At 41.1% G+C, this 50,998-nt stretch overlaps 2 protein-coding genes across 3 annotated transcripts; both read right to left on the reverse strand.

Annotated features, from left to right (window-relative positions):
* Window positions 1-677: 677 nt before the first annotated feature.
* WDR45B (WD repeat domain 45B) lies at window positions 678-17,252 on the reverse strand. Of its 2 annotated transcripts, none has more exons than XM_048489731.1 (10): window positions 17,059-17,251; window positions 12,989-13,063; window positions 12,447-12,548; window positions 11,544-11,631; window positions 10,861-10,955; window positions 9,946-10,136; window positions 8,567-8,652; window positions 7,617-7,718; window positions 2,560-2,681; window positions 678-2,000 (listed from the first exon to the last, which is right to left on the reverse strand). In XM_048489731.1, exons 1-10 carry the CDS (start codon window positions 17,123-17,125, stop codon window positions 1,894-1,896), a joined length of 1,035 nt encoding a protein of 344 aa, XP_048345688.1. In that variant the 5' UTR covers window positions 17,126-17,251; the 3' UTR covers window positions 678-1,893. The 2 variants fall into 2 exon arrangements, with proteins under 2 accessions (XP_048345688.1, XP_048345689.1); XM_048489732.1 differs by lacking the exon at window positions 678-2,000 and adding an exon at window positions 2,025-2,144 and having other exon boundaries at window positions 17,059-17,252.
* Window positions 17,253-19,884: 2,632 nt separating this feature from the next.
* On the reverse strand, window positions 19,885-50,129 carry RAB40B (RAB40B, member RAS oncogene family). Its single transcript, XM_048489733.1, has 6 exons — window positions 49,303-50,129; window positions 30,165-30,225; window positions 27,592-27,652; window positions 24,555-24,632; window positions 22,180-22,402; window positions 19,885-20,952 (listed from the first exon to the last, which is right to left on the reverse strand). Exons 1-6 carry the CDS (start codon window positions 49,442-49,444, stop codon window positions 20,681-20,683), a joined length of 837 nt encoding a protein of 278 aa, XP_048345690.1. The 5' UTR covers window positions 49,445-50,129; the 3' UTR covers window positions 19,885-20,680.
* Between the last annotated feature and the right edge of the window lie 869 nt (window positions 50,130-50,998).

The raw sequence follows: 50,998 nt of genomic DNA on the forward strand, positions 1-50,998 counted from the left end.
GGTTTTAACAATGTACTGGTTAAAGTTAAACTGGCAGTTTGGGCTTATGAACAGTTGTGCTAAGCTAAACTGTGCCTTATTTGGTTACTGAACGGGCTAGGTCCGGCAGTATCCTTATGCCAATTCCTCCTCCTAGTGAGGGCCCTCTGTCTTCCTATAACAGCATTTCAGGGAACTTTTTTGGGCTATTTTTGGACCCCATTGCTCTTTAGTTCCTTTGAGTATGCACGAAAAGCAAATTTTGCAAATAGGACTGTTTAAAACCCCAAAAGGGACTGAGCAGTTATCTAACATTGTAACACATTAGTGGGATAACAGAAAGGGCAGAGAGAAGACAGCATTGTAATCAGTTTAAAATTATTTTGTGAATTGCCTCAAGCAAGTGCCTGAAAAGGAAGCATAATAACAGTTTTAAATAATGGTGTTCATTTTAGAAGAACACAGATGTCAGAGGAAGGGCAGGAATGGGAGACACTGAAAGAGGCAGCCACAGAGGTATGAACTACAGCCCAATTAAGTCCATACTAGTACAGTGAGTGCACCTCAAAATACACATCATTTTGAACTTTCTACTAAAAAGTAACTCTCGTTTAACAATGAAGTCATCTATCATTACCCAGAACAGATTAGGAAGGCAAGCTATGACCACATACAGAATGCATCTTATTACCATTAAATGAATACAGCAAATTAGTCAATTTTAATTAAAAGATTACAAAAGGTGTGCAAAACAACTTCCATGATTAAATACACATTTAAAAGCAACATGCTAACTGGCGAATATGAATATAGGTTTCAGTTAAATGATATTCAAATACCTTACGACTCTGTGACTTAAGGCTTCAGTTAATTTTGAAGCATGTGTGAACTTTAAAGGAATTAAAGAAGTTTTCCAATTGAAAGAGGTGGTTGTGGTTTCAATTTGAATGTGCATATACCTCAGTTTCCAAAATACCTAAACTACAGCTGTACATCTGAAGGATTTATCACTTATGATTCAAATGTCCACCACATGTGTTTGGAATACACCCAAATTCGATGACGATAACAATATCTTACAGGATACAGCAGAAAAGAACAGCGTATTTATTGTTAGCTATTACAGACTACTTTTCTGTTGGTCTGCCACTGTACAGCATAAGTGCAAACACATCAAGGAACAAAAATGTAAATACCTGGAATGGTTATAATATCTAAACATAGTTACCTATCAGATTCACAGTCCCTACCATTGTCCTACGTAGCTTAAATTTCTATCCTGCAGAATGATTTAGGCCAGCAATGATTAATGCCATTTGTAGGATGTGAATTTTGGCACTTCTGACAAAATGTATGAACGTTAATACAAATTCACAACAGTATGGGCTTGCACATTCTATCTATTCCTGAGCAAGGGTAACTCAGAGCAAACTTGCCATGATCCCTTTAAATATATTTGATGAAGAGGAAATAGACATTTGGAAAAGCAGAAACTGCTGGTATAAGTATTCTGTGTCGTCTGGCGTGTCCTTTCTGTTGCCCTACAGCCATGATACCGAAACCGAATTTTTCTTTTCTGAGGAGTAAGAGATGATTAAAACCTCCCTGCAGGCTGATGGCATAATGTACAATAAGCTTCACAAGTTAGTTACAGAGAGGTGACAAACTTAAGAAAACTGAAGAACAGCAGCAGCCAAAACTAACATTTATAACCAGTTGTTGACAGTATATGCTGTATTAGTCCTCTGCCTGGCAGCTAGTTCTGATTGTGTTGGCCTGGACTTCTTCAGTTCATCTGTCCCATCTTGAGCAGCGCTGTTGACTGCTGGGGTAGTTAGAGGCTGTCTCTTCAGAGAGGGAGAAGAATACATTCACCTCTCTTCCCCCATTCTCCAGTTATTTCCATCTGTGCAGTCAAAGTTTATCATCAGTCATTTCTAGGAATTGAGCGTAGACATCCCTGGAGCATTCTCCTTTTTGGTTGAATAAAAATTTGTAGTAGCTGCCATCTGCACAGATTGCTAGAAGAAAGAAGGATTCTTTTCAGGCTGGCAACTAGAGAGTTGTTTGTTTACATTTGGTCTCCTACAGCAGCATCTACTGTGCAATTAAAGCAGCAAGAGAAGCTACATTCTATGCAGGTACAAGGTCCAAAGTACTGCTTTCTAGGAAACAATGATGTACAATACTTTAATAACGTCAAAGAACAAGTAAAATCATTTGCATATTTTGATTAAATGCAGTTCAATTACTTTCACCAAACCCCAAAGCATCCAACAGAGAATTTAGGGGCTGACGATAGGATCTTAGAACAGGCTTGAGTACTGGACACAACTTGCACTTGGAACACATTACTCTCATGATAAATGCCACACCAATGGTGCAATTGTGTGCATTTACCTAGAATTCAAACCAACTGATGAATTAATCCCCAGTGACAAATTGAACTAGATTCAATTAATAGGTCTAGAGTGGAACTTTCAAAGCTTATTTCTGTTTGCATAATTGCTTAATGTCATGCTGTGTGTTAGGATGGAGTTTTATGTGGGCATACATACGCATAAAAATCTAGTACCTTACCTAGGACAGAATTCGGTTCTGTTCCGAAGGCACAAATGCAAGGGGAACCAGAGGGAACCTGAAATTTGGAAAAACTCCACTTGGAACTGAAGTATTTGGGCAGGAAACTGGCAGATGCTAAACTGAAAGAGAAAGAGAGAAGCAAAAACTATCACCATTGATGCAGACTGGCAGCAGCTAAGGAAGCTCTGTTATTTTATTGCCACTTACAAAGCCAACTGCATGGATAGAAGCTAGATTTACAGTCTTGGGGCTAGAAACTATTTTTAGAAATACTTCACTGAAAGCTGTGCAGATATAGCCATAGCAAAGAGAAACAAGTTGCCGCACAGTGATTCTTAAAACATTTCAAATGCAAATTAAAACTCTTCTGTCATGTTCAATAACATACGGGTTCTGTTCTGCTTACCACACTCAGTACAAGGAATGGCACTGGCAAGTTCATTTTTATTTAGACAATCTGACTTGTCAAATGATGCCTTCAAAGAGTATAAAATAATGCACTGTAATAAAAATGTATCTAAATGAAAGAGAAATGTAAACCACATCAATCACCTTACTTTCAAGAGGCTCAGATGAACAAAGGAACCTTCACGTCTCTCTCTAAGGCATAAAGATGTACCAGAGCAGGAAAAAGACTCCATACACTGGAAGCTGCCACTAGAAGAGCATAACTGACAGTGGCACAAAGTTGCATTAGGTGGAATCGGCAGATGATGAGTGATGGTAGCTCTTAATGAGCAATTGTACACTGTGAGAACATTCTCCCTCCCTCAACTCTGCCAGGCCAATATCAGAAAAGGTCATATCCAGCATTTTTACTTTAGTCCGGTAACTAGTGCAGCTGGTTGGTAAATTCTAGACTAACTTTAAAAGTTTTCAAAGACAGCCTCAGAGCACATTAGTAATCCAACTGGGAGATCAAAAGTGCAAGCCCATGCAGTCAAATCCTTCAGTTCCACGAAGGTGCATAGTTGGTGAATCAACTAATAAAATGTGATCTTAGCTAGAAGCTGGGTTATTATACCTTGCTTTTCTACAAAGCAACTTCACTACACTCATCCTTTTTATGATAAACATTTTCACTGTTTCATCAGTTCAAGTTTTAACCACTATGAGCAACTTAGTCTTGTCTCTATTAAATTTCAGTTAATTTACTTTTATCCACTTCCTGACCCCGGAAAGTCATTTGGAAATCATCACATTTGATTCATGTGAAACCATCTAATTTGATTCAAATGAAAAAGAGGAAGAGCTGGTGCCATCAATATGTGGAAGGCAACACACTCTTAAGTATCTCCCAGAAGCTTCATGGAGGTGTTAAAAAGAAGAAAGGACCTCATGAGACAAGTCTCATCCAGAATAACAATCCTTCTGTGCTGCCCCAGCAACAACTGAAGTGCAGTGCTTCAAACTGAAGTGTTAAACAAAATTATATATAATATCAAATGCTAGAAGGGTTCAGGAGAACTGACAGGAACCTTCACCCCATCTTTTTTCAAAGATCATCCACTGGAGTGATGGATGCAGCCTCACTACTGAATCCTAGTATGCTGGGTATTAGATCATTCATTTCATTCAGAAACACCTGCACCTTCCTTTTTAATAACTGGAAAATCTGATACTGATCTGAAATCCCTGCATGGGTCAAACAGGCTTTTCCAAGAGAAACCCCAACAGAAGTTCCTTTAGGTTGAATGGCATTATAACAGCCTACATTGTGGGGTGAATTATTTTAAAGGCCCAGACAACCAACCTCTCCTGACTTGCTAAATGCAATTATCTTAATTGCACAGGTCAATGTCATGACATAGAGAAACAGCATGGTGCAGTGTGGTTAAGAGTGGCGAACAGTAATCTGGGAACCAGGCTTGATTTCCCCACTCCTCCACATAAAACCTGCTGGGTGAACTTGTGTTAGTCTCAGTTCTCTCAGAATTCTCTTAGCCCCACCTACCTGACAACAGTACTTCCTGTGGGGAGAGGAAGGGAACGTAAGACACTAAGGTAAGGAAAAGCATGATATCAAAACAATCTCTTCTTCAGAGGCATCAGTATATTCCTCACAGTGTCAATGTATTGATTTCTCTGTTAGATGCATTTTTAGTTTGCTGCATTATCCCTTCCCATTTACACAGAAGAGTAATGCCTTTTCTTGGATGTCTGAACAGACAACTCAAATAACTCTTTGAATGAGACACAAATATTCAAACTATCTCAGACAAGGATTTCTATATTCTACCATCAGAAGAACCATTTGCAGAAAAAGATCATAGTTCAAAATTGTGCATGCAAAAGGTTCTAAGTTCTCTTTGTCTGGCCTGTATGGAAACGGTCCCAAGAGACTCCTTCCCATACTGTGGATTGTTGCTGCTTGGGATAAAAGGTCCAAAGGCAGTGATGCAGGTTTTCTAAAAAAACTTAGCACTGGAAAAAATTCCAAAAAACATAAGGTGACTTAAATAATGTGATCTAGTTTAGTTTTTAAAGAAACATTTATATAAATGTAAAATCACTTCATGTCATGTCCTAATTAAAAACGAATATTTGAACCAAAATCTTTGATCAGAAAGAAACAATTAAAGATATATATATAGCATATACTTCTTTAGCCAGTGTTTAAGAAAATAGCCAACGGTACTGAAACACTGCTAACACATTACATTTAGCACATAAGTCATGGATGTGGCTGTCCATTCACCAATTTCAAAAGAATGTAACTCTCATCCATGGAGGCCACTGAGGTACCTCATCACCTGTGTTACTTGTTAGCATGGAAGTAGGTAAGGGGGGGGGGTTCTCGGGTTTGAACCCCCCCCCATTCATGTCCGAAGCTCAGCCCACCCGTTTGTGGGGTTTTAAAACATTTTAATGCTTTTTCGGTTTCTGGCCTGCAGGGGGCGCATTGTTTGGGCCTGTTTGGGAGACTCTCCTGATGATACTACCCGGGTTTGGTGAGGTTTGGTTCAGGGGGTCCAAAGTTATGGACTCCCAAAGGGGGTGCCCCCATCCTCCATTGTTTCCAATGGGAGCTAATAGAAGATGGGGCTACACTTTTGAGGGTCCATAACTTTGGACCCCCTGAACCAAACTTCACCAAACCTGGAATTTATTATCAGGAGAGTTTCTTATTGATACCACCCAGGTTTTGTGAAGTTTGGTACAGGGGGTCCAAAGCTATGGACTCCCAAAGAGAGTGCCCCCATCCTCCATTGTTTCCAATGGGAGCTAATAGAAGATGGGGGCTACACCTTTGAGGGTCCATAACTTTGGACGCCCTGAACCAAACTTCACCAAACAGGGTAGTATCATTAGGAGGGACTCCTAAAGATACCCTGAAAGTTTGGTGCTTCTAGCTTAACAATTGCACCCCTGACAGCAGGCACTCCCCAAATTTCCCCAGATTCTCCTTTTAAATCCACCCCCTTCGGCATGGATTTAAAGGGAGAATCTGAGGTCCTCAGTTTAGAAGAAGAAGAAGAGTTTGGATTTATATCCCCCTTTCTCTCCTGTAGGAGATTCAAAGGGGCTTACAATCTCCTTGCCCTTGCTCTCTCACAACAAACACCCTGTGAGGTGGGTGGGGCTGAGAGAGCTCCAAAAAGCTGTGACTAGCCCAAGGTCACCCAGTTGGCATTTGTGGGAGCGCACAGGCTAATCTGAATTCCCCAGATAAGCCTCCACAGCTCAAGTGGCAGAGCAGGGAATCAAACCCGGTTCCTTCAGATTAGAATGCACCTGCTCTTAACCACTACGCCACATTGAAAGTTATGCTGTTTCAGGGTGGGGGATAATCCAACCCAAAACAACATCACTTTCAGTGTTGTTTAACTAGGGACCCCAGATTCTCCCTTTAAGGTGGATATAAAAGGAGAATTTGGGCTCTCTAGTTAAAATACCATTGAAAGTGATGCTATTTGGGGGTGGATTCCAGAATCAGTGCTAGGCCAGGGGCGGGACTTGGGGAGGCGTGGCTATGCCCTAGGGGGGGTGGGGGGGTGGCCCCACCCCTGAACTCCTCCATAAAAAATCTACCCTGCTTGTTAGTTCTATATCACACTGGTGATAATGATACCCCTTGCACTCTAACAGAGAAGACACATAAATAAGAATGTTTGTTTTGATTTTAATTTGATCTGCACAGCCAATCATGTGACTTCATAACCTGACTTTTTAAATGTGGATTATACATATTTGCAAGAATGAGTTGGATTCAATCAGTTTTTCTACTGGTGAAGAAAAGAGATTCCCTTTATCTATCTATAAAGGCTATGTTGGGGATCATGGGATCTACATAGACAAAAGCCATGAAGGGACTGTAAATAAGGAACTCCCTGAGTGAAAAAACTGACCAGATCCAACCCTTTATCCTTCTACTCTCACATTACAAGTCAATAGAGTATACATTGACTTTCAGTGGCATAAATTGGAATGACTGCATAAGGTTGCGCTGCAAATCTTTATGGATTAGTTTAATCTTTCTTGACTAATGATTATCAATGCTAGTCCTGGGTAGATTAATTTCTATCAATTAAATCACCATGACAAAAGTCAAAAAAGGGATGTAAAGCATTTTTATCAATTTAGGTAATTCATTAAAGAGTGTGCTTACTAATTAGTTGCTGGAACCATAAGAGCGATCTTGATTTAAAACAATAGACTTTTTCATAATACTTCAGAGGGTACACTGTCAGTTTTTAAATTAGCTTTGCATCTTCACAAATTTAGAAAATATGAAGTACATTGGTTATTCCAAATGATTCCAAAGTACTTTCTTCACCCCCTGCTGCCACGGCAGATTTCTTGGGTCAGGTGCTGTTTGGAATCAATTTTTAGACATTTCCTGTCTAACAACTGTGCTATGTGACACGGGCTGAAGCAAGAGAGAACATTTGCATTAACCACAGACTTCATTTTGTTAAAAAAAATGGCAACTGGTTTTAAAAGTATTATTTTGTATTCATTCTGTGTTTGTCTCTTCCCAGACTTCACAATGACTGAAAGTTTCTGCAAATGCTACCTATTTGCTGAAATCCCCAAAAGGGCAAGTCTCTCACCTTGACTGCTTGTTTCTTTTTGGATCCTCTGCAGCAAAGATGTGCACGGTGGCATGGTCACTTGACACACAGATGAGAGAAGCATCTTGGTTGAAGTTAATACTGATGGAGAAGTTAGAAATAAATGTGTTTCTACCACCACTGCCATGCAGCAACTGACAATAAACAGAACTCTCTCTATATATATATTCAAGAAGAGAAAGTAGTGAACACAGCTGCCATTTCCTAGCATTGTATTTCTTTCCCCATCTACATGTAGTAAACTCCCACAGAAGCTAAGGAAGGTAGACTCCATGAAACTTAAGTTTCCTAGGAAGCTTTCTGGTGTAAAGGCACCCCCACAGCAAGAGCTACATTAACAGATCTCTGCTGAAACCAAGAAGGTATGCTCAATCCATAGAAATTGAGTACAGAGATAGCAACTAAAGGTAACTAAGCAGTAAAAAAAATTGATTTAGAAATCAAAGATCCTAAGAGGAACCAAGAAGAAAAGATCTGGGTTGTCAGTCTTGGCTCACCAATGTGGAATGTGCATTTGCTCAACAGGTATTTTTAGTCAACATCCCATATATGTAATCTTTCAGCTCTGCATTATTGCCAAATACATCTTCCCACGCTTCAAACTCACTGAAAGTTTCTGCAAATGCTACATATTTGCTGAAATCCCAGAAAGTACTTTTATAAGCTCTTCATTAAGCTTAGTTGATGTGCTGCACACAATATGAGATCAGCTAGAAATGTGACCTATTTCTCATATAAAGCAGCAGATGAGCAAAAATGTATTCGCATGTGACAATCCACCCCACGTACCTCCAGAAATCCGTCTAACAGCTGCAAGAGTATGAACACCCTGTAGGTACCCCTCCCCCTTTTTGCGTGCTGGCCACCATCTCCCTTGATAAGCCAAGGCAAAATACAGTGTGATGGATGGGCAAAACAACAATGCTTACCAGTAGATATTGGCAGCCTGAGACCCTCTGCGCAACTCTTGGATTAAATGCCCTGATGATGTATCGAATATTCTTATAAGGGTTCCCTGTAAAAGCAATACAGTATTTTAAGATGCATGAAAAAAGCTTTCAAAATCAGAATTAGATCTCCCAATAATAATCCAAGCATTAAGACATAGCTACTTGCTTAACCCAATAGGGTGTTTTGGATTATTCTACTCATCGCATGCTATCCTAGCTATACAGGTTATTCCGGGCGACATATAATTTTCTGTTATTGCTTGAGATTTTATATATTTGTACACACAATATGGCCTTCCATTATGAAGCTTGCTCCTCCAGAGCTAGGCATCCTCAGCTCAGGCAATATGCTCTGTTTTGTACAAGCTGAAGGAAAGGATTCAAATACAAGCTTAGAGCCAGAGAAGAATTTTTGTGGGCACAAGAATTTCCACAAATGGAATGTGACTTTCTCACCACTCTCCTCTTGCTGCAGCCCCTTTGGGCCGCAGAAAGCTGTGCTCAGTCCACAGAAATCCATGCACCCATATAAATGCTGCTCTGGATCTAAGCCACACCCTTGTTTAAAATGATCAAAAGCCATTTTTAAATCCAACTCTAACCCTCCACTCCCTTCCAATTTGTCAATATCAATATACCATGAAATTACTGCCGAGAAAATTCCCATTAAAAAAAAACAGTTTTAAAAGTTTGAATAAACCAGATCAGTATACTCCATTTAATATACCCTCACATTGTGGAATATTCTGGCAAACAGCAAAGAGACAACATGGTAAGACTTTAACTTTAGCAACAGACAGCTGAGAGTTCTCCTGATCATCATCTAAGGCACAGGTGTCAAACTCACGGCCCTGATGCTGGCAGGGGATGATGGGAACTGTAGTCCATAACATCTGGAGGGCTGCGAGTTTGACACCTATGATTAAGGAGTTTAGGGTAGTGTATACCCTTTCTCCAATTTTAGCCTTCCTACAAACCTGTGAGGCGAGGCTGAAGGAAAGTGAGCTGCTCAAAGCTACCCAGGAAGATTCACAGCTGAGCTGGGTTCTGTAGCCAAGGCATTGTGACAGAAATCCAGAATCAGATCTATTATAATGCACTGTCTCCTTAAAGCAAGGAACTTGACAGTGGAAATACAACCCCAGAACATTTACAGATAACTTCTCCTTAACTATTACAAATAGAAATCTGTTTTTAAAAAACCCAAGGCTCTCGAGAATTTGCAAGAGAATCAAGCCTCCCAGTAAGAACAATGGTGAACAGATCTCACAGACATGGAATTCATCTTGAATGTATCAAGTCATTAAGAATGACAGCATATCTTTCTAGTCAACTAGGCAACATGATAATTTGCTTACTTTTTCTGATGCTGTGGCAATCCTTGTTCCTTGAAGGTTGAGAGCTATGCAGCTCAAGACTCCTTCATGAGCAGGTATATCTACAGGAGGTTTTTCTGTGTTTGCCAAATCCACAATCTGTACATGTCCAGTATGAGTTCCAGGGAATGCAAGCAGGGAATTATTACTGTTTGGACACAGTACACAAAGACCTAAAACACAAGGGAAAGTAATAAAGACCAGATCTTTTTACAACTGCATCTCCACCCCACCCCTGGCAATAAAGAAGTTATAACAAAAGCTCTAGGACACCTACTCCTGAGGCAACACGAATTCAAGCTTAAGACTAGCAGAAACTGACTTGTATCCTACAAGATCTACAGGTGGAACTTTTCTGCTTCTCACTTCCACTCCAGCTCATTGAACGTCACCGACCCCAGCTGGATTTCTGCTCCTCATGGTCAGTGAACATTCAGGAACAGCACAAAGGGCAAAATGACAGTCTGCGATCAGAAGGGGGAACTAGGGAAAATCACCCCTTCTCTGACAATAGCCGTGTCTTTATTAACCTGTTATTTCCCAGCTAACAGATTTACGGACTGAATGCCTGCATTCTCCACTCATCTGTTAACCTTTCAGCCATTCGTTACTGGAAGCTGACATCAGGATATGATCCTCTTAAGTTTACATAAATGCAATCAAAAATAAACTAGGCAGATTTCTTTTCAGATCACATGAGAGAGTTCCAGAAAAACAGAAGACATATGGCCTCCTCAGCTTTGCTACTGCACCTAAGCAGAGAAGATAGGTCTCATCAACACTTGGCTGACAGAGTTACAGGGGATTTCAGAACACAGCATCTCACAATGGCAAGCAAAAGTTATAGAAGAGGATAACATCGACTCCTGTTATTTTTCTGTAATGCACATAACTTACCTTTAGGGTTATAGCAGGTTTCAAAGACATGCAACTGGTGAGGATTGTGCGTAAATGTGAAAACTTTAATCATTGAGTCCAAAACTACCACAATCCTGAAAGAGACAAAGTCAACAGCCCATACATTCAAGTTACTGATGATCATTATACTCAGTTAAACATGGATCTGTATTAAGTACACATTTGTTCACACTATTTCCCAGACACCTCTTTCCAAATGAATTAAATTGAATCAAACAACAGACCAACACTCTGGATTTTCTCAGCTGCACCTACCAATTCCTGTGGAGCATGGTATAGCAGAAAAATGAGGAATGAAATAAAACACCAGCCTTTTATCATGTAGCATTTCAGTCAACCATTCTCGTCACAAAATGGATCTAAGACTTCCTGATTCTTAAGAGGAGGTTCAGTCCTACAATATGTCTAGTTGAGTTGCGCTTTTTATTTCCCCTGAGCTTCCCAGACCTTTTCAAGGTTTGTTATTCCCACCAGGGGATCTTGTAAGACTCCCTACTGGAAGAGATATGCAAGACTGATTGCAGATGAGAAGGAAATAGGAGGGGGAATAAGAGAATGCTTCCATTCCCTTTTGGTACAGCTTCCACAAAGGAAGCTGAGTCCATGAAACAGCCCTACATAAATAGCATGGGTTATCTGAGGAATAAACTGCACCAACTCACCTGTCTCTTCTAAGCTTAACAGCTTTGACTTCTGTGGAAAACTCTATTTCGATAACAGTCTTCTTTTTCAAATCATCCCAGATCATCACTGCAGTAATGGAAATTACTGTATTAGTCTTATAGTAGCAACTGTCATTATTTAAACCACTTCTGATTCATGGAAGACCAGCTTAATGAGGAGCAATGGAATCCCATCACATTCATTTTGCACAGGTTTAGTTAGAAAAATACATGGGAAGCATACAGGACCCAAACTTGGATTTTCAAATGTCGATTCTTCTACAGTTAACATTACGCTTCTTGTAATTTTTAACAAACCCAATCTGAATTCATCAGCCACATCTCAGTTCATTCTTATAAGACATAGATGGGCCCATTCCCTATCCTAGAAGCAGCAATTGCTACCAGCATTGTATTGCTTCTGCAGGAGGCACAATATCACTCCTTGTTTAAACATCTGTTGATCCTTTGAACATCTGGAAAGATACCAGTTGACCTGAATACAGAGAAACTACCTACAAACTGATCAAGAAGGAGGATTCCTAATTTTCCTCCTTTGGAATTAAGTACGCTTGGACTACTTCAGGTTTGCAGAAACATCTACCTTCATCCTTGGTGTCTCCACTGCAGATGTTTTGATCCTCATAGTGGGATCACCCACAGCTATTACGTATATAGTGCAATACAGGGAACAGAAGAAAATTTTCCTGTAATCTGATATACATCAGACAGTCTTGGGGAAAAGGAATCCACTTTCCTATGACATGTTTAGGGAAATGCAGCCAAGCTATATGTTGTCTGCAACTAAACCAGCAGCCAAGTTAATTTTTGTTCAAATTAAGGGCAATCCAGGCAGCCCTCCATAAAGTCTGGTTACATATTCCTTCCCACTCAATACTATACCTTTATTAGGTGGATATTTGGGTTTTTTCCCTCCGCCAACCAAGGCTAAATAGTTGCACCGAAACAACATTTCAACATGGCCAACACCTCCTTCTAGAAATTCTAGAGGGAAGGAAAGAAATGTTTTTAGTTAAACATTCAGTGCCAGGTTTTACCATAGTTAATCTCAGGTTGGATCCATGTTACAAATGCCATTGTCAAGCCCAGTTTACTTTGTCCTTCCCCTTCCTTATTTCAAGTTTGCTCAGAAATCTTCCACAAGATGCATGTTATGGTCACAGTAATATGAGCCAGAAAAGAGGCCATGAATAAAAATAGCCAACAACTTCATACACATCCAAAACCCAACCAGTACTTGACTTCAAGACAAGAGTTATTGCTTTAAAGCTGCCCTTCTGTGCACACTGAGACTGAATTCCAGTTAACTCAGCAGCATAAACTTACTTTCAAATAAACCTGCATAGGACTGCACAACATATGGATTATATAAGATGAAGATGAATCACAATAGAGCAATCAAGGCTATAGTGGAATCAGCTCACCTTGCTTTTCCTTCTCCTTGAGTGGATCTGCATTAAACACTCTAAATCCATTTTCCATCCCACATGCAAAGCACCCTAAAGAAATTAAACAAAAACAAATTACTACAACAGGTGCATCTATTGTGCATCAGTGCAGGTCTCTAGAAGAGATGGTGCTGAATTTATTTAGTCAACTTGAATGGAAATGAAGGTCTTTTTAAAAACTCACATTTATATCCCATTCTTGTTCAGAGCACTACACCAAGGGGCTATTTTTTGATCCTTACAACAATGCTGTGGTACAGACTAGGTTGAGGATGATTGACTGGCCCAGACCCACTTGCAGAGATGACTGACAAATAAATAACAGACACCTAGCGAACTTCATAAAGGAATCATGATCTGAAATCAACTCCCTGGTCCAAGTGCAGAATTCTAACCACTACCCTATGCTGGCTTGGCAAAAAACTTCCACAGAACTTTCACAATAAACAAAAAGTAGGGTGATTCTCATTATATGTAGATGAAAAACTGAAGATGGCCCATAGCAATGTATCCAAGACCTTAAGGAAAACTGGGAATTCACAGCTGCACAGGAACTGCAGATCTAAGACATCTCTGGTTCAACTGTTCAAAGACAAATGGTAAGATACTAAAATATGAATGATGCATGGAGGCTGAATGATTTTCTAAGCCAATGTTTACTGTTACAGCAAACATGTACTGTGGGGACTAAAAAGCACCATCAGTATGCTTTCTAGATGCTATATGTTTTTGAACAGACTTGCACACAACATGCTTAAATTCAGAGGGTTGGTTTAAAAAAAACTCTCCCCCTATTCTTTTAGTCAAAGCTAGCTTTTGAAATTAACCAACTTCTCTTTCCTCCCATCCTGGCATTATACTGACTACATTATTGAAGTATTTTTGGAACAAGTACAATAAAGACTTTTCCTTCCAGCAAGGTAATTCCTTTGCTCATCATGATTGTGCATAAGCCTGAGGTAAGCAGTTTGGAAGGCTCTAAAGGCTACACATTCAAATATATTTCTAAATCTGAAATGGCTAGATTTCTTTTTCTTTTAAATGAAAGCTAACATCCCTAAGATACTAAGAGGAAGCAAAACACCCAAAAAGAGAGACTCATTCCGCACATGCAGAATAATGCACTTTCAAACTGCTTTCAGTGCTTTTTGAAGCTGTGCGGAATAGCAAAATCCACTTGCAAACAGTTGTGAAAGTGGTTTGAAAACACATTATTTTGCGTGTGCGGAAGGGGCCAGAGTCTGAAGGAACTACCTGCAGCCTTCACTCCCTGGCATAATCCATATATACCATGCTAACCCACCTTGCAAATGGGATGACTGTTTGCTTGTTCACCACATATGAAATACTATGATTTACTTTTGTCTGTGCTTGATCTTGCCAATCACCAGTGCCACTTCCGGTTAAACTCTATTACCCAACCCACTGACATAAACAAAAATGTTTTCACCAAAATCTTTTACTTGCAAATTCAAAGTCCCTCTGAATATTATTTCCTTATTGCTCTCAACAAAATTGCTCCTTGCAATTACACCTTTACAACTAGATGCTAGGATGGATTACTCAGAACTATTTCCACTGAATTCAATGAACCTTGTTCCCAGTATGCAGAAGATAGTAGCCTTGTTGCCCAATTCTATGCTCATTGATATCAACCAGCCTTGGATAGTCTGATCTCATCAGATCTCAGAAGGTAAGCAGGCTTGGACCTGGTTAGTATTTGGCCAGAACACCTCCAAGGAAGTCCAGGGCCATGATGCAGAGCAAGGCAATGACAAACCATATCTGAACAGCTCTTGCCTTGAAAAACCTACAGGATCACCATACGTCAGCTGTAACTTCATGGCACTTTCCATCACCAGGCACACAAAACTCGGTATGGTACCAGGCTGCTATAGAACATATTTTCATTCCAGTAGAATTCTAACTAGAATTAGATTGATGCCAGTCCTTCGTTCTATCTTATCTAGAATTCTTCCTTGTCCAACATCCTGGTCTCGATCCAATATTAGCTACAAGAGGGCATCTAGGTAGATTTATGTTCCTGCAATGATCACAGCAAGAGGTTTTTTATTATTGTTGTTGTTAAATTAGGTTGACTCTTTTTCAAAAGTAAAGGCTAGAAATTAAGGAGAAATCTTAGCATAAGTGGAATATGCTTAGACTACTTTTATGTGGAATATCATAAAGTCAAAGATTAACGCAGAGCAATCTATGCTGAAGTAGAGGCTACCATATAAAAACTTACACATCCTACTACACAATTTTTCAGCGACTCCTAACCCATTTTATTAGAAGCAAACAAAGAACTGTAGCTAAGAAAACTGTGCTTGTTAACTTGGTAAGTTTGAGCCACTCTACACATTATTTCAGAGTACACTACCCACATGTATGCTTATCAGGGAGCCAAGACAGCATGTGCTCAAGAAGAGTTTCCCTTCAAAGACATGCATCAATTTGCAAGCACACATAGCCAGTGAACACAGGTAGTATGATCTTGAACTATCTTTCCTAACAAATAAAAATGGCAAGCCACTTGCCATGTTTACTAATTTGGGACCATTACAACCACAAAGCTGTAGAATGTCCAACATTAACTTTCTATTGCTCTGTCCGCAGTCCAAATGCAATAAACCCAGGGATCATATACAGACAGGGATTTTTCAGCGATGTGACATCACCTGCAAAATGCCCCTCCCCTTGTGGCTTATCTGGTGCCTATCCTACTAGACCAGGGGTCTGTAACCTGCCAATTGGCCATGCTGGCAGGGGCGGATGGGATTTGTAGCCCATGAACATCTGGAGAGCCGCAGGTTGCAGACTCTTGTACTAGGTTTTAGGTATCAGGCATAAGCACTCCTTATGCCAGGCTTTCAATTAGGAGCTGTTATTTTTAACTCTCTTTTACTATCTGCTTCTGCCTGAGAAGCATTTTATGAAACTTGTATTACAGTACTGTTTTAGGCTGTTTTTATGCTCCTGTTGGGTTTTTCATTGTTTATTAATTGTTAAACGTTTTATGTTTTCCTTTGCAAGCCACCTTGATCGGGCACTCAAGTGGTATAGAAGTAATCTAAGTAAAAAACATAAATAATATATTTGAGAACGCAAGATAATCTGAAAGCTGCCTTTCCTGGTCACAACAGAAGAATATCAAGAACACAATTATTCCCAAGTGATGAATCAACAATATGCAACCCTTAAGGAGTTTTAAGCTAGCAATTGAGATGACAAAGTAAAAATCACTTTGAGGCTGCATTTTGAAAACCAAGCCCTTCTAGAGCCCTAGGCCCAGACACAGCTCAGAACTGAGGGCAAGTACTAGTATGGCAAACATACCCAACATTGATCTCAATATAAACAGCTTATTAAAGACAAAGCAGGTAACATGTTAAGACCATGGAAATATTTTAGGAGCCAAGGAAAAAAAGAAAGCCCACTTGGGAAAGAGTGAGGTTTTGCCCATCGTGGGTGGAAAGGTACACAGCCAGCAACAGAAGAATTAGAAACAGGACCAAACCATCACCAGTAGCAGCCAGAAAAGAGAGTAGCACCCTTTAATACAGTCTCCATATCACCAGGGGGCCAAGGCAAAATAAAGGAGGAAAGGCTGAGCTGGAGAACAGAGTGGGTAGCTTCGATAGCCTTCCGACCAGTACAGCTGGGCGGGGGCTCCTTCTCACAACCTGTCGCGAACAGTACGTGACCCCACAACCTAGGCCACTTTCTACTAAGAAGTGGACCTACGTTGGTGGCAGATTCACGTTCCTTCCCCACCCGCTTCTGAGACTGGGGCGGGGAGACGAAAACTGTGTAAGTGGGCAGGGGGGAGCCAAGTCCTTTCAGAGTCCCCACTGACTGCCGCGGGGAGAGGGGGAATATCAGGGTTGCTGAGACGGATGCAAAGAGGAAAGAGAGACAGGGAAGAGACCACGGCCAAGACCGAACGGCTCCTCTGTCCCCGTCCGTGGGTGGCTGGGTGGGTGGGTGACTGACTAACTGACTGGCCACCAGGGCCCCCCACTCCACCTCCTCTCCTCTCTCACCGTGGTCCTGGTTGAAGCCGGCGAAAAGCAGCCCATTCCCGTGCGGGTTGGCCGGCAGCAAGTTCATGGCGCCAGACTGCGGAGCAGGCCGTGGCCGTGGAGAGGGGGGCGCCTTCACACCATCGGGGGAGGGTCAGCGGCCTGAGTGGGCGGCAGCGACACGATTCCTTCCGGACTAGACAGGCAGCATCCCAAGCACAGAACGAATCGAACGACTTTTTCAGGCCGGCCCGAAGAGCGCCGAGTTCTCGAACGACAGGCGTCCTTCTCTCCCTCCCCCTTTTTATGTTCGATTGCCGAGCGCATCGGCCAAGAGCTGAGTCAAGGGTTGGAGCGCCGAGCTAATGAGTGATGGGCGCCTGTCAGGGATGGCACCTAACTGACTGAGGTGAATTCCTGAACCAACATGGCCTGATCGTATCTGCGTGATTGAAATACATTCCTGTCAATGTACTTGCTACAAAATATAGGTATTCAGCCTGCTATATGTTACGATGCAGAAAAGGGACATTATTTCCTTGATCTTTACTCTCTCTTTCACACGCCTTGTAGATAACTAGGCGTATCCCTGATACCTTCCTCTCCCATGGGAAAAGAGGATGTTTCCGTTTACTTCTGGCAGAGTCAACCTTGAACTTACCTAAAATTGACTTCTGCGGAGGTCGTGAGAAGAACTCTGTGCCATGAAGCTTCCGATATGCTCATTTCACCTATTCAACCCATTGGTTGCCCATTAGTTATGGGTTTGAGGTTTTGCTTATGTACTGGACCCACATATCTGCAGGCCTTGATGTTTCAGTATGCTCCACTACAGCAGTTTAGCTCAAGTGAACAAAACTTTCTGAAGTTGTCATCTTACAAATGGTTAAGAGCCACAGCAGCCTGTACCTAAGTTTTCTCTGTTACTGCTCCTAGCTAGTGAGATGGCCTACAGACCAATATCAGAAAAATTCCCATGCTCCTATTGCAGACAGGCATGCAAAATTCATTTGTTCAGGAGGGCACTTTATAAAGTGAATAAGGCTATAGCTGATGTCAAGGGAACTGAAGGCAGTCTTCATTGCATATATTGTGCTGAGTTTATTATATTGTTCTCCATCCATATTTGTTGCATATTTCTTTATCCATATTTATTACATATTGCTTTATTACATATTTCTCTGTACCGTTTGACAACCTTGTAATTCCTGCTTTACAGTCTGTATTTAGTGCAATGTTCTCTAATTTTGTGGGTGACCTTGGGCTACCCCGGAACCTACCTTATAGGGTTGTTGTGAGGATAAGCTGGAGGAGAGGAGAATGATGTAAACTGCTTTGGGATCCTATTGGTGTGAAATATGAGGTATAAATTAAACATTCTAGTTTAGACTGGGAGTACAGGAAGGGGCTTGAAATGAACAACCACCATTGCATGCCTTATCCCCAAGGAGTTGGAAGCATTTTGTCTGCTGCTATGGTTTTTTAAAATAGATTTTTAAAACTGGTTCTGGTGGGTTTTCCGAGCTGTGTGGCTGTGGTCTGGTGGATCTTGTTCCTAATGTTTTGCCTGCATCTGTGGCTGGCATCTTCAGAGGTGTATCACAGAGGGAAGCCCGTGTGTGATACACCTCTGAAGATGCCAGCCACAGATGCAGGCAAAACATTAGGAACAAGATACACCAGACCACGGCCACACAGCCTGGAAAACCCACCAGAACCAGTTGAATCCGGCCATGAAAGCCTTCAACAATACAAGTTTTTTTTATATTGTTTAACTTGACTGTTTATATTGTGTTATGGTAGGATACAAATATACAACATAGATACCTATGCAGAGCTAGGCATGCCCAACTCTGGTATCATGCAGCCCAGGGTTCCCAACCTCCTGTGGACACCTTTGGAATTCTGACATGTGCTGCTGCAAAATGGCTGCCAAAGTCAAAGTGCAGGGGAAAAGAGGGCTAATCTAAAAACACACAAGGAAAGAGGAGTGTGAGAGAGAATAGAATCAACACTGTGGGAGGCAGCTGCCTGTAAGGCGATATTATTTTAAACTTCCTGGCCATTCAAATCTCCACGGACCAATCAGAAGTTCTGCTGGGCAAGAGTCCCACTTAGTCTCACTCACTTTCTGAAAACACTTGGTAGGTGCCAGATAAAGCATCAGCAGGCATCACATTGGAAACTCCTGCTTTATGAATTTCATGTTCAAAGCTACCTGAGAGGCAGTGGATGCAGCTGCTGGAAGGAAAGGAGATAGGCTGGGTTTAGCTTCATTGACTCTTCGTAGAGGATGGTAGTAGAAAGTGACCAGTGGTACCTATGCAAGTAGGTCTAGAGAAAAACAGGCATCAGGAATACAGGCAAGAAAAAAAGAGATATGCTAATTTGGAAATCTGTGTGTTCAATTACATCAGTGTTTAATGGAAAAACCATCAGAGGACATGAAGGTTGTACTGAAGCAAGTGCTGTCCAAACAGCTCGGGGGGGGGGGGGGGCATCAAATCCCACAACCAAGGTGTTTAGATGGGGCTGCCCAAAACGAATTCACTGTCATCTCTACCCCAGTCTTGTCATTTTTCTTGTTTGCTTATGCAGGCACAGAAAGTACCACTTAAAGCTGATAAGACAAATTTTCAAACGAGTTGCTGCTGGACTAGAAGGGTGCATGTAACCAAATGGAGGACTTTCTACAAGACTTGCTGGTAAAGTGGAAAGTCAGCATAAAATATTTTCTTTAATACATCCACAGATATATGCTTGTATAAAGTAGGGAGACAGAGTGTTACTAACTTGCCATGTTTGTCCCGAGACCAATATTTCTACTAAAGAGAGATACTTTATAGATTGTTTTAAATGATTTATTTTTAAATAATAGTGTCCTTTCCTGATAAAGCAGATTTTCAAATCATTCTTCTCATTGCTGTAGCAAATGCATTTGATGTCTTTGGCTTTTTCTCACTGTCACTAGAATATCAGATACAAAAATTTAGATTTGCCAGAAAAATAAGCATATAAATCACAGCTTAATCCCTAGAAGTATTAAACAACATTGCAAAAACTTTATCAAATTTCTTTACATTGATGGGACAAAATCTTGTGCATGTTGCATATACACACTGGTAGCTCAAAGTAGTGCTTCAAGATCACAGAGGAAACTGTACAAAACCAGAATTAGATGCTCTACTGCAACATCACCAAAATTGTTTCACTACTTATATATCTTACAATGTATACAATACATTGTGGATAAAATTCTGTCTGAATCTACAGACTGACACTCATTCCTATCTAACTGCAAATAAAGTATTGTGAGTTGACAATATTTAATTTATCAATTAAAAAGAGTCACTTCTGCAATTTCATGTCATTGAAATTTCAATATTGTGATAAATTACTCCCTTTATAAAACACAAAGTCTTCATGCACATCAAAAACAGATATATAAAATAATCCAACAGCAAAGTTTCACATCCCTTTTTTTAGCTGAATGTGTAACACATCTGGAAGCAGCATTATTAAAAACAAACAACTCCAAAATGACATTTTCCTTTGTTCTGTTTCGGTAGTGTTATGTATACAACAGATCCAACAACTCAAGAGTCCTTTTGTTGGCTCCAGCCAACACTCTCTAATAGTAGGTTTAGGAGATTTTACAGCTGTTTCTGGAACAGTGCTTTGGAGGGCTCTGGGGTGGACGGATGATTTTGGCTTTCTTCAGACTGTTCCTTTTGTTGTTGTTGCTGGCTGTGAGGGAGTAGGAGCGACCGTGCATCATCCTAGCATTCAGACCATTGGCCATAGAGAATGATTTTAGATGGCTTCTTAAGGCAACTGGGAGTGGAAGTTTGTCAACTAGGTGCACAGGGGTGCATGAAACGATGGCACGGCAACAAAGATCTTGCAAACTTAGAACTTAAACAAGAAACAAAAAATGCATTGGATTAGACAAAACATGTTTTGGGTTATCCACATGGTAGCAGAGTATGCTACTATGAGCCTGTTGTATTTTTTTTAAGAGTAACCCTTCACCCAGTCACTTCCAATGCTTCTGAAATGTCTTCCCAACTATATCACTATGCCATCCCACACATACAGCCAGGCTAAAAGGAATGAAGACATTGTCTTGCAAAGTTTTAGAGAAGTTCAGCTGGGGAAAATATGGCAGTATCAAACTCAAACTCTGAATGCTGGGTCTATAAAAGTTTCCTAATTATTTTTTAATTTGCTCCTTTCTAGGAGAAATGAGTTATCAGTTGAAATTATAAGAGCTCTACATTTCTGAAGACCTTTCTGTGACTCAAAGAACTCACTGAAGTGTGCACAATTTTCCATAAATATTACATCAAGATGGGCAGGATTCTGCCTTTTCAATTCCCATTCTCTGTCACCTCCTATATTTCTGAATGGTCTTTAGGTAAACATTCATAGGGTTAGCATTCTCATTCTTTTCATCTCAGCGAAAGAGAAATAGATTATACCACTTGGATCTAGCACAGGCTTATTCAGTACCTTTTTATCCTACCTTTGTCCAAGGTGCTAAAAGTAACATACATGGCTTTCCCACCCTCCATTTTATCTTCAAAGCAACCCTGAGAGTGAGGTTAGGATAGGAGAGAAATAGACTGATCCAGGGTCACCACTGAATTTCATGGCAAGTGGAAATTTGGATCTGAGTCTCCCTAATCTAGTCTAGTCTGACACTAACTAGCTCTCACAAAAAAACTACCGAAATTGTTAACACTGGGTCCTTGAAAAACAGGATTAGCTTTAGGAACCTCTTATACAAGTTTACTTCTCAAGGAAAAATTAAAGCAAGGGTTTGAAGTATGTTTGCAAACCCTGGTTAAGAATCCTGGCTAAATGCTTATACCGGTGCAAGGTTAAACTACAGCTAAAGTGGACAAGGAAAAGCAGGAGGGAGTTTTATCAATGGGAAGGAGGGAAGGTGACAAGGCACGCATTCCAAAGGCTGGCACGTTACTTCCAAACGTTTGTGTGGAAGAATCCAGTATTGTCAGTATAAGATCTTACATTATTCAGCTTAAAATAATTTTTAAAATAATTCCTAACTAAAATTTTCTTTTTAATCAGCTGAAACTAAAAGCTTTAATTCTGACAAAACCCATCTGTATTACTTACCTTTGTTTGGCCTCCACAGCCGGTCCATTCCATGTCTCATTAACACTATCCTTGCAAGTTCTGTAAAGGACTCAGTGATATTGAAGTTACAGAGCGGGCTTACTTCAAAGAAAGTCATGCCTAGTCTTTCAGCATAGACTTGTGCTTGCTCAGTAGATACCTGCCGCTTGAAGGCTAGATGCAGGCGGTTGCCAACCAGGATTTTAGGTACACCAGGAGCATGCTGAATAATAGGGAACAATAAATTAGATCCCTCATCTCTAGGCTAGTCCTTTCATGAGAAGTATTCTCACTTAATTTGCCCCTACGTCTGTAGATATTTAACTTGTTTCAGTCCAGGAAACTATACTACAATAGCAGATAAAAAAGGTATGATCAATCCACACACCAACAACACTAAGGCAAGGTTTTCATGTAACAAACCACAGTTTGTTGTTCAGAAATGAACCCAGGGGATCTTTGGGTTTGTGTTCCTCCACTTTTGAACACCTTAGAAATCAGTCATTTCTACTACCAATCACAATTTGCTTTTACACATGAACCACAAACCATTTTGTTCTCTTCACTCCAGCCCAAAATGCCAATTGGCAATTAAACAACGGAGGCTTTATAAAAGCTATTAATGAAGCAGAGCCTAAGCCAGAGATATCAATAGCATCTTAGTCAAGTAGGCTTCACAACTTCCAGGTGGTAGCAGGAGATCTTCCAGCACAGGTGTATCAGGGTGAATGGCGCCCAGAGACAACCCCTCCTCCGGGTGCATCCCACACTGTCCTGCTTGGAGGTGGGGCTTGGGGGCGCCGAGCCTCACCATCCTACACAGAGGCAGGGGCAGGGCCACCCACCACCGAGCACCACCCTGGCCTCCATGCAGGTTGAGCCCCGCCCCCCTGGCCTTCATGCAGGCTGGCATGCAGGCCGACATGTCCCTATAGGCCATACGCCTCTGCCTTCTGGGATTACAAATGATTTCCAGCCGACAGAGATAAGTTCACCTGGAGAAAATGGCTGCTTTGAAAGGTGGACTCCATGGCATGATACCCCATTGAAGTCTCTTCCCACCCTAAACCATGCCTTCTTCAGGCTTCACTCCCAAAACTTCCAAGTATTTCCCAACATGGAGCTGGCAACTTTAAAGTCAAGGTAGACGCTAGCCATTTTAACTTCAAAATGTCTCTCAAACATGTCAGAACAGGCCGATGACCTTCTTCTCTAGGTAATAACCACCCATTTACAAACACAACTCTACCACCTGCTCCAGGCAAGGCAGTTAGCTCTGTACCTCTCCACCTCTGACTTGGCCACAGTGATCCATGCAATGGTCACCTCTAGAATGGACTATTGTAACTCGATGTACGCTCGCCTTCCTTTGGCCCTGACCCAGAAACTAAAACTCGTCCAAAATGCAGCAGCCAGGCTCCTTTCGGGAGCGCATAGTGGAGACTGGATTACTCTGGTCCTGTACCAACTCCACTGGCTGCTGATCGAGTTCCAGATCAGGTTCAAGGTGCTTGTTTTGACATTTAAGGCTGTGAGCGGTCTTGGACCTACATACCTTTGGGACTGCCTCTCCCCATATTGCCCCTCTAGACCCCTCCGTTGGTTGGGGAGAGGATTTGCTGGAGTTCCCCTGCCAAAACAGGTTCAGCTGGCCACTACTAGGGCCAGGGCTTTTTCGGCCCTGGTTCCCACCTGGGGGAATGAGTTCCCAACCGAGATTAGGCCCTGCGAGCCACCGGTGAGTTCCACAGGACCTGTAAGACCGAGCTCTTCAGCCAGGCGCTTAGATCTTGCCAGCCTGCCTCCCATGGGTGTCTTTTGCTTATTTATTGCTTTATTGTCGTAAGTTTTAATTGGAATGGCTGGTTGTATACATTGTTTTATTGTATTGCTTTTATCTGGTTATATTGATGTTCGCCGCCCTGAGCCCTGTTGGGAAGGGCAGGTTATAAATATAAAAATAAATAAATAAAATAAATAAAAGACTGTCTAGATAGGAAGGGGCAGAAAAGAGAGTAATTTCCTTTTAAATGGGTTATATACATTTCAGTTGGATTCTGCAAGGTTTTTGGCCACGAATATTCTATCCATTCCATCCCACTTCAGTAGCATCTGTTGTTGATGGAGTGAGAGCAATGGATGCACAGCAACAAGCAGCTAGTCAGTCATAATTAGTCTCACCATTCCAGAGGCCAGAAGCTCAACCACCACAAGCATTAATGAATAGCACCACAGAAACTTCTGGACACCAATAAATTCCATCCTGCTTTTTAGGGCCAAAAAACTCTGCTAAGAAATGTCATTGTGGATAGCTTGATTTAAAGGCTCTGCTGTTTTACGCAGCATTATATGCATAATTCTAAGATGAACCTTACCTCATCTATCTCCTTTATCCATCGATCAATACCGTCAAATGACCATCGATTAGTTATGTCATATACCAGTATTACACCCTGTGAAAATAAACAGGTTAGATTTTTGTGGTCCATGAATACTTATTCTTGTTTCTGGTTTAATGAAGAGATTTCATCATTCTAAGTTGTACCAAACATGAGACAGAAGCCTACAGATCAGGGCTTTTATTTCAGCCGATTACCGAGAACCTTGCCAGAATGTTTGTATGGCACTGTTTGAAACCATCACTATGGGGAAAGAATTTGATTTGTAGTTGTGCCAAGGATGAGCCTGGTACTCAACAACTGTATGCAGAATTTATGAAGGTTTTAAAAATCTTTACAGATAGTAATGTCTGCTACTGTATTGTATTTGTTTCCATACTTCTGAATAATCATTTTTATTCTTTTCTCACATGAAAAACAAACACATGTATAGATTCTAACAACAATAGCAACAAAAAACCCAAGTTAAAACATAACAAAATATACCCATGACCAGTGGTGGGAATTCAAAAATTTTAGTAACAGGTTCCGATGGTGATGGGAGTCAAACAGTGGTGTAGTGCCAATGGGGCTGGGCAGGGCACGAAGGGGGCATGGCCAGGGGAAGCACATTCTGGGAGGAGGCGGGGGGCTATGGCAGGGACGCAGAAGCCTTGCTGCGCCCCAGGTGCAGTTCCCCTTCGCCCCGCCTCTAGATTCAAATAATGACTGTTTAAAGTATTAAAAAAGCTATATACCAAAAGGTAGTGTACTATTTCTTTTTTATATAATTATATTGATTGATTTTAAATAATAACATAAGTAAGGAGAGAAACCAAAAACTGTTTACAATTGTTAACATATTACAAACGTATCTAATTGTCTATCTCTCTCAACCACCCCAACTAAAACATCCTATATTGCCTCCCTCCTTCCCATATTTATCTCCCTCCCTACTTTCTACTTCCTTTTCAGATTCCTATAACTACTTTATCTATTCGACTTGAAAGAAAACTAAGGGAGAGATCCAAAATCCTTACTCTAAAAGAGTAAACTCCTCTCTTTCCAATATAAATTTCAAGGGGGAAAAAAGAAAATGAAAAATCTTTACCTATAATACTTTCCCAACCTTCATACCAATGAACAAAAAAAATAGAATTAGTATATATTGTATTATTCCATACAGTTCATACACATGTGGGGGGGGTGCCATGGGGGCTGCAGGGGGCCCTGGGGGGCGATTTTGCATCCCCCACTTGACGAGATTTGTTGTACCCAGGGATAGAGATTACCCCTTTGTCCGTAGTGGAGTTAATCATTAATAACCAGTTCTCCAAACTGAGAAAATTTTAATAACCGGTTCTACCAAATAGGTGCGAATAGGCTGCATCCCACCTCTGCCCATGACACACCCTACAATGACTTCAAGCTATCTCATCTTTGACTGGAAGTTATCTTTAGATTCATGCATATTATTTTAAAAATTAGTTCAGTTATTTTTTGTTTTACTAATATTTTAATACATTCTGCTGGTTTTTAAAAAATATTTCAAATCCTGGTGTTGTTTCTCTGTTTGAATAGATTTTCAAAAGGTATTCCATAAATTTTGAAAAGCTGTCCATATTATTGTCCCTTAATAAAGACGTCAACTTTGCCATTTCTGAATATTCTGAGACTTTTAAAATCCAGGCCTCTTTGTTGGTATTTTATTATTTCTCGATTTTTGTGCATATATAGTCCTTGCTGCAGTAGTCATATAAATAAAGATCGGTCAGTATTGATTTCGAATAGCATCTCCCATGAGTTCCTACAAAGTGCCTCAGGTTTTTCACGATTGCTGTCTTCAGAATCTTTTGTATTTCTTTTAATATTGTGTCCCAAAACAATGTAGCTTCTTTACACATCCACTATAAATTAAAGACCCCACCTGATGTTAGACAAACCTTTATAAATCTTTAACAATTTTTTTTGGTGTCAAGTATCTATACATCATTTTATAATAATTTTGATTCAAGTTGTAACATGCTGTGAACTTTAAATCTTTCTTCCACAGTTTCTTGCAGTGTTCCATTTATATGTTTCTATCAACATTTCTAGCCCCTTTTACCATCACAGACTTAATTAACCACCTCATCTTCTGTATCCCATTTTAGTATCATCCTATACATTTTAGAATTCAGTTTATCATCATTTGTACATAATTTACATTTAAAATCTGTCATTTGTGTAGTAAAGCCCGTATTTTTGTAATCAGCTTAAACATTTCTAGAAGTTGATAGTAATGGAACCAGTTTTTAACTATATCTTTTAAGCCACTCATAGATTTTAGTTCACAATTGTCCTCTTGGAAATTCAGCAATTCTTACATATTTTTTTCTAGTAAAAGCTTCAATTGGAGACAACCATAAAGGAGTTACACCTGCTATAAACCTTTTATATTTCACCTATATGCAAAAAAGACTCCTTCTAACATAGTGATTAGAAAGATCTTTATGCATTTTCCCCTTATACCATAAATGTTCATGCCATCCAAATCTTCTGTCAAAACCCTCCAGGTCCAAAATCCTACTATTCTTCAACATCACCAGTTTTGTTACCCATACCAATAAGACAGTTTACAGTTTTAAATTTGGCAGTGAGAAACTCCCTCTTTCCTGAATATTTTTATATTTAATTCTTGGTTTCTTACCTTGCCAAACAAAAATTATTCACATATTTTTGCCATTATTTAAAACATAATGCAGAGCTGATTATTGGTATGGCTTGAAACAAAAAAATAGCATTCTTGGCAATACATTCATTTTTTTCACCAATATTCTCCCCCAAAAAGATAAATTCATTCTATTCCATCTCAACAAATCCATCTTCATATCATTCCACACTTTCACATAATTATCTTGATATAACATATAATTCTTGTTGGTCAGCCACACTCCCAAATATTTCATTTTTTTACCAACATAAATCCAGATACTTCTGCATCAATTCAGTCTGCAACTGTGATATCTTTCCGAGAAGGCAATATTATCCTTACCTGGGCCCCTCTTGAATAAGAACGAAATATGGTGCAGAATCTGCCTTGCCCAGACGTGTCCCTGGAGAAGATCACAAAGCATTAGAGGATACATGGTAAATTCTTCTCTGCAGAAAAAAGTCCCAATAAACATCAAGTAGATTAACCAATACATGTCAGTCCCTTTCCCATTGTTGAATTGACAAGAGCAGTCGTAGTTAAACAGAACAGAATACTTGTTCAGTTCTGCCCTACTCTTTATATAATGTTATACAGTCAGTGTTGGCATTCTACCCCTTACCAGAAAAAACAAAAAACAAAAAGATGCGTACTCCTGAAATCAGGCAGTTTATGGTCTATATACTGTATTATTAGTTATGTATGTATATTTATGAAGTTTCCATAAATCAAGACCATTTATTTGGTTATCCCAGTACTGTTTATTCGGACAGGCAGAACTCCCTCAGAGCCTTAAACTACCACAACCCACTATCAGGAATAGGTATACTGGAAATAATCAAAATACCAACCACTATATGAGTATAGGTTTATTTATTTAGAAAAATTAAAATCCTCCAGATGACTGCTTGTTTATACACTTAAAATTGTGCTGTGTGCAGAAAGTTTGCAGTAGGGATGCCATCTGAAGTAACAGGAGCACATTGCTAATTTAATAGGTACTTTGTCCTGTGTAATTTTCTTAGACATTTTGGAGAGTCAGAACTTCCATACTGCTAGAAATGCAAATTATCTGAAAAAATATTCCTTTATCTCTGACTGTGAGACACATATAGGAAAGGATTTACTTCAAAATATGGATAAAAATAAATGGTTTTGGATTAAAAAAAATTTAAGCTGGATATTTATAAAGTTAAGTCAACTACATGTCTCATTGAAAATGAACAGATTTGAAATAGAATTTAAATGACATTTAAATTTAATATACATAGTCTACAATTATCTCCTAAATTTAATCAGTGACTCCTTTTATCAAAGTTACTGAATTATTTTTGAAGGAACAATTATCGATTTGAAACAAAAGGACATGTTTTATTTATTACAGGGCTTACATCTGAACCTGTAGTTGTAATGGTAGGTGCAACAATCATCCAGGAGAGGTCATCATGTCTCTCAGCAGCACTGATGACTGAACACATCTGAATCTTGGATTCTTGTTACGTTCCCATTTGAGCTTTGCAAATTATGTCTGACTTTGGCTGCTTCCACATAGAGGATCCACACATCATCTTCTAACTACTTTCCTTCTAGGTTTTCCACATTCTTTTCCAGACCCTGCTTTACTGTGATGTTTTTGGAAAGAATGCTGTCCAAGCACATTATTGTGCCACCTCAAAGGGAAAGTGCATGCTTTCAAATATTCAACCCATATTGGTGCCATTTTCTTGCCATCAGCCCCTTGTGGCCATCATTTTTCCCACCATCACACCAGACTATTTTTAAAGGCTTAAAAAAACAAAAAAAGGACCCTCCCCTCTCCCTCAAAAAACAGTAAGAATTATACTGCTTTATGCTATAGGAATTACCAATTTTAAAAAAACTCTCAGGAAGTGATTTGGTAGTGTGGGACAGAAAAGGGCAGCCATAAAGGGCTGGCTGCAGAAAAGTGCAAAGAAGACTCCTAACACAGTCACCAATCCCAAACTTCTGTAATTGCACAGTAAATGAGAGCAATACAGCAAATCTTTCCCACTGTGGAAGCAGTTTTATCAATGAAACAGCATGGACATTTACTTTCTATCTTAAAAAGCAAACGTTTTACTGACCATCTCCTATTTCTGTTCAGTTTTGGGTACTTAGTTTTCAGTACATTAGATGAGTTGCATGTTGACAGAGAAAACCAAACAGATTGATTTCACAATTGCATAATTGTACCCTTTACCTCTAACCAGACATAGTTCTGCACCATAAAAGCTCTATGGACAGCAACGTCAAAGGTTTTAAAATGGGATGAAAACCAATGTACAAATTGTAAAAGCAGCTCCCAAGTATGCATCTTTATTCAGAAACAATGTAGATTACAAATAAAAAATATTATTTGTATTTTCCACAGTTATTTGATTTTACAATAAATTCACTGTACTTCCAAAGAAACTAGGTTAGGCTCAATATACTTGTCTTTCATCATCACAAAACAGTGTAGCAATGCTCTATACCAAGAACTGACAATATAGAATAGCTCTGAGATGCAGGAAAAAAATTATACTTCTCTGTTAAAGGTTTAGGCTCCAAGTCAGCTTTTTAAAAGCTAATGAGTTAACCAAGCAGCACAGCTACCACCACACACTGTTTTGAAAGTGTACGAGCACAATCCAGAGACAATACATACCCTGTTTCCCCGAATATAAGACATCCCCGAAAAGTAAGACATAGTAGAGGTTTTGCTGAAGTGCGAAATATAAGGCATCCCCCGAAAGTAAGACATAGCAAAGTTTTTGTTTGGAAGCATGCCCGACGAACAGAACACAGAAAAATAAGACATCCCCTGAAAATAAGACATAGCGCATCTTTGGGAGCAAAAATTAATATAAGACACTGTCTTATATTCGGGGAAACATGGTATTATACACACTTACCAGAGTTGCAGTTTTATTCTGCGGCCATCCAGAAGTATTGTTGTTGTCTTGTAATCTATACCTGCAGGGAGATGGAGAGGAAGAATTTTAAAATAGGAAGTCATGTCTGTTTTTCAATATGGAATAATTGAAATAATTGAAATGAAGACCTCTTTGGATTTCTTAATGGCTGCTGTTCCATTTTTGTGTGAAAGCAGGTTTTTCATGATGAATTCACACCATAGCCAATAGTATGCTGGGTTTTAATTAAGAAATTTTAATGTTTTAGGCTTCCAGTATGTTTCAGATACTGTAAGGTACCTCAGGCAGGTTCCCTGACAACATAAAAATTATCTAAATAAATACTATGCTACATTTCCCATTAACATCTAATAATTTTTGCACACATAATTGCAGCATCACTGCCTTCCTCTTTTTGAACCATGCATATCAGTAAATGTATCCTCATTTCTCATAATTCATTATTTCTTTTTATACCTCACAAATGTTCCCAGTAGTCCTTCTATCATGCCCCTCATTTCTCTCTGTTATATATGTGTTAGGCCAGAGGTTTCTGGAGTGGAAAACAGTAAGAATGGGAGAGACCAGAATCATACTAGATGTTACATCTAACTCATGGCCATCACTGGGACTTGCAGTCAGACAACAGCTGCAAGGTTCCCATGGGAACTCAACACCAACATGCCACAAGGCCCTGTGTGAGCAGTTGGACCCCTCCTTCTGTTAAAGGGCTTCCTGGAGGCCATGGGTTCTCCATCAGAGTAGGGCAATGATCCCACAAAATGAATGCCCTTCAGAGTTTTTGGGATCCATTTTGGTTGTGTTCAAGCCTGAGGTTGGCAAGTGGCAACTGACCTTTCCCCCTGGCCTAAAGGTGTGTCTGGCTTAGCAATGGGGCTAAGTAAATTTCATCCGGACACCCTAAGGTGATTTAATCAATGCTCTGAGTAGACCACATTACTCACCCTACCTGTCCCATCCCACCAATCAATCAGTGTTCAAGGGAATAGCCCAGACATTCTCTTAGGACTTGACAACCCATCAAACTTTTCCTATAATTTTGTCAGAACCCCGGAAAAGCAATCAATTTCTTTGTTCTCTGACTTTTTTGCCAGGATACTTTATACTGCCTCAGGGCCCATTTTGGGATATAAATATAGGTCTTTTGGTGTTTGTGTGTCCTGGATCCGTGCACTTTCCCCCACTTCCATGTGGGTCTTCTTTGCTTCTGGAAACGCTGATTGTTTTCCTGCTCAGAGCTGTCTTTGGGGACGTCCCTTCAAGATTGGTAACTATTACCCTTCCCTGAAACACTATCCAAACCTCCGCCCTTTTCTCTTAGTCAGCATTTGTATGCCTTGTGTGTGCATGCTCATTGTTTAAAACATATTTCTTATTTTTATTCTTGAATAAAAACCTGTTTTATACAACCATCTGCTCATTTAAGAGTTCTCATCAAAGACAATAGTGGTCTGCATAGGTCAGTGGTGGTGAACCTATGGCACTCCAGACGTTCCTGGATTACAGTTGGCCATGCTGGCAGGGACTGATGGGAATTGTAGTCCATGAACATCTGGAGTGCCACCACCACAGGCATAGGTTATCAACCTAAGTTATCTCTTCTTGCTCTCTGTCTCCATCTAATTTCCCCTTCTACAATGTTTTCCTGACCTGAAGCAACTGGGTGGGAGAGGGAGATGCTATTTTATCCTACTGGGCAAATTCAAATGGGTCAAAAAGTTCCCTGGGACCACAGCAGGCTAGGAAACCATCAGGTGGAGAGGAGATTGAAGCCTGTTCTCCGTATGTGGCACAGTTATGATTCAGATCGGTCACTGTATATACACTCTTCCCCTCCCTGGAGCATTTTTGTGCAAGTGAATGATGAGCACACATGCACTTAATTATGTATGTGGTTCTTTTAAAAAACACCACAAAGCAGTACAACTCTAGAGGCCCTGCCATTTTCCAGATCATTTTCTAAAACCATACAACAATATTGGCATGTTTTTATTATGTATCTCTCTTATAGTTCATTTACATAAGATAACTAATGCTGCATTGAACTGTCAAGACTTCACCAGTCATTTTTTTCATACTATATTGTATCAGTGCATGTAAATTTTTCTGGCATTTCACACCACATTCCAGTGTCTTTGAGTAACAAGTACCAGTTCACGTTCCATCTGCTTTTTAAAAAACAAATTCACTAAAGTACAAACACAGTTCTCTAAAAGAGCTGTCAAGATACTGATTACATGCTCTTTAAAAACAAACAAAAGGGTGTTTGCTGGTTTACATTTAACTTTGATCCATTTAACCTTGAGCAGGCTGCATTTAATTAAGGCTTTCAAAATGGATTTGCTCAGCCTATGCAGGGGGCTCATCTACATTAAAACTAATTTGAATTAAGTTAACACTGTACATCACATTTTCAAGTTTTCTTATTTCTGCTGGACTCCAAGAGCTCTTAAACTTGTGCAGGAGGGAAGTAAAGAGGCTATCTTTAATGAAGGAAATAGCTCCAAATTCACAGTTTTTAATTTGATGTATGTTCTCTTTGGAAAAAACCTGCACCCATTTTTTTTCTAGTAGCCTTCCTAGTTTTCTAGTAGCCTTACTCTTGTTCAAATTTTGGCAGTGTTTCAATAGTATCTGGATTTCATTTCTATATTCATGGCAACAGGTCTACATATGCTTTTCCAGTCCATATCATATAAACAAGAAACTGACCATTTTGCATCTAGCAGGCAAGCATACAGGTTATTAACTGAAATGATCTGGTATATACTTTGAGCAAAAAACCCACTACTCAAATAAGTACACCAATAAAAATGACCAAATCTTAGTAAGTTAGTAAGCTTTTTACTCTGACAAATGTCTAGCCACCTTTTAATCAGAGGAGTCATTAGGGACTACTGGACATGGCTGGTCTGTGATACAGAAAATTATATTACCTTTCCACATTTATATACTAACAGCAAAGTTGCCCAAATCTAAGGATATTCAAATCGAGTGAATGGGCAAGACAGACTTTTCTTCAAACCTAAAAAATGCCCCAGAAAAATGTCAACTGTAAAAAAATGCATTGGGGATTTGAAAAACCCTAAAATGATAAAAGGAATGCCTGTAGTTTTAACAAATAGATTCCTTGAATCACTTTGATATAGCATTCCAGGCTTAGGGTTTCTGTGAGTAAAAAGGGGATACCTACAGCAGGGCTGTTTTGGTCTTTTATGGAAGATTCATAGGGGCAGGCTTGGCTATGGTTGCCAGTTCCAGGTTGAGAAATTCTTGGAGATTTTGGTGTAGAACATGATGGGAGAGACCTCAGCCAGATATAATGCCACAAAAACCACACTCCAGAGGCGGAGATACAAGGGGGCCAGGGGGCGTGCATTGCACTGGGCGCGTGCCTGGGGGGCAGCAAAATTTTCAGGTTTGTTTTTTGTATTTTTAGTGTTTTTCCATTTTTTGCCTGCAGGGGGCGCAGTTTTTAGGCTAGCAGCACCAAAATTTCAGGGTATCTTTAGGAGCCTCTCCTGATGATAACACCTAGGTTTGGTAAGGTTTGGTTAAGGGGGTTTAAAGTTATGGACTCCCAAAGGGGGTGCCCCATCCCCCATTGTTTCCAATGGGAGCTAATAGGAGATGGGGGCTACACCTTTGAGGGTCCATAACTTTAGACCTGTGACATAGGGGTTGCCAGGAGGAGGAAGGGGAGTGATATGGGGTTTATCAGGAGGAGAGAAATAATGTGGGGAAGGAAATGTAAAGGAAAGTGAGGTGCCACCACATAAACCCTTGAAAGAGTTCTCTACCATGCAAGTGGACTTGGCCCAGTGACCACCACCATACAACTGGGCAACAGTTTTCCTGGGCAGATGCTGCTGGGGAAGGGAGAGGGAAATCTGCAGATAGAGGGACAGAAAAATGTGAGCTGACTGTTACGTAGGAAGGGGAGAAAGAAACAGAAGAAAGAGAGAGATTATTGGACTATGTTTTCAAGTTATCATTTTAAAAACATACCCATGAGCCTTTGCAAAATATGCAAATTAACTTTGGAAATTGCTTGGAGGGGTAGACTTAATTTGCATATTTTGCAAAGGCTCATGGGTATGTTTTTAAAATGATCACTATAACTTGAAAACATAGTCCAAGGCACTCCAAACCTTGGAGATAGTCCAAGGCACTCCAAACCTTGAGGAACATAGCAATGTGCATGTGACAAGGGATAGTGTCTACAAAAGACTTGAGGGTAAGGCACATAAATCCCAGGTTAAGGACAGAGACAGGGTATACAGGTGTCTCTATGCTAATAGTAGAAGCATTCGACCTAAAATGGGGGAGCTAGAGTACAGAGTTTTGAAGGAGGACTTTGATATAGTGGGCATTACAGAGACATGGTGGAATGAGGAGAACCAGTGGGATGCTGTTATACCAGGCTACAGGCTCTATAGGAAGGATAGGACAGGGGGAGCTGGTTCCCCTACAGAATCACTGTGGATATCAATACCAGGTGTGAAGGACAGTTTAATATTAGGAATATATTATCGTCCCCCTGACCAAAGTGCACAAGAGGATTCTGAGATGGAAAAAGAAATTAGAGAGGCCAACAAGAAACAAAATGTAGTGGTAATGGGTGATTTTAACTATCCCCATATAAACTGGAAAAATGCGTGTTCAGGTCATAGTAAGGAGAGAGCATTCCTGGATATGCTAAATGACTGTGGCTTAGAGCAGATGGTTGTGGAGACAACCAGGGGAGGTGATCCTAGATCTAATTCTATGTGGGACTCCAGGACCTGGTGCAGGAAGTCAGTGTTGTTGAGGCGATAGGGAACAGCGACCACAATGCTGTCAGATTCAGTATCTCAGCATAGGAACAAGTGGCAACTACTAATGGTAGTTACATTAAGCCTTCAGAAAGGGAAATTTCTCAAAGATGAGGGGGACAGTCTTGGGAAGCTGAAAGGGAAAATCAAAGAGAGTCAAAACTGTCCAGGATGCTTGGAGGTTATTTAAAACACAATAATAAAAAGCTCAGCTGGAATGTGTTCCACAAGGTTAGAAAAGGCAGCACCCAGTCCAAAAAGAAAGCCACCATGGTTAACAAGAGAGGTTGAGGAAATTATCGAAAAAAAGAAAATGTCTTTAGAAAATGGAAGTCCAGTTCGGCTGATGAAAAGAATATGAGAGGGAACACAAATGGTGGCAAAGAGAAGCAAGTTAGCTGTAAGGGAGGCAAAAAAGGATTATGAGGAACGATGGCTGCGAACATCAAGACCAGCAACAAACAGTTCTTCCAGTACATCAAAAGCAGGAAGCCAGCAAGGGAAGCGGTAGGCCCGTTAGATGACAAAGGAACAAAGGGTGTGCTAAAAGATGGCAGGGAGATTGCAGAGAAGCTGAATGAATTCTTTGCATCTGTCTTCACCCAAGAGGAGGTGAGGAACATTCCTGCACCTGAACCAAGCTTCTTAGGAGGCGAATCAAGAACTAGCGAAGATAGTGATAGACAAGGAAGAAGTTTCACGGCAGCCATTGATAAACTAAATGTTACCAAATCCCCTGGCCCAGATTGCACCCAAGAGTTCTTAAAGAGCTCAAGCATGAAATTGCTGATCTTCTTCTCACTTTAATATGCAACTTATCCCTGAAATCAGGCTCCATCCCTGAAGACTGGAAAGATGGCCAATGTCACACCAATCTTTAAGAAAGGATCTAGGGGACCGAGGAAATTACAGGCCAGTCAGTTTGACATCTGTTCCTGGTAAATTAGTAGAATCTATCATTAAAGATAAAATTATAAAACATGTAGAAAAGCAAGACCTGCTGAGAAAGAGTCAGCATGGCTTTTGCAGAGGCAAATCCTGTCTTACAAACTTACTAGAGTTCTTTGAGGTGTAAACAGGCATGTGGACAGGGGTGAACGGTGGACATTGTCTACTTGGATTTCAAAAGGCTTTTGACAAGAAGTTCCTCACCAGAGACTGTTGAGAAAACTCAGCAATGAAGGAATAAGAGGGAAGTCCTCCTATGATTTAAAAACTGGTTGAGAGAAACAGGAAACAAAGAGTGGGTGTAAATGGGAAGTTCTCACAATGGAGAGATGTCGGGAGTGGTGTCCCCCAAGGATCCGTTTTGGGACCAGTGCTCTTTAACCTATTCATAAATGACCTGGAAGTAGGGGTGGGTAGCGTGGTGGCCAAGTTTGCAGATGATATACCAAATTATGTAGGGTGGTGAGAACCACAAAGGATTGCGAAGAGCTCCAAGCGGACATTGAGAAATGAGGAGAGTGGGAGAGGAAAGGGGAAATGCAGTTCAATGTAGCAAAATGTAAAGTGATGCACATAGGGGCAAAATATCCAAACTTCACATACACGCTACAGGGGTCAGTGCTATCAGTCACAGACCAGGAAAGGGATTTAGGCGTCTTAGTTGATAGTTCCATGGGAATGTCAACTCAATGCATGGCAGCTGTGAAAAAGGCAAACTCTATGCTGGGGATCATTAGAAAAGGAATTGATAATAAAACTGCAAAGATTGTCATGCCCTTATATAAAGCAGTGGTGCCACCGCACTTGGAGTACTGTGTCCAGTTCTGGTCGCCGCATCTCAAAAAAAGGATATTGAGGGTAGAAAAAAGTGCAGAGAAGGGCAACAAGGATGATTGAGGGACTGGAGCACCTTCCTATGAGGAGAGGCTGCAGATTTGGGACTCTTTAGTTTGGAGAGGCGGCTGAGGGGATATGATTGAAGTCTACAAAATTATGCATGGGGTAGAAAATGTTGACAGAGAGAAATTTTCTCTCTTTCTCACAATACTAGAACCAGGGGGCATTCATTGAAAATGCTGGGGGGGAAGAATTAGGACTAAAAAAAAGGAAACACTTCTTCACGCAACGTGTGATTGGTGTTTGGAATATGCTGCCACAGGAGGTGGTGATGGCCACTAACCTGGATAGCTTTAAAAGGGGCTTGGACAGATTTATGGAGGAGAAGTGGATTTATGGCTACCAATCTTGATCCTCTTTGATCTGAGATTGCAACTGCCTTAACAGACCAGGTGATCGGGAGCAACAGCCGCAGAAGGCCATTGCGTTCACATCCTACATGTGAGCTCCCAAAGGCACCTGGTGGGCCACTGCGAGTAGCAGAGAGCTGGACTAGATGGACTTTGGTCTGATCCAGCTGGCTTGTTCTTATGTTCTTATGTTCTTATGAGATCAGGAATGTGGCCCTGTCTCCCTGCTTTTAGCAAGCCCAATTCTGCCTTGAAATATCTTTTCAAGTTATTTTTGAAAAGCTCACCATAACTTGAAACAATAGTTCAAGGAAGGACCAGGCCTGCTAAAAGACAGGTGATAAGGCCATGACTTGGATCTCTAGGCAGGCCTAAGTGGGTGGGGGCTCTACACAGGGGATGGGTTTGGCATTCCCAGCTCCCTGTAGCAGGGAGGGGGTGCCTGAAGGAGGTTTTGTCTCTTGGTACTGATTCAGTCTGGTTGGACTGAGGGAGCCAGAAAACCAGTGTTTGGGCTTTTTCAACCCTGTCCACAGTGCTCAGTCACCAAACCCACCCCTTAAAAATCTATACCTATGTCCTTGACTGGTTAAAAACAAAACCTGGGGAAAAAGTTAAAATAAATCTAATAAAATTTGCAACCAAGTAACCTTGCTTAGAATCAAGAGTGTAAGGATCTCAGTCATTCTTGTTTCCCTTACAGCCTAACCTGGCCTTGACGGAGATTCCTTTGGCCGGGCGTCCGGCCAGGACCTGCACCAACCTTGTGAGAATGCTTATCTCGCTTTTGCATAGTAGAATTCCGTTCTCATGAGAACGGAGGCAGAAGAGATGGGTTAGTCAGCATTATAACCTGTTGTTTGAGCGGGGTTGCTCATTCCTGCCATGTCGTGTGTGTGTGCTTTCCAGGATGTCTGAATAAACGGACTTATAATCAAAAGCCTTTTTATTTCTGCTCTTTGGAATTCCTTACATTATGGCAGGAATCATGTAATACTTCGTTTATGAGGGCCATGAAAGCCCCTGGGGCCCCAGCTAATCCGAAGGGCATTATTAAATATTCATATTGCCCGAATTTTGTATTAAATGCTGTTAAATGTTCGTACCCCTCCGCGATGCGGACACGATAATAAGCTTCCCGCAAATCCAATTTGGTAAAAATCCGGCCTTTGCCTAGGGCATCCAAGAGGTCCTTTATTAAGGGCAAAGGATATTTGTTGGAGATGGAAACAGCATTTAGTCCACGATAATCAGTACAAACTCTTAACGAACCGCCTTTTTTCTTCTTTAACAAATAAAACGAGGCATGGGTGTGTTTTGTGGCTCGCCATTGCATGAATCCAGCGGGCTAATTTTTTTATCTAAGAAGGCGGAGCTCCTTTTCTCCGGTGGGACTCATCGCGATAGATCCTACCCTTAGGTAATTGGGCTCGGGTTGTAGCAGGATCTTGCAATCGGTATCTCTATGGGGGGGAAGCTGATCGCACTCCTGTTCCTGGAATACTCTGGATAGGTCTTGGTACGCCTTTGGGATTTCTACAGCAAAGGGAGCCGACAGTACATTGAAAGCTGTAGCGATGGTTGCTTCCCCCCTCCTACCGATGGATCTTCCCCCCCCATCCATGTGATCTCCGCAGGGGGGATCTGAGAATTGAAGGATTCGTTCCTTCCAAACGAAGGTTGGTTCGTGTAAAAGTAGCCATGGCATACCTAATACAATGGAGTGCTTTGCAACTGGAGCAAGAATGAAGCTAATCTTTTCCCAATGATCGTTGCAACGGAGAAGTACCGGTTGGGTTTTGAACCGGGCCGGACCCTTCTCAATGGAAGCAGAAATGGATTTTTAAATAACAGCTCTCTCAATTAATTTTCAATGGAAAACACAGATATATTAGGGAATATAATTACAGACCAACTGTAGTATGCTTCCAGTGATGTAACTGACATGTATCCTTTTGGACAGAACAAGCTTTTCATTGAAGCTACTGTTAGGCATCCGAACCTTAAGCCAATAAATGGACTCTGAAGTATCAATCAGCAGTATTTATTGATGAGGTATTCAAGCACCATACTTGGGAAAGCCAGTTCTAAAGAAATTGGCATTTCCAGACCCATATATCACCTAACAAATCCCCCTTCCCAACTTCCCAGAGGCAGCCTCTGGAATAAAGACTGCCCCAAGGTCAGAAACAGATAGCAAGGAGCCATCTGGACTTCTGCCCACAACAAGAGAACAGTTGTAACTCTTTTATCACAGGACAGGAGACGCAGGGGATGCCTAGTTTATTACAAAGTATGCAAAGCCATAAAACACAGGTCAAGGAAAGAATGCACAGATGGCAGTGGTAAGATATAGCTGGCTGGTTACATATATCAAAGAAGCATTGATTGGTTATATCTGGTGATTACATAGTTTCAAAAATGCACTTCGTTGCTCAGATACACATCCCCTTGACAGCTACCTTTAAATATCATGCAGAGAGTTTGTAATCTATATTCTGTTTTCTTCTCTCTCCTAGGTTCATAAGCTATTAGTCACTATCCCATTTGAAGCATGATTCATCACACTTATTCCAAAATTCTTCCACAGTTGGCTATTATGCCTACCATGTGACATTTTGCATTTGCAACACCTAATGGCACAACAAAAAAATGCCAAGTAGGTGTTTAGTTCATGCTGTAACTAGCAAAATCATTTTCACTAGAAGTAACCTGTGCATACCTATGTGCCATGCTGCCGTAAGCTCAGCCATTTTTACAACAGGAAGTTACAACAGGAAGTTGCTTTAGCAAGAAGAAACTGACAAGGAACTCCTGCAATAAAGCAGTCAATCTGTCAATTTCCTCCCACAAAAGCAACTTCCATTGTCAATTTTACTCTCTCGTAACTGCTGACACCTCATATGACTCATTTGGGATGAAACTGCCAAAGCTGATACAATCAACCCGTCTCATGTTTGTGCCCTTATGTTATATCACTAATGCAAGAAAGAAAGAAAAATTATTTTTTTTTAAAAAAAATGGAGGACGAGAGGGAGGAGGAAATGGCTGAAGGGGGAGTTGGGCAACTACATGGTGGCGTGGATTAGGGCCAGATTTTTGGTGGGGCAGAGAAATAGACCATTTCAACATGATTGCATGCTCAAGCTGGATCAAAAATGGATCAGAAAAAAATTGGTATAAAAGAGCTCAGGAAAACAACAAAAATGAAGGGGAAAATGTTTCCAGCTACCAAATAGAAGAAAAAACATGAATTAAAAGAAACAGAATTAAAAGGAAAAAAGTAGCATTTGGCAGCAAAATATGTTGCAAACAACTTATGTGAGAAAGGTCTAAACTGCATATGAACTTCCTATATGTCCATGGTGGCAAACCTTTGGCACTCCAGATGTTATGGACTACAATTCCCATCAGCCCCTGCCAGCATGGCCAATAACATCTGGAGTCCCAATTGGCCATGCTGGCAGGGGCTGATGGGAATTGTAGTCCATAACATCTGGAGTGCCAAAGGTTCGCCACCACTGCTATATGTAAAGCAGAGAATATGCCATGAAGGAAGCACTGTATTACTATGCATCTGTGAGATAATGCAGTGCTGAGATAGGGAGGTAGACCAGAATCTAAGTGACAGTCCTCACCTGTGCCACCTATTGAATCAATAAGATCTGCTTCAGCAGAAAGAAGAAAATATTTTAAAAACTGCATAGCTGGTGCTTTGAGGCTACCTTTTTTGGAAACTACTGAATATATTCATCATAATTCATTTTGAAGATAATATAGTCACAGAAGTTTTTACTATTTGTTATGCACCTTTCAATACCAGTCTAATCAGAGCTCGGAAACCACTTTGAATGGCTCGGAAACTTTCTAATGTGTGCTAACATGATAAGAATGTTTCGGAATCTCTTTGATTCTTACATTATAGTGTGCATTCACATAGATTCTCACTTGTGCATGAATATACATACATTGTATAATGAAAGAATATCCAAGTATTTTTCTTTGGTTCTATAGAGAAGTTTGGAAGCAGAAGCTGGAACAATTTTCTGTTTTAGACAAGACAGAAATGTTCGCACACTTCTCAAATTACAAAAGATATGCTTCTTTGTACTCAAGTCCATGAAGTCATATTATGAGAAAGCCTTCAGGATCCAACACAAGAAGAGATTTTCAATCCATGAAGACCAGTGAACAGTTAACTCCCAATTTTAATAACTATGTATTAAATTAATAAAAACAAACTATGAACCAAGTGAGAACTAAGTTACTTCTGAAAAGATTGCATTGTTACAACATCCACAGAATCATGCATAAGGCAGTCATGCTGTGGATACAAATGCTGAACCAGCCAGAATAAATGATGTACATCTTAAAACAAACACATCACACTTGGACCCACATTTTATCTCCAAAATGCAATGCAGAAAATACCTAAAGATCCCCATTCTGATTACATTCCTCTCGCCCATTTCCAAACTCTTCCTGGCACCCACATGGAAGTCACCATTCTCTCAAAACAATACGTTGGGTTTGATCCAGAGATCGTTTAGATCTTACCAGCATTCCTCTTTCCACTGCAGTCCTTCTGCCACTTCTGTCACTGGAACATTACTGATGGAAGATGAATCAGGGAGTAATTTTGTCCCCTTCCCACTGCAGCCTCCCAACTTGCATGGCTAGTCCATGAAGGCTACACTTGTGGAGAAGGGAACATGGGAGAGATCTGCCATCCTTGTGTCAATGGACTACTGGCCCCAGCCCAGTGAAATCTTTATCAGGTACAATTTAAAAGCAAGTTTAGCTTTTTAAACTGTCTGAATATGACCTATAAGAATTATGTCAATAAAGGTTGTTGATGTTGTTGTTGGCCTATAAGATCCAGTTTCACAAGGCTGCTGATTCTTGGGTCACAACTAAGCAATACTGTTCTTTAAAAGTACGGGCCATGCTCCAGAGAAAGCTGGAAACTTCCTACTGGTTTATAGCAAAAACCAGGGAACTTTTCAAGCACCATTCAACAATCTACCAGTTGGTAGAAACTCCTTCCCTCCCTCATTCCTTTCCCCTCACACGATTTCTGAGATGAGTCACACACATTGTAATTATGAGAAAATACACAAAGTGCAACTGCAAATGAACTCCACCCAGACACATGCAAATGTACTTTATTCCCTCCTACCTCAGAGGTGGACACAAAAAATACCCAACTACACCAAACACTCCACACTATGTCTCTGAAGATGCAGCAATAGATGTGAGTGTAACATTTGGAGCTAAAACTACCGAACCACAGTCATACAACTCGTAAAACCCAGAACAGCCAGTCTGCATGTGTGTGTTTTATTAATGGATAATTGTAAGAAAGGAAATGTAGCACACACCCAGTCTACATGGGTGAAAAAAATGCATTGGTTAATTATGAAAGATCTATATGAACTCATTGCACTGAAAAGGAGGAGTACACTTTCTTCAAGAAGGGGATTTTTTCTTAGCTCTCCATATATTAAGAGTTGAACCTGAAAAACCGGTCAATTTAGTCTTCACATTTCAGGGTAATGTGATTAGTCATCCCAATAACGGTTAGAAATTACCACATACTGTACACAGGTTTAACAACAATTCACTCAAACAAAAGGAACCATAATATTTAGTACAGGTGACAATTAGAGGATCTTGTGTTGTAGTCATAAATTCGTCACATCTGTTGTGTTTTTAATCTACAGACTGTGCATTTAATGCATACCCTGTACTTTGCATAACACATTCCCAGTGTCAACATCTCAACAGTCTGAATCCTGAAATCCATGAGGATAGCTCCATTCGTGAAATGGCATTTCCTTCCTCCCCTTTTGGCCCTCCACACTATCTAAACTCTGATGCTATGGCTTATGGGACTACCAATAACAGCATTGGGTATCATATGGGAGTCTATTGTGGGAATCAGCAAAAGTCACACACCCTTGCACCAGCAAAAGTGCCTTTATGTCAGGGGATATAGATGCTAGGCACTAATACAATATTCTTTCTGCAAGTAGTAAATGAGAGCTTCTATTTTCCCATTTTAGAAATATTTGGCTATGTGCATACAGCAATGAAAAAGGAAGATATGCAAAGCTTTCAGAATTTTTTTTAAAATTCTTAAAATAGCAGGACATTGCTGCTGGGGAACCGTTGGAGACCCGCTCACTCACAATTATCAGCAATGCAAACAACCACTACTGCATACTATATGTATGCCTCTCCACCAAGTACACATATACAATCATGCAAGATGTAACTAATAATATTAAATATTAAAACAGCAACCTTTTGTATTACTATATAAAGATTGTTTCTGAGTGTATAACGTGTTCTTCCCCAGAATTGTTGAATCTTAGCCAGCTCTTGCTGTCTAGCTAGCTAGAGAAAAGTCTTCCAACTTTGCCTTTTAGTTCCCGCCCCCGCCCCCAGCATCAAGAACAGCAGCTCAGATGAGAGTGTACAAGTGCCAAGGCTTCTGGATGAGAGTAAACTAGTTGTGGACAGGGGAATAAAATCATCAGAATCCTACTGTGTCCAGCCTGCTTTTCTTCTGGACAACAGTTGAGATGGTGGTTCTGTTCTTTCTTCTATGAGCCCAGCTTGCTCTCCTCCTAGCAACCACCTGGGTGCTTGGATGAATGTACAGATAAGGATGGGCACAAGACTTTACCCTGGGCACAAAACTCACACCTAGGGAGGCTCACAGCTTACTCAGCCTCCAGTCCCTCCGGTAGTGGCTGTTTCAAGGTAAGAGCCAACTACTGACCATAAGTCCAACTGGGTGATGGCCTTGCACACTTTGCTGAAACATGAGCCAGATGCCATATTGAGGAGTAGTGCTCAGAAGAGCCACAGATGGAATGCTGAAGAACCATATGTAGCTTCTAACCCACCAAGTATCATATTGCTGACTTACAGGAGTTTCTAAATGAATTCTTCATTGCTGTAGCTCTACAGGAGGACAGCACACTACTTCCAAAGGGAAATGCAAAAAGCTAAAATGAAGGCATACGATGCAACGCTAATAATTAACAGTGTGATGAATAATATGCAGCGGCCCGGCTGTTGACAGGTGGTGATTATCTAGATCATATCACCCCTTTGTTATGCCGCCTGCACTGGCTCCCAGTGGAGTTCCGGATCGTTTTCAAGGTGTTGGTATTGACCTTTAAGGCCTTATGCAGCATGGGGCCCTCATACCTATACTGAGGACCGCATCACCCCTTATGTCCCACATAGGCCGCTCGGTCGACTGCGGCAGAACTGCTGGTGATCCCTGGCCCTGCGACGATGTGGCTGGCCTCGATCCGGGCCAGGGCCTTTACGGCTCTGGCCTCTGCCTGGTGGAATGCTCTACCTCCAGCTGTCCAGGCCCTGCGGGACCTCGGTGAATTCCGCAGGGCCTGTAAGACGGAGCTATTCCACTGGGCTTTTGGAGGGGCTGGCCGCGGCTCTATTGCCCCCCATTGAAACCGGAACTAAGCTGCCTTTCCCATCTGGGTAGGGCCCTGATTCCATCCTGGGCCCTGCCTTCTCCTCCCTTCTCTTTTGGCCTTTAGACCGAGCGCCTGTGTGTGTGTTTTTACACTACCTTGTTGTTTAATTTGTATCTATTGTTTTAATTGCTGCTGAATTTTAATGAGTTAGATTTTATGTTATATTGATTTACTGTTCTGGAAACAGTCATGTTGTGAGCCGCCTCGAGTCCTTCGGGGATGAGGCGGCCTATAAATTTAATAAATCAAATCAAATCAATATCCAGAACACTCACATAACCACAGAAAATCACCATTTCAGACTTTGAGGGAAGATGGGAGATTGTCTAAACTTGGTAACTGGAGGTTCAGGTCCAAATATATCAGCCTGAAGAGCACCATCTGTTTTCCTAACAATCTCTATCAAATCAAAACAAGAAGTGTGGATGGATGATGACAGCCTTTCTTCAAAATAGCTTTTTGTAAAAAAAAAAAAATCTTAGTGAGCAGAGCTGGAAATAATGCCTAAGAACAAACAGTTGGATTTATGGAGGTCTGGAAGTGTTACCAAACATTATTCAATAGAGTATATATTCAATTATATATCTTTATGGGTAGGGTAATATTTAAAAGGCTCCTGTGTTTATGCAAAGAAGACATTGACATGACTTGACAGGCAGGAAAGCTCTATAGTAATGAGGATAGGTAGGCCAATTTTTAAAAATAATCTTGATTACATAATACAGTTACAAACAGCAAAGTACTGGTCCAATTCAGACATTATCCTAGCCATCCTTCAAACTGCAGTCTGAAGAATCAGGAACATGTCAGAGGTTCAGGTGCCCCCTGTCCCATCAGATTCCAATCAGAAGATACATGTCTTCATTGGCTTTACTACAGGTTTCCTGTATCAGCCAACATAACCAGTCTATAGAGAGAATAGTGAGAGAGCTTGCAGCACATTCCCAGTCCTCCATTGGAATCTAGCCATGCTAATAATTTTCCCCTGAAATCTGTCTTCCTTAATAGGCTATACTTAAGTGACCAGGAAATTTTTGTTCACTAGGCAACATATCAGGTATGTATTTATTGTTATGCTACAGGGAGAAAGTGGAATTCTAAAAGTGCCATATTTCACAAGCATCTCCACTCTTTTACTCTTGCCCAATACCATTGGCGTCTGCCATACAACAGGGGATGGGTACATTACAGACAACAATTACTATGCTTACCTTGAATAAATAACTAGAATAAACTCAATACTTAATAGTTAGGCAGCACTCCCCGCCCCCCCAAGCAGAAAGGCATATGAAAAATTTCCCTTTGAAAAAAGGCAGGCACTAACAACAAAACTAAAGGTGTGCTGGCATTAACATTTTATTCCAGGAACTTCAGGTAGAGTCTGCACACATACCAAGGGAAGTCTTTAATTAGTGCTCTGCTTCTAGGGGCTGCTGCATAAAAAAAGAGGGATCTAATTCCTAGTACAGTTCAACATGATGTCTCAGCAAACATTCTTAGGAATGCTGGAGCCACTCCCAACAAATGGCAACAGCAGCCTGAGGATTGAAGTATAGGCCTTTTTCAACCAGAAGCAGATTTACAGCACAATCCTTTCTTGGGAGTAAGCTCCATTTAATAGACCTCAATAGAGTAGAACTGCTTAGGATTTCTCTCTTAGTGCAGCTTTTCTGGTGCTGATGTGCTAGGTGGAAAGAAAGGGAAAAGGTATCCTTTCTCTTTCATGTACACTCTTATGCAGCTGTGTAGGTATGTGGCTTGCAGTGTTACATGTAAGTTGCCTGTAAGTAGACGCAACCAGCCATTTGAAATTGAGCTCTTACCAGAAGAAAAAGACCACAAATTCTGAGCACACTTACTAGGAAATTAATGTTATGCTTGTGTTTGAAAGATAGCAGTCTGTTTTTACTGAAATCAAATGGCCAGTCTCCCACCAGCTGCGATGGTGAAGCCATATCCTATTATAAATTCACTGGAAATTTAGAGGAAATAAGTTTTTGTTTTATTCTGAATCAAGTTAAAGATTTATAATTGTTTAAGTTTTTAGATACATCAGATGTGGTTTGGCCTTCTCATTCATTAACAGGTTAAATGAAGGAACAAACTAAAAATAAATGTTCCAGTGTTCATGCCAAAAATATTCATCCTATCCATATCAGTTCTTCAGAAACACTTGGTGGTGCTATTATAGTTCTGTGCTGTACTTATTCTTGCCTATTCTTTATTTATACCACAAATCAGGCAATTGCCTCTTCACCTTTTCTGCTTTATTGGGAGGAAGGGGGCTTATTAGAAATGTCTCATTGTTCCAAACATTTTAGTAATTGATAGACTAAAAAGAACTGACTACTGACAAGAGATGGATGAGGAGATCTTTACTTTGTATTTGGTAATCTCTGAACAGTTTTACTATTATGCCTCTTGTTTGTCTCAAAGAAGAAAGATCCACAAAATGGTCACACAGCTCCCACTTTAAAACTAACACAAGCACACAACCTCCTGCAAGAATTGAAGAAAAACTTCTACCATAAGTCAACTTCAAACAAGCTGTCAGAATCACAGATTTATACTGTAAACCTATTTAAGAAGAAGAACTCTTTCTAACTTCCCAAAAACTGTTTGGGTGTGTGAAAGTGCTGGCACAGGACGTAAACCCAAAATAATTATTTTGCTCTTCTTCCTCAAGGATGTAAGTGCAGCAAAATGTCAAATCTCCTCCACTTTCAGTGTGTCTGTTCTACTTTGGTATGGAAATAGCTATCATTGATATAATCTCAGAAAAAGAAAGAGGAGTCATCAACTCCTTTTATGCTCCTTGAGCTGTGGTCTCCTTCCCCTGAAGTTGTGCTGGACCTATAACCAACCTCTCACTAAATTCTAAATGTGTCCCATTCTAAATGTGTATTCACTGTATCCCTCTCAACATAGCTTTCCCAGTCCATTAGGAAAGTCCGTAAATGGATAAATACACATTAAAATTAAGTTGAAAGTGTGTAACTAGTAACCACTTTTTCTTATCTAAATCAATGTATTGACATATAAAATAAAATAGAAATTGTATTTATACCCCATCCTTCCTGATAAACAGGGCTCAGGGCAGCCTACACCATTTATATAAATACAAATTTAAAACCATATTTATGCAATTAAAATAATCACTAATAAAATAAAAGATTAAAATTATTGCCATTGTTGTCCTCAACCATATGCCTGGAAGAACATCTCTGTCTTGAAGGCCCTGCAGAACTGAGCTAAGTCCTGCAGGGCTCAGGGGCTTGCGAGACAGAGAATTTCACCAGCTTATGGCCAGGGTCAAGAAAAGCCCTGGTTCTTACTGAAGACAGCCAGATGGTTTTAGGGCCAGGGACTGCTAAGAGGTCGGTACCACTAAGAGGAGCTGCTAAGAGGTTGTTACATTCAAGGTGTGTATTGAAACATCACTAAAGGAGATGTTGGAACAGAAGGAACTATGTGTGAAGGATGAAAGTGTGATACGGCCAACAGGCTGAAATTCCTGCGAGACTACAAATGATGGGATAATAGACTAAAACCCTTACAAGATCATGGATGGGGTGAGAATAAAGAGCAAAAGGAACAAATAAAGTCAAAGAAGAGACAACAGAATGTGCCAATTAATAAAATGGCTTAGAACAGAAATTTGTATCTGGCTATGATGGAAGACAAAGCTGACTAGCAGGTTCAAAGCAGGAATACAGCTAAAGGGGTCATGTGGCAAGTTAGGCTGGTTGAATCCAGTGGCAAAGAGGTAGTCTTCTAAGGCAGGCGAAAACCTTGAAACCTTATAAAAGGTTCACAGAATATGAAGCAAGTTGGGGGAATCTACCTGGCTTAAGACACAATTAGTGTCCCCATTACATCCAGTGTCTTCTGCTCCATCTTCTGCTCCATCTGGATACCCACGGTCTATTTTCCTTAAGCTTTCTTTCTTATACATCAAATTTACTTTCTTCACATTACAAGACTTTCTTCAGATCAACTTTCTTAGGAGACTAAAAGGCAACAAGTTACCTTTTCCCAGAAACACATGCAGAGGTATAGCATGAATGGGTGAGCACAATGGTTTTAAGTATGTAAATAGAGGCATATTCTTCTAGTCTTCTTGGATAACATTCATTATTCCATAATAAATGTTACATAGACAAGGAAGTAAATTTGAAACTGTGGTCCTCTCACTCTTTTCTTAATTAAAAGATCCCTACATTTCTGACAAGTTAAGTAACACAGAAGCATTCTTCCCACGAACTGAGAAGGAAAGGTACAAAAACCAGGTTCCTGACACCAAGATCAGATGCAAGAGAGATGGTGCATCCACACACCACCAGTGCTTCATTTCTAACCAAAGATGCTGGAATCCAAGATAGCCAGGCTTGGAAGGTAGACTTTCTATTGTGGAAGCCCTCCCTTTTAACTGCCAGTGTACGGCAGGTGCGTGTGGTAACTCAAAGATCAAAGAAGGCGGTCCCAGGAATGCACAAAAGCGCAATCTACAGGTGCAATAAAGAGTCTCTGGCTGAGATTTAGGGTCCAGAGTCTAAGACACCGATGAGCCCTGCACCGTGCGATTACTTACCCATGTTGTACCCATACGGGGACTCTGTGGCTCCATTCTCCAGGCTTGCCAGTATCTCCCCTTTCCCCACGTCGCTGTCCCCTACCAGCAGGAATTTCAGCAAGAAGTCATAAGCTTTCACAGGACTGCCCACGTGGTTCATCCTCTTGCACCCTTTCGTAGTTTGCTACTCCGAGGGGAATCAGCTCCCAGCGCCCATGACGCACGCTGAATTAAAAAACGTGACACCAACGGCAGGGGTCGAAGCAGAGCAGCAAGGAGATGCACTCGGAGGCATGTTCAAACCCGGCCCCCTCCCGTGGAGCGCGTCACCGGTGGTGCCGGGGGGGGGGGGGGTCCGATCTATTCTCACGACTCCGATCCGCCCTCGGCAGAAGAGCTGGCGACGAGGCTGGCGAAACACGTGCGCAGCAGGGGAAGGAAAAGCGCGTAGCCTCACGGTGCGAGCAGCAGGCGAAAGGCGGCGGGGGACGCGAGGAGGCTTCCCCGCAGTCACTGCAGGGGAGGCATTTTCAACGGTGCCATCCCCGGCAGTCGCGTCCCGAGGGTGGCATGTGCGGTCGGTTTGCACCGTCAGCCGACAAGAAGCGAAGGTGGCCCCCACGTCAGTCCCGCCAAGAAGCCGACGGGCGGCGGGGAGCTTGTCGCAGGGGGCGGCTGTGACCAGTGGCCCCACTGGAGGCTGGTCTGGCTCTACTCAAGGGCGAAGTGAAGCGACGGAGGACCTTCTCGGCGCCTGAGCTCCTCGGCAGTCATCTCCGCACCTGGAGAGCGCACCCGCAGCGCAACACCCCAGTGACAGCCCCGCCAACCAACACCCACTCCCGTTCCCATTGGGGTGAGGCTTCTGAAGCCCGACCCACTCTGCCCTCTGCTATTGGACAGAAAGGACCCCACCCTCTGCTTGCTCGCCTTCGCATTGGTCCAGCCGCACTCCTAGGTTCCGCCCCCCAGTGATTGTTATTGGGTAGCACGAACGCACCCACCGAGGCCCCCCACTGTTTAGTTGCTGGGGCAGTTCTGGTTCGTTATTGGTTGGCGCACTAGTCCGTCACGATGGCTCTGGGCGTTCGGTGCGGGGCGGCTGTGTTTACACATCGGGGGATGAGGCATGTGCTGCGCAGATCTGCCGCGAGCGTGGTTTGTCCCTATGCAGGTTTGATCCCCGCCTACGATTAGTGTGCAACAATTTAACCAGGCTTTGGGCTTCGACAAAAAGAGCGAAACAGAGGAAATTATCATGTCGGGAGCAGGATGACGTTTGTTGCATGATGAAATTCCAGAACACCGACTGAAAAACGGTTTAAATGAATTGACCGTAGATTGACTTCCCACGTTGCCCTTCTTCCTCCGAGGAGCTCAGAAGCATAGTCAACACGACTTCCCTGTGATGAAGGCAGAAGGCTGGCCGCTGCTGGAGACAAGATTCTGAGTTAAAAGGAGCCTTCAGTGTAATGCGCCAAGTCAAATTCGTGGTGATTGACAGCAGAATTGTACCAGTCCTTGCAACATATTTGCAGTTGAAATTAATACCCTGATGGACTTTTCTGACCATATTCATAACGAGATGTTTTCATATGTTACTTATCTCTTGATTGTTGGAATACTGGCTTTAATTAATAATACCTTTCTTGCCCTCCCCCAACCTCCTCCTGCATTTACACCTTCATTTACCTGCCAATTAAAGGGAATGCTT

Source organism: Sphaerodactylus townsendi, linkage group LG03 (genome assembly GCF_021028975.2).
Source record: "Sphaerodactylus townsendi isolate TG3544 linkage group LG03, MPM_Stown_v2.3, whole genome shotgun sequence".
In the NCBI taxonomy this organism is placed as follows: domain Eukaryota; kingdom Metazoa; phylum Chordata; class Lepidosauria; order Squamata; family Sphaerodactylidae; genus Sphaerodactylus; species Sphaerodactylus townsendi.

Excerpts from the sequence above, each read along its gene's own strand:
- RAB40B (XM_048489733.1), bottom strand. The coding sequence starts at position 49,444 with ATGAACCACGTGGGCAGTCCTGTGAAAGCTTATGACTTCTTGCTGAAA. Across the intron at positions 22,403-24,554 it reads GGATAAAGGAGATAGATGAG|CATGCTCCTGGTGTACCTAA; the intron begins GTAAGGTTCATC and ends CCTATTATTCAG. Across the intron at positions 20,953-22,179 it reads GCTGTGGAGGCCAAACAAAG|TTCTAAGTTTGCAAGATCTT; the intron begins GTAAGTAATACA and ends TTCTTGTTTAAG.
- WDR45B (XM_048489731.1), bottom strand. The coding sequence starts at position 17,125 with ATGAACTTGCTGCCGGCCAACCCGCACGGGAATGGGCTGCTTTTCGCC. Across the intron at positions 7,719-8,566 it reads CAGGCTGCCAATATCTACTG|TATTAACTTCAACCAAGATG; the intron begins GTAAGCATTGTT and ends CTTCTCCATCAG. Across the intron at positions 2,682-7,616 it reads AAAAGAAACAAGCAGTCAAG|TTTAGCATCTGCCAGTTTCC; the intron begins GTGAGAGACTTG and ends TTTCTCTTTCAG.